The sequence below is a fragment of the Choloepus didactylus genome, chromosome 5, assembly GCF_015220235.1.
Source record: "Choloepus didactylus isolate mChoDid1 chromosome 5, mChoDid1.pri, whole genome shotgun sequence".
NCBI classification, from domain to species: Eukaryota; Metazoa; Chordata; class Mammalia; order Pilosa; family Megalonychidae; genus Choloepus; species Choloepus didactylus.
Genome location: NC_051311.1, coordinates 23,976,852 through 24,048,940, shown reverse-complemented (window position 1 = coordinate 24,048,940; position 72,089 = coordinate 23,976,852).

Genomic DNA, 72,089 nt, shown 5'->3' with positions numbered 1-72,089 from the left:
AAAAGTTATCCTGTAAATATTTGAAGATACTTTTAGGGAAATATTTATCTGGAATTTCATTTTTTGTTATTGAGTACTTCCTTGAGGGGACTTGGTTTTATCTTCAATTGACGGAAACTGGATAAAGGGTTGTGATTTTCATTGTGGAAGATTATCAACATTTTTGTGAATTATCTGCCTCATAAAAAGCCCTTGCATAGTCTCAGGCTCAGGCTTACCATGGACAATGTCCTCTAACATGGGAGAAGACACAAATCTGCTGGTCCAGATGAGTCAAGGAGATCTAGAGGTCCAGTGTTCTAAGTACATCTACCTAAATGTCTCCAATCCAAGTCTCAGGGTCCCTCTCTTTTGCTCTCAGGACCAGACTTTAGGGCAGGAGACTTGAAAGGGCTTTGGATTTATTCTTCTTTTTAGCAGCCATACAAGGGGATATCACTCTGTTTAGAGTCTGCCATTGAGTCCTCACATTGTGCCCAGTTGGCTGTCCTTTTCCTCCTTCAGGACTTCTGTGGCTGTTAACAACAGCCATCGAAATCCAGATTCTTAGAACTGTAGTTCTCCCATATTGTTGAAGTGCTAGAGCTATTACAAAACATAGTTATCCCATTCCATCCATAACCTATACCAGTTGACCAGGTAAAAATCTTCGTAATTTTTCTGCTACAACACACCAATGTTCTCACCATCTCAGCTACCACCAACACTGTGTCCCATGTTTCTCCTGGCCAGTGCAGTGGTCCAATTCCAGAATCTCATCTTGAGATTCTCTTTCCTAAGACCATTTCTGGTATTAAGTGTTTCAGGTTTAGAATATGGAAGCAGTTCCTGAGACAATGATTTGAATGAAAATGGTGTATTTGGTTATGATACCAATAAGTTCTAGTAAGGGAGTGAGTCAGGCAAGAAAGAAAGTGAAACCAATACCAGATTAATGAACTAATTACCTCTCTGAACAACCCAGACTCCATGATTTTGGGAAGTTCAGAATTGTCCCACACAAGCAAAGAGGGAACTGAAATAATCATCACCCAGTTCCCATCTGCCAATTGTTGAGGGTTGACCCTGGGTATACTAACTCCCCTGCATTTCTAGCTAAGTCATCCATGAGCCAGAGAAAGCCTCTGGCAGAGAATCATGAGTGATGGCAGTAAGTAACCCTCCCCAGTGGCTGTTTGTGGAGGGTGATTCTGGAAGAGATATGGATGGGCCAACTACAGTGTCTGCTGCTTTTAACATTGCCTAGTCATCTAGCATGCCTGAGTTCTTTGATACATAATTGTTTTGTTTCTTACATTTAATATTTTACTAGGAAATACATAAATATGTTTCAAAAATTAAAATACAAGATGATAAAAATTAAGAGGTCATGTTTCCATCCCACCTCTCCCCACAATGTTTGCCCCTTCCTCCAATTAATTTTTTATGTACACTTTCCATATTTCCTTTATAAACTCCAAAAAGATATGGAAGCATAGATGAATATGCTTCTTACCAAAACAGCAAACCATGTACTATGTTTGTATTTACTTTTTGTCCAGTTAACAATATGTCCCTATCAGTATACACAGAGCTGCCTCATTTTGCTTAATAGTTGCCTAGTGTCTTATTTTGGGTTCTCCTGAAGGCAAAGCCAGGGACAAAGACTTGTTTGCATGGAATTTATTTGAGAGGGGAACTGAGAATGTTGGAATTTTGGATAGAAAAGATGAAACAGCCAATAAATGCGCAGTATTGGGCTAATTACCAGGATAGACACTAGAAGCCAATCCAATTGGATCCCTCTGCAAAACCATGTAGCATCACCTCATAAATGTCTCTCCAGAGAATGGGAAGCTGGAGCACTGATATATCCATTCTCAACCCACACTGCTGGAGGTTTGCTTCTGTGGTGGAGGGGGCATTATCTTTGGCTCACTCCCAGGGTAAACCTGTGCCTGGGATGAGACACCTTCAGTGGTCCAGGAAAAAGACCTAGGTGAAAAAAGCTGAAAAATGAGGCAGGTGCTTGTTCGGGGAAGCCGTCAACTGACACAGCTACCCTTCACTATAGCCTGCATGAAGTGAGATAAGCCAGGAGGATGGGGGAGCCCAGGTTCCTCAGCTTTACAGAGTATTTTACTGTATGGATATATTGCAAGTTTTATTTATGCAGATACCTAGCAATCAACATTTGTTAATAATGGTTTGTAATCTTGGTAATCCATACAATACAGCAATGCAAAATCTTGAACATGAACCATTTAGTATGTGTGCAAGATTTTCTGCAAGATAAATTCCACTAAATGGGAATTTTTCCTTTTGTTTGCTTTTCTTATTTCATTAAATAATAATAGCAATAGTAAAAATGCCTGCTTTGTCCCTGACTTGAGCAGAAATGTTTCCAGCTTCAACCTATGAAGCATGATATTATTATTTGTGGTAAAACAAATGTATTTAATTTCATTCATATTGCACCCACTGACTCCTCTTGTAAGTGTATTCTTTAATTAAGAATAGTCAGTAAATTTTATCAAGTGCATTTTAAACATCATACGATATTTTCCTCCTTATTTCTATTAATAAGAGGCATTTTATTAATACCAAATTTTCTTTTTGTTACTGGAATAAGACTCACTTAGTTGTGATGCATTATTCCTTTATTATATTGTTGGATTTTGCTTCCTAATAGTTTATATAGTATTTTAGCCCTGACTTGCTCTATGGAAATTGTTATATTTGTGTTTTATTGTGCTGTATGGGTTGCATTTTTGTATAATTATATCATTAACTTCATGAACATAATTGCAAATTTTCCCTTCTTTGTAATGCAGTAGATTCCAATCTTTAAACGTTTTATAGCACTCCTCTATCAAATAACCTGAATATTGCTTTTTTGTGGGGGGAGTTGTTCTTTGACAGACATTTTGATTTATTCTATAGCAATTGGTTTGCTTATGTATTTTATTTCTTCACAAGTCTAATTTTCAATTCATTTTTCCAAAAGAATAATCAATTTCATTAGGTTTTAATATTTAACACAAGATTTTATAAAATATCATATGGTTTTTAAAGTTTTTCGTTTCTTAAATCATATCCCACTTATGATTTATTTTGTATTATTTTTTCTTCATCTTTTTCTTGATTATTTAACCTGGTGGTTTAGGTACTATCCAATTTTTTTTCAGGATCAGCTTTTCTGGCTAAGATATTACCTCTTAGGTTTTCCTGTGTTCTTCTATCTTAATTAATTCCTTGCTTTTGGGTATCTTTAGACTATTTTACCAAACTTTCTCTAATCATTTTTAGTGAGTTCTTAATTTATTTTTGCTTTTTATTTTCTGGTTTGTATTTTCAGTTTGATCCAAGAATGAAAAATAGCCTTTTGGTTGTTTATTATCTTCTTAAATTATCTTTTTTCTTTTCTCTTTTTAATTAATTCATACTCTTCCTGCATTGTTATTAGACAGCATTTTCTCTAGTACTTCTATTTTCTTGGAGATGAGATTTATTGATGTTTACTTATGGTGAATTTTCATAAATGTTCTGTGTGCTCATAAAAATGTGTTCACCAGTACAAGAAGAAATGTGACATATATCCATAAGACGTACCTTACTGTGTTAGTTTTCTATATTCGTATTTTCTTTTGTCCACTTGATAATCTACTATTAGTGTCCTTTTATCTATTTTTCCTTTTTATCCTTATAACTTCTACTTCATGAATGTCAAGTCTATGCTGTTCTATGTGATTATTCACTGTGAATTATGCATTGTAGTGATATAAAGTACCCTTATGTTTTGTACTCTAATGCTTTTATGTCTACCTTAAAATTTGCCTGCTATTAATATCAGATAGTCTTAAGAGTACAAACCTGCTTAAATTGTGTTTGTTTGGTAAAACTTTGTAAAAATCATTTTACTTTTTAACTGGTGTTAAATTACTGGTGTGCAGGTGTGTTTTTTACTATGTAATATGCGGAGTTAAGCTTGCATTCGTATCCAATCTCAAGATAATTTTTTTTTAATATTTGAATTAAGTCCATTTTTATTTACTGATTTGTTCTAAGTTATGCTGTGTATTACATTCTATTGTCTGAAGCTAGAGAGTAGAGAGAGGGGTTTTACATTTTGATTTTTACAATGATGTGTTTTAAAAATCTTGTATCTCTTCTAGTATTTAGACGTATTCTTTAAAATTATACTTTATATAGTAGCATCAGTCTACTCTGCTTAGATCATGTCAATTAGTTTTTCAAAATGAGCATCAATAAAATTAAATTCTTCTTTTCCTGTTATCCTCCCTCCTCTTCAAAACTCAGCTTGTTATTTAACTTTGTTCTCAACTATGCTAACATTTCTAATATTTGAATTTTACATTGTAAATACTGTTAGTTGTTTTCCACCCTGTTTAAAATTAACAAATAGGTGAACAACTTGTTTTTTAAATACCTCTTCACCTCTTCTCCCAATTTTTGTTGCATCATTTCTATAAACAGTAACAATCATAATGTCATTTATCTCCTTGTTTTTGTTTTAAACTGGCCTTAAAATTTTTCAGTGCTCACTGACTTTTTTATTTCCCCAAAAACTTCCTTTGCCATTTCTTCATCACTTTGTGGGCTTAGTTCTTTCTCTGTCAGTTTTCTTAAAAAGGCTTGAGGGAACAATTTTTTCAATATCCTTGTTTCTGGACCTTCAGTGTACATTGCCTTTAGAAATAGAAGACCACTTAGCTGTATAGAAGATCCCTGACTTAAACTTTCTCTCATTAATTATTTTGTGGTTAATTAAATAATTCCTTCACTATAATCTATCATTAAATGTTCCTGTAGAGAAATTTGATGCGTGACTTATTTTTCCTTCCCTTATGAACTACTTGATCCTTTTGTCTGCTTCCCCAAGGACTTTTGCTTATTATCAATTTATCTACTACATGCATTGAGGTTGGTTGTTTTTGTCAATTTTTGCTAGACTATGGTGTGCTTTTTCAATAAGTAGATTAAAATATTCTTTTATCTTAAGAATATTTTACTGAATTTTATCTTATATTTTATATTTTCCCAATACATTGGTTTTCTTCAGGAACTTAAATAAGTTACATATTGGATGTGTTTTGCCTGTATTCTGTATCTATTATTGTCTATAACTCTCTGTTTTAATTTGTCCAATTTTCTCATTTCTGTCCCCTTTGTTACATACTGTGCTTTTGTTGTTGATGCTTTGATGTTGTTATTGTCTCTGTGCTTCTTGAATTTTAGACTTTATCCTGAAGTGGTGTTTTCTTTATTTACACTTGAGATCCTCTAGTTCTCATTTCACCTTTCCTGATTGTTTAAATAATACTTCTTACTGTCAAACGCTCTCTTTTTCTATATTTTGTATCTTTACGTCCTGGTGGTGGGGCCAGGTTTGGTGACTTTTATTTTGCTTTATAATAATGTTTTTATAATTCATGTTGGAGTTTTGAGTTACAATTTTTGTCTGCTTTGTGGCTTTTTTTTTTTCAATTTCCTAACATTACTTCTCTTTCTAATGTTTTTTCTTATGCCATTTTTAAAGGAATCTCTGTTTATTCCTTTCATATACAAATAAGTTGTTATTATTCTAGACCAGCTCTGAGTAGCAAGGTCTTGTGACTGAGGTGGCAGGATAAATTTACAGGTTTCTCCTTTCTCAGGCTTTTTCAGGTGCTCCTATAGTGAGAGTAGTATGCCATTTATTTAAAATAGGACCCTTCTGTGTAGAGATATCTACCTCACTTCTCAGAGCAAAACCCAATTCATAAGGGATTCAGTCCTGACTTTGGTTTCTCCTCATGCCTTCTCCAGCTGCTGCCCTCAAGATACTCCTGGAAAGAGGGTGGCACATTCTGAGATTTCACTCCCTCTAGACCCCTTTTCCCAGGAAATGTCTAGCTTTCTTTCTCCTAATAGTCATGCCCTGTTTAATCCAGCATGGCACATACAGTCCCAAAATAGACTGGGTCTTCTTCTCGGAATGAATGTTTGCTAAAGCTTTATGGTACCTGACACTGCTAGACAGCCCCTCCCAGGCTTCCGATTTCTCCCCCCCCCCCTTATCCATCACCATTTCCTACACAGATTCTACTGGATCAGTTTCTTTGGAAACCGGCAATACAATTTGAAGTTTATGAGTTTTCTGTCCCTTAATTTTGTTGAATACATAGGTTTGTTTTTTTTCATTGTTCTCTTTGTTCATAGGTATAGATTCAGGATTAAAATGAAAATGCTTTGGAAATAAGCTACAATGTTTCTATCAGAATTTTTAACTTTTTTCTTATAAGTTGTGAATCATTCATTCATGGGCCATCAAAAATACACCTTCCATGAGTTGTCCTGTTTTCTTTTCTTTCTAGCTCAAAAGTTGCTTATCTAATAACAATCAAATTGTTTACTGATTCTAAGAAAGCACACTTGACAAATAGGGAAGGCGTCTTGTAAATCAAGTACACTTTTATTTGTATTTATTTGTTCATTCATTATTAAAATGAAGTATAATATGTATAGTAAAGGGCACAAATCTTAAGAGTACAACTAAATAAATTTTTACTTTTGTACACACCCATGTACCCACCATGCAGATAAAGATATATACAATTTCCAGCACCCCAGAGAGCTTCTACATGCCTTATCTCAGTAAATACCACCCAAACACCTTAGTCTTCTCTAGTACTATACATGAATTTTACATTTTTATACTTTGGAAATGGAAAGGTACAATTAGGACTTGTTTGTCTCTTCTGTCACTTAATATTAAATCTGTAAGCTTCACCTGTTTTTTGTGTGTTCCAATAATTCATTTTTTTCATTGCTTTGTCATGTTCCATTGTATGAATATATCACAAATATTTGCCATTCTACTCCTGATGGACATTTGTGTCATTTCCAATATTCAGCTGTTATGAATACAGATGCCAAGAACATTATTACATATATCTTTTGGTAGCCATAAGCACTCATATCTGTAGGGAATATACTTAAGAAAGAAATTACTGGGTCTGATATTGCCCAACATGTTTTCAAAAGTGGATTGCCAGGAGCATTGTAACAATGTTTCTGTTGCCTCATATCCTCACCCATACCTGGTTTTGCCCATCATTTTAATTCTGGTAGATGTTTAATGGTATCTCTTTGTAGAATTTAGTTTCTATTATATTGATGATAAATTAGAGCACTTTTAAGATTTTTTTTCTTGGCTGTTTGGATATCCTTTTCTCTAAAAAGTTGATAAAAGAATCTTCTAGTTTGTGAATTTGTATGGTGTTCCTTTTTTGTCTTTTGTTGATTTGCAAAAGTTCTTTGTATATTCTGGATATGACTCATTTGTTAGGTAATGTTTTGTAAATATTTTCCCTGTTTATGGACCATTCTTTTAATGGTGTCTTTTGATGAGCTGATGTTAATAACTTTAATAAATTTCAATTTTTTTCCTTTTATGGTTGGTAATTTTATTTACTGTTTAGGAAATTTTTATTTAACCTTAGGGCATGAATGTGTTTTTTTTTATTCTAGAAGCCTGATTGTTTTACTATCACATTTAATTCTATGAATCATCTTAAATTAAATTTTCTTTATGGGGTGAGGAAGAATTCAAGGTTCATTTTCATTTTTTACATGGATTTCTGATTGACCTAACTTCATCCATTGAAAAGACCATATTTTTATACTACAATGCCACTGGAGCCTTCAGCATAAATCAGGATAAAGTATACACATGGCATGCTATGGATTCTTTATTCAATTTCATTTGTCTCTTTGACTATCTTTGAACAAATAACTTCTTATTTGTAGCTATTTAGTATGTGTTATTATCCAATAGTGTAAGTATTCCAGTATCATTTGTTTTCCTTGAAGGAGGCTCAGGTGAATTTCAATTTCCACCACCACAAAGTAGCTGGCATCAGACTTCCCCTCTGAGATGAACAGCTATAAAAATAAACAAAATATGTGAATAAATATCTATTTCAAGATATTAGACAGCAGACAGTGTGGGGGTTATATCTTTTAAGGAAAGACCCACAATAACCCCAGCTTTCCAAACTGTGGGACAGAAGAATGAAGTCCCAGGAGACAGTGGTATTATTGCCAAGTAGAGCAATTAGATACTGTAACTTGGAACAACTCAGGTGGTGGAACTTAGAAAGGCAGGTTACCAAAGTAGGAGACAGTCATACTTTGTTCCACAGACAGCTGTATACTGATTCCCCTTCTGCCTAAAGTGAATTTAATTATGCATAGATGGAATAAGAAAGCGTGATTCCAACAGATTTCAGATGCCACAGAGTGCTAAATATCACCTGGGTCTACTTGAATTGCCAGGAATTTAAATACCTGCCAGAAAAATCACAAAACTCAGAGGCAAAAAAAAAAAAAAAAAAAAAGTATCCGCCACAACGTATCATCCAAGCTATACAGCAAAGAGAAAACAGTTACTAAACATGCAAAGAAGCATTAATCAGGGAAAGGCTTCAAAATAACTATGACTAATATGAAAATAAATTTGAAAATTAAAAAGAAAAGTTGGCATATTTCAACAGGAATTTATTTATTTATTTTCTTGTGCTTTATTCTAGATGAATTTTTTTACCCTATCTTCAATTCAATAATTTCTGCTCTGATGATTTTTAAGTGAGGTTCATTTATTGAGTTAATTTTAATTTTTCTTTCCATATTTTTACTTTCCTGGATTTCTAAAAGATCATTTTTTCATGCTCTTCTTTTATTATCCCTGCCATTTTATTCATTTGTTTTCTTTTATAAGTTCTTGTTTGTATGGTTTATGGTATTTTACATCTTTTGTGTTAAAATATATTTTAAAGTCATTTTCAAATAGCTCAGTTTTTGTTATTGTATTTTAGTCATGAAGAAATTATCGCCCTACTCTTTATACCCTGCTCCCAGCCCTACTTTCTTTTCTCTACGCTCATTCTTCCTTGTCCAGCAGTTTTTTGGATCTTCCACACAGCCCTTCCATGTTCTACAGCCCCAAACCAGGTCTGAAAGATTATTCCATGCTCTGTAGATGATTTGGAGATATCTCAGGTCTAGCCCCAAGTTGTGACTCAGAGGTTCTGTTCACTTCTTTGTACCAATGAAGGTATGTGGTTTCTTTATATGTTTAGCCTTAATTTGCTGTTGTAATATGTTTAGTTTCCTAGCTGCTGTAACAAATCTCATACTGTGGGTTGGCTTAACAACAGGAACTTATTGGCTTACAGTTTTGAGACTAAGAGAAGCCCTAAATCCAGGCATCAGTCAGGTGATACTTTCTTCTTGAAGTCTATGGCATTCTCAGGCTGGCTACCAGTGATCCTTGGATTCTTGGCCTTTCCCTCATGGCAATGTACATGGCAGTTTCTTCTCCTTTCTCTTCTGGGTTCTGTTAATTTCCAGCATCTTTCTCTGTGGATTTTTCCTAGGGCCTTCTCTCTAAGGCCTCCAGCAACAGGATTAAGATCCATCCTGATTCAGTTAGCCACTGAATAATTCCCTCAAGGGCTTATCTTCCCTAAGATAAGGAGTGGCAGGTGGGGGGCAAATTTCAAGGGGCTTCCTTCCCCTCAGAGAATTCAGACTCCAGGACCTGGCAGAAAAAAAAGCAGAAACAGCTTAAGCTTGGCTTCTGAGTCCTTGTGGTCCATGGGGGGGGGGGGAATAGGTCCTGCTGAGAATTAAAAGCACCCCAAATTTTTACACCAGTGGGGAGCTGCAGGCTGACAAGTGCCACCTGCTGGGCAGGATAGGAAAAGCACAGAGTCTAGAAGCCTCACAAGAAAGTCTGACAACCTTCTGGGTCTCATCCTCAGGGAAACTTGATAGTGATTACGGCCTACTCCTGAAACCTGGGCCCGTCTGGTCTGGGAAAGTCTGGTTGGGGTAATCAAGGAAACCAGATACCTAGGCAACAAAAAATTATGAGTCACATTAGAAAAAATGGAGATATGTCCCAGTCAAAGGAACAAACTTACACTTTAAATGAGATACAGGAGTTGAAACAACTAATTAAAGATGTTCAAAAAATATGATAAATCAATTCAAAAATCAAATCAATGAGTTGAGGGAAGATATGGCAAAAGAGATGAAGGATATAAAGAAGACATGGTACAAGCAAAAGGAAGAACTCTAAAGTTTGAAAAAACAATTGGCAGAACTTATGGGAATGAAAGGTACAATGAAGAGATGAAAAACACAGTGGAGACATACAACAGCAAATATGAAGGGACAGAGAAAGTATTCATGAAGTAGAGGACAGGATATCTGAAATACTACACACAAAAGAACATATAGGGAAAGGAAGGGAAAAATATGAGAAGGGATTCAGGGAATTGAATGATAACGTGAAGCACATGAATATACATGTCATGGGTGTCCCAGAAGGAGAAGAAAAGGGAAAAGGAACAGAAAAAATAATGGAGGAAATAATCACTGAAAATTTCCCAGCTCTTTGACAGATACAAATTACAGATCCAAGAAGTGCAGCATACGCCAAACAGATCTGAAAAGACCTACTCCATGACACTTAATAATTAGATTATCAAATGTCAACAACAAAGAGAATTCTGAAAGCAGCAAGAGAAAATTGATTCATCACATATAAGGGAAGCTCTAAAAGCCTATGTGTGGATTTTTCAGAAGAAACCATGGATGGGAGAAGGCAGTGGTATGATATATTTAGGATACTGAAAGAGAAAAACCACCAACCAGGAATTCTATATTTGGCAAAATCATCCTACAAAAATGGGGGAGGGTTTAAAATATTTCAGACAGACACTGATAGAGTTTTTGAACAAGATACCTGCTCTACAAGAAATACTAAAGGGGGCACTACAGGCAGTTAGGAAAAGACAGGAGAGAGAGGTTTGGAGAAGAGTATAGAAATGAAGACTATCAGTAAGGGAAAAAAGAGAGAGAAAAAAATTAAAATAAACAATATATGACATATAAAATCCAAAAGACAAAATGGTGGATAGTAGACTTTATGCTTAGTGAAATCAGCTAGAAACAAAAGGACAAATACTGTATGGCTCACTAATAAAAATTAACATTAATGAGACAACTTTGAGAGTTAAAGTTGAATAGAAAGAGGGTAGAGATTGGACATTTGATGCTGAATCTGTATAGCATGCTCAACAGGATTGATTATAAATATCCAGAAATGGATAGCATGAAACTGTGTGATGGTAACACTATATTGTAAGTATTCTGAACAAAGATGAGTGTGAGTATGGTTGAAAGAGGACACCAGAAGGAAAGATGGAAGATAAAGACTGGGATTGTATAAGTTAGCAAAATCTAGACTGGTCAATGATGATAATTAAATGTACAAATATAAGAATGTTTATACATGATGGAGAGCAAATTAGTATCAACATTGCAAGTTGTTGAATTGGATTATATAGGGGAAAAATACAGTCAATGCAAACAAGAGTCTATAGTTAATAATAACATTGCAATAGCTTCCACTAATTGTAACAAAGGCAATATGCCAAAGCTAAATGTCTATAAGAGGGGGATATAAGAGATTGTTATGGGATTCTTAGTGTTATCTGACCAATTCATTGTACTTTTATTTTTGTTTTTTTTTCTTTTATTTTCTATTCCTCATTTTTTTCTCATCTTCCTATTTCTTTGCAGAAGAAATGGAAAGTTCCTCATATAGAGTGTTGTGGTAAATGTGTGTGTAACTATGTGGTCATACCAGGAGTCATTCATTGTTTGCTGCAGATGGATTGTATGGTGTGTGAATAAAGCTGTGTTTAAAAAAAATAAACAGAGGGACACAAGTGCTGGAGAAAATGTGGTGAGAGAGATGTACCTACTCACTGTTGGTGAGGAAGTAGAATGGTGTGGCCCATCTGGAGGGCAGTGTGGTGATTCCAAAGGAGGCTAAGTATGGGGTTGCCATGTGGACCTGAAACCCTGTTATTGGCTGTATATTTGGAGGAACTGAGAGCAGGGACATGAATGGATATTTGCACACTGGTGTTTATGGCAGCAGGATTCACAATTTTCAGTAGATGGAAGTAGCTTAATGGTACATTGACTGATAAACAGAATCGTGAACTGTGGTGTATGCATACGATGGAATATTGACTGGTGGCAAGAAGGAATGAAGTTGTGAGATATGCAACTACGTGAATGTAACTTGAGGACACTATGTTGATTGAAATAAGTCAGAAATGAAAAGACAAACATTATAACACCTCACTAATGTGGACTAACTATATAATGTGCAAACTCTGAGAATTGAATCTTGGAGCATAGGTTATCAGTGGAAGTCTTATGGTAAAGGTTCCTAGATTGTAAGCTCTTACAGCAATCACATTTATGAGTTGTAATGGTTAGTTTTAAATTCTGAGATACTGAGCTATTTGTGTATAACCTCGTCAGTCTCTTTAACTTCAGGTATCTGTGTGACACCTGAGACTGAGAGCCAGAGTTCAGCAGCTATGAATTTCAGCATTACCCCCTATAGCAACTGTTAAAGAAGCTGAAAAAGAGTTCCTCACTTCAATTAGCAATATGAACAAAATGGACTTGGTTGGGAATAAAGTAAATCAGACTAAAGGGTAAAGGATGATATTGACTGTGTTTGAAAACTTCAACTTCTGTGTGAAACCAAAGATAGAGATGTTTATTTGGTGCAAAATCTATATTTTCTGTAGCATATTATACAATTTAACGTATATGTTCAGTTTATTCAAACACCGTAATTACATGAAACCTTAAATAGTGAGTGAGATCTTGTTGTTTTTTATAGGTTAGAATGTACAGGTTACATCTTAAGAGTAATTTGGGCAGAGAACAAAAAGTATTTGCACAGCTCCCTTGAGGGCCAAGGAAAAATGTGGAAATATTATTCTTCCCCACCTGGGGAATTCCTGATATTCTTGCAAGCATTGGGGACTGCCAGTTTAGTAGGCCAAGCCCTTGATCTTGGGCCTTGCCCTTATGAAGCTTGTTACTGCAAAAGAAAGGATAAGCCTACTTATAATTATGCCTGAGAGTCACCCCCAGAAAACCTCTTTTGTTGGTCAGATGTGGCCTCTCTCGGCAGGTAGATTTGCTGCCTCCCCCCACTATGTGGGGCATAACTCCCAGGGGTGTAATTCACCCTGGCAATATGAGACATTGTTCCCAGAAATGAGCTTGGGCCCAGCATCATAGGATTGATAAAGACTTCTGTACCAAAATGGGGAAAAGAAATGAAACAAAATAAAGTTTCAGTGGCTGAGAGATATCAAATGGAGTCGAGAGGTCATTCTGAGGGTTATTTTTATGCATTATGCAGAATCCCTTTTTAGTTTTTAGTGTATTAGAATAGCTAGAGGGAAATATCTGAAACTGTTGAACTGCAACCTAGTAGCCTAGATTCTTGCATACGATCATATGACTATATAGCTTGTACAGTGTGACTGTGTGATTGCAGAAAACCTTGTGGCTCACACTCCCTTTATCCATTGTATGGACAGTAGAAAAATGGGGACAAAAAGTAAATGAATAATAGGGGGGAGAAGAGGGATATGGAATGTTTTGGGTGTTCTTTTTTACTTTTATTTTTATTCTTATTTTTATTTTTTTGAGTAATGAAAATGCTCAAAAATTGATTGTGGTGATAAACGCACAACTATATGATGATACTCTGAACAACTGATTGTGCACTGTGGATGATTGTAAGGTATGTGAATATATCTCAATAAAATTATGTAAAAGAAAGATGCCCCTTTCCCCTTACAGGCAGAGAGCAGATGTGTGACAAAAATCTAATCAATTAGATATATTTCAGGAGGAGGGCAAGATTTAAAGCTTGAGCTAGTGACAGAAAATCAGAGGGTTGGTCATCATAATTGTGACAGACTGTTTATGTCTCAAGTTTATCCATGTTTTCCTTGCAGTCTAGCCTCTGGAATGCTCTTTTTTTTTTTTGCCCTTTATCTACCTATTTCTAGGTCTTCATGAGATCTGTGAACTTCCTGACATACTTTCAAAAATATGTGTGCCCCTTAGTTGGTTATAGTGGGTTGAATTTTTTGTAATCTTGGGTAACTTCTCTGCAACTTGAAATTCTTTGTATGTAGAAGTGGGATCATACTAACATAGATTTTGAGGATTTGTGACAAATTAATTTATGTAAAGCATTTAAGAGAATAGAGAATAAAATTATTTGTCATCATTATTATAACTTATTAGATATCATGGTAGTTTGGGAACTCCAATTTTACTAAAACACTTTTAGTACCAAAGCAAGGAAATGCAACTGTAATTTAGAAAAAAAAAATTTAGGTGTTATGCCCTCAACAAAAGTTTTCAGAAACACTCGTCAACCATTGCTGTTGGGTCTTCCATGAGCCAACATGGTCGATGATATTACTTCTTTATCAAATACCCCAAATGCTTAGAATATATTTAGACTTGCTTCCTAATCCTTAAATAGACCAGGAATTTTCCTGTCTGAACATATTCTCTGTCTCCAGAACACCATATTTAGTTTGTCATACTCTGGCATTATCCAGAACTCTGTGACTTTTTATTAGGAGTAGAGTAGTCATACTCTAGCAATTCTAAAATAAATCGTTCTCTACTTTGGTCAAAAATAACTTGAGTTTGATCCCACCTTTTCATGGCAGCTATTGATTTCAAGGAATCAAGTAGAATAAAGTCCCCATTTATTATAAATGGGACTATGGGAAGATGGTAAGTGAGCTAATTTTCTTGCATAATTATAATGTGCTTGGGAATGTTTAAAAATTTTATATATTTTATCAAATTTTATTTGTAAATAAACTTCTTACTAGTGAGGACTACAAAAATATATATATGAAACCACACATATAAAGTCAATATATGAAAAATCAGAAATTTCATAAAATGTGAATAAAGGACTGTCTCAAGCACAATAATAACTTTTAAAATCTTCCTAACACATTTTATACCAAAAAATAGAAACTAGAGACTATATGTAAAATATTATTGTAAATTGGGGAAAGACATATGTGGGAATATTTGTCTCTCCAATATAGATTTTCAATGTATGAGCCTTTCCTTTTATGATACAATTTAGTTTTATATATATATATATATTATATATATATATCTCACTTAAACTCATATATATGTGTGTATATATATATATTTACGTGTGTTTGTGTGTGTGTATATATCACTTCAACTCTAAAAGTCTGTCTGAATACAAATTGTTGTCCTTGAAATAGTTCTTCCTCAGCCTGTGGCTAAATGACATAATGTACTTTCGTAGTGTTTCCCATATATCATATATAAAATTCAGTTTGAGAAATCAACAAAATACAAATTTCTCTCTTCATCCAATACAGGGGCAAGAAAAGTTACAAAGGAAAAGTGATTGCCTGCCAGCGTCATCCTCATCGAGCCCCTACTGGGTACCATGAAGAATTCATAATTCTGTAAATGCTCGGGTAAAATTTGAAAAGGCAGGTACGTAAGAATTGTAACACCAGAAGTTCTTCCTAAAGAAATAAGAAAGTTAAATTCAATATCCATCTTTCTTGTCTTCTCAGCTCAGTGGAAGTACCTACTAAACACCTAGTCAAAAAGGACATTCCACCTTCTCATGAGAAATTCTCCTCCTCTTGGTGACATCAGCACTTCTCAAAGTGCTGATTCTTCTGGAAACCTAGAAACCAAATTTGAAAGTGATGATAAAAATGTCAAAGTTATTATGCTTTAAGAGAGAGAGAAAAAATGCCTTGTCAAATACATTTTATTAATCCCTTTTCTATTGACTTTGTAAAAACATTTTCAGGCTGCTCTGAAAATACATTTAGGGTCAATGTCTAATATTCCATTCCAGATAAAATGCTATGGTATTCATCCAACATACCTAAAAGTGTTAAAAAGAAGAAATCATGTAATATATTTAGTTCAACATGATGAAAATACAGATGCTACCAACCTCTTCATTTTACTTACTTTTGTAAGTTATCTTCATGAATGGGGAAATGAAGACTATTAATGCTAAAAAAAAAAAAGGTACATAAAAAGGAAGAGCAGAATTTTAAAATAATCATGAAAGATTTATAATTACAAGCTATTAAATAGTTTTTTTGTAATATCTGAATCATCTGCAATAGTAATGCCAGGGGAAAGTGAAAGCATAATATATTCTATAAAAGTTATTGTCGAAAATGTTTTCATAGTCATTGCAAATTGGACAAAGCAAAAGCTATTTAAAAGTAGATGGAGTATTTCAACAAAGTATTAAATAATGCTTTCGCATTATAATTTTTATGATGTGGTATTGATCTTGCCTCCTTTTACATTTAACTTTATGATATGGTTTGTTTATTGCTAGTGTCAAAGAAGAGTACAAGTTCTAATAGCACAAGAATCCCCACCACCTTTATTTTCCCCTTGGTGGCAATAACAATAATTCTTTATCTAAATATTTCTCAAATATCGCCTACCTATGTAAAGCAGTTTTCATTGTTCTGTGTATTTAACTCATACAAAACTAAATTGTTAACATTCACTTTGGACTATTTTTTGGGATGTTTGTGAGACTTTGCATAATTGGCCTATTGATAAGACTGATAGTATTAATAGATTTAATAGGAAACATCTTTCCATTTGTGGACTAAACATGGCATATTTTTGGTGGGTCATTCTACTTATACTTTGTGACATTTTAAAATCTTAAATGATCTAGCTTTTTCATTTGGTTTCTTTTCTCAGGTTCTGAAACCACAACTATGTTTGCTTTGAAAAGCAGTTTTCATTTTATGTTGAACAAATTTCAACCTAGTGTGAGAGTGGGCAGACAAGTTTTTGTCTTGCAGCTCTCAATTATTCATCATTTAAGTAAGTGGAACCAGAGTATTTAGATATTTAGGTCTTTGATAATGCTTTCAATTTCTACCTCCCAAATTGGTTAATTAAATTAAAATTCTCTTTTGTTACAATTTTCACCGTTGCATTAGTATTAATTAATTAAGATCTCATGATTGTGTAGAATTAAATGAGCAAAGAAGCAAGAAGGGAGCCTTTTAGACAGAGTGAAGGGCATGTGGAAAGACCCTGAAAAGGGAGGGAGTAGAAGCAGGGAGTTAGGGGCTTAAGGGTTTACTTGGCTGGAGTAGAAAGCACCAGGTAGAGTATGAGCAAGTGGGAACTTGGGTGCTAGGAAGACGCTGACAATGTAGGGATTGGAGGCCACAAGAAAGAAATTTGATTTGCTTTTTAAATAAATAAAAAGCCATTGAATTATTTTAATCTGGGGTGACATGATCAGATTTGTGTTTTGAAACATCACTCTAGATGCAGTTGGAAAATGGGTTGGTGGTGGGGGTTGGGTGGCCATTGGATGAGGGGGAACATTTAGGAGACAACTGTACTTGGCCAGGACAGAAATGATGGCTGCTTCAATGGGATGGCAGTAGAGACAACAAGAACCGATTTGGAAGAAATTTAGGAGGCAAAAATGATAGATATTGGTGGTAAATTGGAAACATGAATAAAAAAGAGAGGCTAGAACTATAGGGTTATGGGCTCCATGCACTGAGATATAAAATATTGGAAGTTGATGGAAGTGGGAGAAAGCAAGTGGAGGTATTTTAAGGTTATGGCTTTATCTCCCAAAATTGCTTTCACAGTGTCCCAACGATTTTCTTATGGGTGAATTTTTTTTTTCCCCCTTGAGAGTCACAGAAGCAAATGACAGTCTCAAATGTCTTGATATGTTCAGATGTTATTTGGCTACACTGGATGTCTTACTCAAGAAAGAGTCCATGGAATCTCTTGCTAGGTGGCATTAATTATCTTATGTTTAGAGTGAAATTATTTTTTATATTTTATTTTGGGATTTTTTTTTTTATAGTTCAAATATTGGTGTACTATTGGGGAATTGCTAAAGTTGTTTTCAGAAGTGTTTACTAAAACTATAGTGTATAAAGGCAGCATGTTACAGTGATCAGGGTCCCAAGATTTATAGTTTGACTTCTTAGGTTAAAAATCTCAGTTCTTGCACCAAATATTACTGTGAACTTGGGCAAATGGCTTAGCCTCTTTTATCTCAAATTCCTCATCAGTTAAATGAGGACATTTATCCAATAGAGTTGTTGAGAAGAATAAATGAGTTAGTGCACACAAGGCACTTAGAATAGTGCCTGGCACAAAGTAAATAATAAATAAGCATTAGGGATTATTTCTTCCAAGAAGCTTACTTGAATTTGATGAAATTTGACAAACAATAAAAGATACAGAAATTTGTTGCCAATGCAATGATATGAAAAGACTTCAAAAACATATTTCTTCTGGAAGATAAAGCTGCTCATGCAGAAGAACTGGAATATTAAAAAGATTCAGTATTAGAGGTAGTTAAGGACGAATATATTGATAGAAAAATCTAGAGTAAAAGCCCAACAAAGTAAATTTTGGAGTGTTTTTCCGTTTTATTCACTGAATTTGAACTAATGATTTCATGATTTTAAAAAAACTCATTTTCTTATACAATGCTTTTTTTTTTTTTAACATGGAATTGAGAAAAATAAATGATTCAGGTTCCAGTTAATCTCATAAGCAAATTTCATAAAGTAACATCTAAAGTTCTTGTGAAATAAAACACACAATTGTATTTAGAAATTAGCACACAATCAAACAGTAAACTATGTGAGAGGTATCAATTTTTTTTCCAGCTGCTTTAGAATTCTTTATTGGATTTTGAGTTAATGTCATATAACAGTAGTGATATTTATTATAGAGTGACTCCTTTACCCAGATAAGATTTTAGTTGAATTTGAACTCTTGAGCTGAATGTCTTCTTAAAGTTGTAAAGACAGAACTCAGAGTTAATCTGTATCAGTCACTAAATTCCCAGCATCTTCAGGTAGCAGAAAAGTGTGCAGTAATTTTAACTTGGCTATGATTTGGTGGAGCCACTAAGAAAAATAGAATGAGGAGAAAGTCAAATTTTTTCCAGCTAAATCTAAACATTTAAGTCCTAGTTGTTCCTTTCTGCCATTGTCATGAGAAAGATAATGTCAGCTTTGCCAGCTCTGTCACATGGCAGCTTAAATATCTGAATTATAGCACTTTAGGATTTTCACCTCTTCCAATCCTAAATTTGTCTTGACATCCTAATTCTGATATCACTGGTTCCTTATTTGCTTCTTTGATGTACTTTCTATTTCCAAATCCTGACCTCAAATAATTCCAACTCCAAGCAGCCTGGCCCTTTTTCCTAATTTCTTGTTTGGTTTGACAGTTTGCTTAGCTGACAATGCCATGAATAAAATTACCATAGAAATTGTGCAGAAACTTTGAATAATGTTCAAATTCCTCTGCTCATATTCACAATATATGTTATGTTTGCAGTCATAGAAATAAAAATGAACCTTTAAGTCATTTCTTCACTATTTTTGATCTGGACATTCTATGTTTTTAAAATTTTGCTGTAAATGCATTTGTGTTTTACTTATTCACATCTGAAACTGGAAAAATTTGAGATTTTAACTTCCTTGCAAGCTAAGAGGTTACCTTGCCAGAGTTTTCTTGTGCATGTACTAACAGAAGAACACAAGATCCTTGGGTCAGAGAAAGTGACCATTTATTACTGGCAGCACAGAGCAGCAGCCAGAACAAGACCTTGCACTGGTGTCCCATTGCCCAATTCCCACTGACAATGAGTGTCATGAGGCCCAGATGTTTACCTGCGAACTCAGTGCATTGCACCACTGGAGAGGAACCCACAAAATTGGAGACTTTTTCTCAGACTGCTGACACGTCTGCCTCACCTCCCTTTTGACAGGCTGATTACTCATTATCCTGGATTGTAATCCAGTCTCTTCCAGGGGAGAGGGGGAAGGCCTTTCTGTGTTTATCAACCTGAAATGTCTCTAAGGAGAGAAACATATCTTAAATCTCTCCAGAGGGATTCACAATTTCTATCTTCCAAGACATGTTTGAATTTAGGCATTCAAACTCAGAAGGCTTGCACCACACAGGAAAGTGAGAAATTCATGAGCACTGTCTCCTAACATAATGGGTCCCACCATAGCTTCTGTGACCAATTACCCTTATCATCAAGTGAAAATTACCTGAAATGCATAAATACTCCCTCAGAGTTAGGACCCCACATGGAGATCAATGTTAACACCATACCCTGGTGCATCCCACAGACCTCAAAGGTGGGACCTCAAATTTTGATCAATAATAAGACTGCTTGTTGCTATAACTGATAATACATGTTTACACCAATGTCAATTAAATGGAAATTTTAATAGATTTGTAATGAACCACATTGAAAATAAGTGTTTACTGGAACAGGCAGAAAGTTGGTGTTATTTCTACACAAGAAAGCATAATAAAAACAAGTAGTGTCTCTAGCACAGATAGTTGAACTGTGATAAAGAGCAACGAAATGAGTGATTCAAGAGCTAAAGGTGTTTTTTAGACAATGTGTGCTATAGTAAAATTGTATTGAAGGTACTACTGACCTGTTTTGATTTGTTCTGAATCTTGCAAATTCTAATGACTTTGAGTCTTCAAGATTCTACTGAAATTAAAAGCTCAGAAATGCCCTTTTAGGGGAAAAGTTTGAGAATTGAAGGATGGGTTGCAGCATGATTATGTCATGTTCAATAAAATTTTATCACCTCACATCATCCAGATTACTTGAAAAAATTATCATGTATGAGTAGATATTGCTAATTATTTTAATGGACTAAGTTATATTTGTTCAATAGAAGTATGTTTGAAACTTTTCCCAATTATTCAGTTATTCATTGCCAAACATGGAGTGATGTTGCTCATTACAGAGAGAAAACAATGAACATACACAAAAAAACAATGGTGAAAACCTGTAACAGATAGACAGACAGAGGAGTATAATAACATACTCTGAGAAAAAGCAGGAAATTTTTAAAAATAGAATTTCTTCATCTAGTTTTTGTCCACAAGCAGAGGATATAAAGTTATCTTAGATCATTTTTACAAAATCAAAGGGAAGTGAAGTGTAGAAAAATATATGACAAACATGAAGAGTATTCGTGGATAATCCAAGCAGATATTGGCCTACATATTTGTTTTTATTATTAAAATATAAAACTAAGCACATTTTCTAAGCTATGTGCTTTTAAGTTAACATAAAACCAATCATTTTGGGCCAAGATTATCTATACCTTACACATTACCTTTCTAGAAGAAAGAAGGGTAAGTGATGGTAGTTTTGAACTGTGAAATAAAAGTTTAATATAAGAACAAATACTGGATCCTCAGTAAGACTCTTAGAGGTTACAAAAAGAAAGAAAACGTTATTATCCCTTTTCTTGATACGAGGAATTCAAGCTGATAGGCAATTACGTCATTTTGAAATGGCTGTACCTTTCATTAAAAAACCCTAATCTAAGAAGATTTTGTATGGCTCTCAGGATATTTCAGTGTGCACAATGGGAACAATTAGCTTCCACAAGCCAGTTGCCAAAGACTCGGAAGGCTTGAAGTTCCCCATTCTCCAAACATATAAACTGCACTAAATCACCAAGAACAGAAAAATAGAATCATCCATCACCCAGTCAACATATTTCTCAGCCTCTCTCTCTCCCTCCCTCCCTCCCTCCCTCCCCTTTCCTCACCCTCCTTCACTCCTATCTTCCCTTTCTTTCTTTCTACTCTGACTGTTCAGTGCCAATCAAAAATGGCATCACTTTTTCTCTGATAGTATTCGATGTCACTAAATAGTTTTCATGTTAGAATATCATGATCTTTGTTTCCCACGAGCGTCTTTTAGATATCAACGGACCAGCTCTTTGTGCACCCATGAACCAAACACCAAACTTTAAGAGAAAAGAAACTTTGGCTTTGCACTATTGTATTTAGTGATCTTAGCACAGTGCCTGGCAGATGGTTGGGGCTCAATATGTTTGTTAAACGAATGAGCATGATTATAAAGTCCGGAGCAGCTTTCAAGTTCCCTCCGAACTAGTCTCTGCTTCACTTGTCAATGATTTCCCACTGAGAAACAATGAAGCCCAAGGCCTTAGAAGCTTCATAATGTAAACTGCATGCATATGATGCCCCTTAAGAAAGTAAAATACGTGCTTTCCTCCTTTTTCATATATCCAGGTAAATTCTAATTATTATGAATTAGTCTACATTTACATATACATTGCAACTAAGAGAAGAATTAAGATACTACTTTTGCCTGCGTTATCTGAACTGGCCCAAGTTCACCTCTGGACTATGTGATTCTCTGCTTTGCTGTGACAAAAACCATGTTAGAACCCACCAATGACTAGGGACAAGGAGAAATTAACTTTATTCCCTTTCCACCCTTCTCAGAGCAGTAGAAACCGGGTTCGCCAAATCAAATGCATCAGTTATATAATGTTCTGATACAGTGATTATGTTTGGATGCCATTGAAAATGTTCTGAACTCAGTCCATGAGAACATTTGCAAATAGGCATGTCATTCTAAGATTTTCTTCTTTGTTTTAGTGTCAATGATAATGTAGCAAGCAGCTCAATGACTTAAACAGCTTAATGGCATCTGTGCCCCTCCACAAATATACTGATTACATTTCCTTTATTTCTTCTTGTATTAAACAGTGCTGTAACTAGAAGAAGATAATCCATGTTCAGTATTGACACTCCCATTTGTACAATGCTAATGAGAATTAGAATGTTCTGCAGTTCTTATTCTCTCTCCCTTTCTTAATTTACTTTTGTTCTCCCACTTTTAGCATTCCCTGTGCCACTCTGGTAAGAAATGTTATTGCTATTGAAATTATTATTTTAAATAATAGTAATAGTGTAATCTTAGAGGTGATGACTTTATCCTCATGGAGAGGTTTTCAGGAAAGCAAGGAGTTTATTATTATTCACATTTTCCAGGAAGATAATAAAATACAGAAAAATGGTTTTGCTTAAGATCACTCATTGCTGGTTAATAATGAATTTGGGATTAGAAAATGTTTGCTTCTGCTAATAGCCTTTATAATCATCTATTCAGAAAATGGAAATTTAAAGACATAATCTCCCGTTTCAGACTCTCCCAGCTTCCCTCTCTAGACATTTTAAATTTAATAAAAGGGGCAGAAAATCTGGAGCTCATAGTCCTTCATTTCTGTAATAGAACTTTTCTCCATGATCTGTTGGTTTCAACAAACATGGGTTATGCGTTCTCAGTGTTGGGGAAATGCCTCCCAATATCCTAGCAAAGGGTTAGGGCAGCCTAGGAAAGTTTCCAGTAGTTTCAGATGGACATATAGACAGTGGAAGACTTTTGAAGAACTCCATAAGTCTCTGAGAAACTGTGCTAATATTTCTAAGGAATGTGAATCAGAAATATTAATAACCTCTCCGGCAACACAAAAGAGGAAAACATCAACTCATTTTTTGACATATTTAAATGAATGTAATAAGTACAAAACTTGACTTACCTTGTGGAGAGGTTGGCATCTGTATGGAGTCATGTATGTTGCCTGTTCCCACACACATCACTCAAATCATAAATTTTTAATTAATTTATCTCAATTAATTAGAGCTAGATGAAGCTTTAAATGGTTAGCAAAGTTAAAAAAAAAATCTCCTGCCAAAGGGACACGTTCTTTGTCCGACAATTCAAGAAAATACCACTTAAAATTTCAAAGAATCCTTTTTTTTTTTTTTACCATAGTGAAGTTATCTATGCCAACAATGCAAATAAAAGTTGAATTAAAGTTGTCCTGAACTTTTAACAATTTCTCTTGCAGATCTCAATTTGGGTATTAAACCAATAAAGCTCAAACAAAAACAGAAACAAATACGGCATTTGTCTTGGGATTAAAATATTGCGGTAGGTCCCACAGTTTTCAGTTCTTACATTTGAAGATGCATCTGTAGAAGAAATGTTAGTAGGTGAGAGTGGCTGAGAAAAGTGATTCTCAGCCTTTTGGGAGTGTGCATATACAGAGCCTAAGCATGGTGCCTTTCAGCCTGTATTTGTATATATGCGAATATTTTACTGGTCAAACATGCGTCTAATTCTATGCAGCTGATTGGAATGCCTTTAATTTTGTGACCAATGAGCTAAGAGCAAACGACACATAGCACCAGTTTTTGTCTGAGTCAAAAACAGTCATTGTCCACTGGTTTCTTATCATTTGCCGGTCATTCTTCCCATAAATGTATCCCAAGGGAGTTTTCTGCATTGTTTTAATGTTGATGGTCTCTCCATTGTCCAGAGTATTGTTGGCAATGGTTGGGAAGAAACAGAGATGTGAGTGTGTTTGAGGAGCTAGATATGACTTGGTGTTCATTTCAACTCTCTGATTAAGAAAGCTTGCCACAGGGACAGTATGCTGTATTGCAGGTGGAGCTCAGTTTTTCACCTGCCCTAGATCCACCTCCTTGTTATAGGTTGAATCATGTCCCCTACAAAGAATGTTCAAGTCCTAACCGTCAGTCCTGTGGGTGTGAACTCATTTGTAAATAGGTTCTTCAGAGATCCTATTAGGATGAAGTCAGGTTGAATCAGGGTGGGCTTTAATCCAATATGACCAAGCCCTTATATGCAATAGGAGTGAGGAGGAGACAGAGGAGACCTATGGCCATGTGACAGTGGCAGAGCTAGAGCTATGGGCTTGCAGTCAAGCCACCACCAGAATGCTACAGACTTTGTAGAAAGTATGGTCTGCCGATACTATGATTTTGGACTTTTAGCCTCCAGCAAATGCACAGTGACACAATCAACAATGTGAATTTTTAAATTAGGTAATTTAATGTTGGTATCTCTTAAGGAACGATCTAACTCCTCACCAGTATAAGGCATTCTTTACAGCATTCAATGTCTCACCAGTAGCATTTGTGGTCATGTGCAGGTGAACATATTTTTTAGCTAAGAGCAAAGATCATGGCTACTCTTTGTACATACAGTGCTGGCATATTTTTTCCAGGGCTTAATGAGTGTTTGCTGAAGGAATGAATGATGGGATTTCATTATCTTTAATCATTGTACGTAAGTAAACAAAGAATTGTGAGGAGAAAGAGAATTTGCATATATTAGGGAAATAATCCTTCACATTTACTACTCTTTGAGAACCTCTCTGGGATTGAAAACTGCTCCGTTTCAGCTTGCGCATATTGCTCTGGAAATGCCACTTCTTTAATTAAGTGATTAAAATGGAGACATCTTAATTCTCTAGAGAAGCTCTTACATATGTTTTGAAGGTATTAATCATATTCTTATTCTAGCCCTTCCCAAGATGTGGTTTTGTTAGTGTATTTACAGCACCAGTGCTCCATAAATGAAGATATAGATGAGTGTCTTTTTCAAAGCCTTGGATAAAGAGTTTAGAAAACTGTAGAATAGAAGTAGTAAGTAGTTGATCCTCCATTCTGCAACTTTGTTTTTTTTTTTTTTTTTTAATCATTTTATTGAGATATATTCACATACCACGCAGTCATACAAAACAAATCGTACTTTTGATTGTTTACAGTACCATTACATAGTTGTACATTCATCACCTAAATCAATCCCTGACACCTTCATTAGCACACACACAAAAATAACAAGAATAATAATTAGAGTGAAAAAGAGCAATTGAAGTAAAAAAGAACACTGGGTACCTTTGTCTGTTTGTTTCCTTCCCCTATTTTTCTACTCATCCATCCATAAACTAGACAAAGTGGAGTGTGGTCTTTATGGCTTTCCCAATCCCATTGTCACCCCTCATAAGCTACATTTTTATACATCTGTCTTCGAGATTCATGGGTTCTGGGTTGTAGTTTGATAGTTTCAGGTATCCACCACCAGCTACCCCAATTCTTTAGAACCTAAAAAGGGTTGTCTAAAGTGTGCGTAAGAGTGCCCACCAGAGTGACCTCTCGGCTCGTTTTGGAATCTCTCTGCCACTGAAGCTTATTTCATTTCCTTTCACATCCCCCTTTTGGTCAAGAAGATGTTCTCCGTCCCACGATGCCGGTTCTACATTCCTCCCCGGGAGTCATATTCCACGTTGCCAGGGAGATTCACTCCCCTGGGTGTCTGATCCCACGTAGGGGGGAGGGCAGTGATTTCACCTTTCAAGTTGGCTTAGCCAGAGAGAGAGGGCCACATCTGGGCAACAAAGAGGCATTCAGGAGGAGACTCTTAGGCACAAATATAGGGAGGCCTAGCCTCTCCTTTGCAGCAACTGTCTTCCCAAGGGTAAAACCTGTGGTAGAGGGCTCAACCCATCAAACCACCAGTCCCCCATGTCCGTGGTAATGCCAGCAACCATGGAGGTGGGATAGGCGAACACCCCTGCATTCTCCACAGGCTCCTCAAGGGAGCACTACAACTTTTTTTTTCCCTTGTTTTTCTTTTTTTTTTTTTTTTTTTTTTTTAACTTTCCCTTCTTTTTTAAATCAACTGTATGAAAAAAAAGTTAAAAAGAAAACAAACATACAATAAAAGAACATTTCAAAGAGACCATAACAAGGGAGTAAGAAAAAGACAACTAACCTAAGATAACTGCTTAACTTCCAACATGTTCCTACTTTACCCCAAGAAAGTTACCTAATATAGCAACATTTCTGTGAACTTGCTCCTACTATATCCATCAGAAATTAACAGACCATAGTCATTCCTGGGCATCCCCAGAACGTTAAATAGCTTATCTGTTCTTCTTGGATTATTGTTCCCCCTTCCTTAATTGCTCTCTATTGCTAGTTCCCCTACATTCTACATTATAAGCCATTTGTTTTACATTTTTCAAAGTTCACATTAGTGGTAGCATATAATATTTCTCTTTTTGTGCCTGGCTTATTTCACTCAGCATTATGTCTTCAAGGTTCATCCATGTTGTCATATGTTTCACGAGATCGTTCCTTCTTACTGCCGCGTAGTATTCCATCGTGTGTATATACCACATTTTATTTATCCACTCATCTGTTGAAGGACATTTGGGTTGTTTCCATCTCTTGGCAATTGTGAATAATGCTGCTATGAACATTGGCGTCCAGATATCTGTTCGTGTCACTGCTTTCCGATCTTCTGGGTATATACCGAGAAGTGCAATCGCTGGATCGAATGGTAACTCTATATCTAGTTTTCTAAGGAACTGCCAGACTGACTTCCAGAGTGGCTGAACCATTATACAGTCCCACCAACAGTGAATAAGAGTTCCAGTTTCTCCACATCCCCTCCAGCATTTGTAGTTTCCTGTTTGTTTAATGGCAGCCATTCTAACCGGTGTTAGATGGTATCTCATTGCGGTCTTAATTTGCATCTCTCTAATAGCTAGTGAAGCTGAACATTTTTTCATGTGTTTCTTGGCCATTTGTATTTCCTCTTCAGAGAACTGTCTTTTCATATCTTTTGCCCATTTTATAACTGGGCCGACTGTACTATTGTCATTGACTTGTAGGACTTCTTTATATATGCAAGATATCAGTCTTTTGTCAGATACATGGTTTCCAAAAATTTTTTCCCATTGAGTTGGCTGCCTCTTTACCTTTTTGAGAAATTCCTTTGAGGTGCAGAAACTTCTAAGCTTGAGGAGTTCCCATTTATCTATTTTCTCTTTTGTTGCTTGTGCTTTGGGTGGCCGCGTAATACAAGGTCTTGAAGATGTTTTCCTACATTGTCTTCTAGGAGTTTTATGGTACTTTCTTTTATATTGAGATCTTTGGTCCATTTTGAGTTAATTTTTGTGTACGGGGTGAGGTAGGGGTCCTCTTTCATTCTTTTGGATATGGATATCCAACTCTCCCAGCCCCATTTGTTGAAAAGACCATTATGACTCAGTTCAGTGACTTTGGGGGCCTTATCAAAGATCAGTCGGCCATAGATCTGAGGGTCTATCTCCAAATTCTCAATTTGATTCCATTGATCTATATGTCTATCTTTGTGCCAGTACCATGCTGTTTTGGCAACTGTGGCTTTATAATAAGCTTCAAAGTCAGGGAGTGTAAGTCCTCCCACTTCATTTTTCTTTTTTAGAGTGTCTTTAGCAATTCGAGGCATCTTCCCTTTCCAAATAAATTTGATAACTAGTTTTTCCAAGTCTGCAAAGTAGGTTGTTGGAATTTTGATTGGGATTGCATTGAATCTGTAGATGAGTTTGGGTAGAATTGACATCTTAATGACATTTAGTCTTCCTATCCATGAACATGGAATATTTTTCCATCTTTTAAGGTCCCCTTCTATTTCTTTTAGTAGAGTTACGTAGTTTTCTTTGTATAGGTCTTTTACATCTTTGGTTAAGTTTATTCCTAGGTACTTGATTTTTTTAGTTGCTATTGAAAATGGTATCTTTTTCTTGAGTGTCTCTTCAGTTTGTTCATTTCTAGCATATAGAAACATTACTGACTTATGTGCATTAACCTTGTATCCCGCTACTTTGCTAAATTTGTTTGTTAGCTCTAGTAGCTGTATCGTCGATTTCTCAGGGTTTTCTAGATATAAGATCATATCATCTGCAAACAATGACAGTTTTACTTCTTCTTTTCCAATTTGGATGCCTTTTATTTCTTTGTCTTGCCGGATTGCCCTGGCTAGCACTTCCAGCACAATGTTGAATAACAGTGGTGATAGCGGGCATACTTGTCTTGTTCCATATCTTAGAGGGAAGGCTTTCAGTCTCTCACCATTGAGTACTATGCTGGCTGTGGGTTTTTCATATATGCTCTTTATCATGTTGAGGAAGTTTCCTTCAATTCCTACCTTTTGAAGTGTTTTTATCAAAAAGGGATGTTGGATTTTGTCAAATGCTTTTTCAGCATCTATTGAGATGATCAATTGATTTTTCCCTTTTGACTTGTTAATGTGTTGTAATACATTGATTGATTTTCTTATGTTGAACCATCCTTGCATTCCTGGAATGAACCCCACTTGGTCATGGTGTATGATTTTTTTAATGTGTCTGTGGATTCGATTTGCAAGTATTTTGTTGAGGATTTTTGCATCTATATTCATTAGGGAGATTGGCCGGTAGTTTTCCTTTTTTGTAACATCTTTGCCTGGTTTTGGTATTAGATTGATGTTAGCTTCATAAAATGAGTTAGGTAGTGTTCCATTTTCTTCAATGTTTTGAAAGATTTTGAGTAAGATTGGTGTCAGTTCTTTCTGGAAAGTTTGGTAGAATTCCCCTGTGAAGCCATCTGGCCCTGGGCATTTATTTGTGGGAAGATTTTTGATGACTGATTGGATCTCTTTGCTTGTGATGGGTTGGCTGAGGTCTTCTATTTCTTCTCTGGTCAGTCTAGGTTGTTCATATGTTTCCAGGAAATTGTCCATTTCCTCTACATTATCCAGTTTGTTGCCATACAGTTGTTCATAGTATCCTCTTATAATTTTTTTAATTTCTTCAGGATCTGCAGTTATGTCACCTTTTTCATTCATTATTTTGTTTATATGGGTCTTCTCTCTTTTTGATTTTGTCAGTCTAGCTAGGGGCTTGTTGATCTTGTTGATCTTCTCAAAGAACCAACTTTTGGTGATATTTATCCTCTCTATTGTTTTTTTGTTCTCTATGTCATTTATTTCTGCTTTAATCCTTGTTATTTCTTTTCTTGTACTTGGTTTAGGATTGGTTTGCTGTTCATTTTCTAGCTTCTTAAGTTGATTCATTAGTTCTTTGATTTTGGCTCTTTCTTCCTTTTTAATATATGTGTTTACTGCTATAAATTTCCCCCTTAGCACTGCTTTTGCTGCATCCCATAGGTTTTGGTATGTTGTGTTCTCATTTTCATTCATCTCTATATATTTAGCAATTTCTCTTGCTATTTCTTCTTTAATCCACTGATTGTTTAGGAGTGTGTTGTTTAACCTCCAGGTATTCGTGAATTTTCTAAGTCTCTGATGGTTATTGACTTCTAATTGTATTCCATTGTGGTCAGAGAATGTGCTTTGAATAATTTCAATCTTTTTAAATTTATTGAGGCTTGTTTTATGTCCCAGCATATGATCTATTCTGGAGAAAGTTCCGTGAGCACTAGAAAAGTATGTGTATCCTGGTGATTTGGGATGTAATGTCCTGTATATGTCTGTTAAATCTAATTCATTTATCAGATTGTTTAGGTTTTCAATTTCCTTATTGGTCTTCTGTCTGGTTGATCTATCTATAGGAGAGAGTGATGTGTTGAAGTCTCCCACAATTATTGTGGAAACATCAATTGCTTCCTTTAGTTTTGCCAGTGTTTCTCTCATGTATTTTGTGGCACCTTGATTGGGTGCATAGACATTTACGATTGTTATTTCTTCTTGCTGAATTGCCCCTTTTATTAGTATGTAGTGGCCTTCTTTGTCTCTCAAAACATCCCTGCATTTGAAGTCTATTTTATCTGAGATTAATATTGCTACACCTGCTTTCTTTTGGCTGTAGCTTGCATGAAATATTTTTTTCCATCCTTTCACTTTCAGTTTCTTTGTGTCCCTGTGTCTAAGATGAGTCTCTTGTATGCAACATATTGATGGTTCATTTTTTTTGATCCATTCTGCGAATCTATATCTTTTAATTGGGGAGTTTAATCCATTTACATTCAACGTTATAACCGTGAAGGCATTTCTTGAATCGGCCATCTTATCCTTTGGTTTATGTTTGTCATATTTTTCCCTTCTGTCTATTAATATCCTTTATTGTACCCATACCGAATCTCTTTAGTACTGAACCTTTCTCCAAGTCTCTCTGTCCTTTCTTTGTTTCTCTGTCTGTAGGGCTCCCTTTAGTATCTCCAGTAGGGCAGGTCTCTTGTTAGCAAATTCTCTCAGCATTTGTTTGTCTGTGAAAAATTTAAGCTCTCCCTCAAATTTGAAGGAGAGCTTTGCTGGATAAAGTATTCTTGGTTGGAAATTTTTCTCACTCAGAATTTTAAATATATCGTGCCACTGCCTTCTCGCCTCCATGGTGGCTGCTGAGTAGTCACTACTTAGCCTTATGCTGTTTCCTTTGTATGTGGTGAATTGCTTTTCTCTTGCTGCTTTCAGAACTTGCTCCTTCTCTTCTGTGTTTGACAGTGTGATCAGTATATGTCTCAGAGTGGGTTTATTTGTATTTATTCTATTTGGAGTTCGCTGAGCATTTATGATTTGTATATTTATGTTGTTTAGAAGATTTGGGAAGTTTTCCCCAACAATTTCTTTGAATACTCTTCCTAGACCTTTACCCTTTTCTTCCCCTTCTGGAACACCAATGAGTCTTATATTTGGACGTTTCATATTATCTATCATATCCCTGAGGTCCATTTCGATTTTTTCAAATTTCTTCCCCATTCTTTCTTTTATGCTTTCATTTTCCATTCTGTCATCTTCCAGGTCACTGATTCGTTGTTCAACTTCCTCTAGTCTTGTACTATGAGTGTCCAGAATCTTTTTAATTTAGTCAACAGTTTCTTTAATTTCCATAAGATCATCCATTTTTTTATTTAGTCTTGCAATGTCTTCTTTATGCTCTTCTAGGGTCTTCTTGATTTCCTTTGTATCCCGTACTAGGGTCTCATTGTTCATCTTTAGTTCTTTGAGTAGCTGCTCTAGGTGCTGTGTCTCTTCTGATCTTTTGATTTGGGTGCTTGGGCTTGGGTTATCCATATCGTCTGGTTTTTTCATATGCTTTATAATTTTCTGTTGTTTTTGGCCTCGTCGCATTTGCTGAACTTGATAGGGTTCTTTTAGGATGTGTAGACCAATTGAAGTCCTTATCTCTGATTTATCAGATCTACAGCTTCGTGGAGTACACTTTCTCTAATTAACCAGCAGGTGGCATCCACGAGCCACCTGTTCTCCACAAGCCAGTTCTCCCCTGCTTAGCCTTTTCGGTGAGTGGGGGAGTGAGTCTTGTGGGGTCCAATTGGTGTACCAAGCTTGCGTGTGTAGTTGGTGTTGCCTGCCCTGTATATGGGGCATGTTTCTGGGCAGTCAGGGATGGGGGGTGGCTCTAACAATCAAATCTCCCTGGTGATCCTAGAGTTTTAAAGCTGCTGCAATAGTCTAATCCTTCAGTTCAGTCCTGCCACAGTTTGTCTCTGCCACTGACCCACAAGTCCTTGGTATTGGCGTATGGCTCCTGAGACTTGCAAGTGGGCCCCTCTTCCAGGCCGTGCACCCTGGGTCCTCTGTTGAGGGATGACTGTGCTATGTCACAGGTGAGTGCCGTCCCCCCAGGGCAGTTCTGGGCTGCTGGGCTGTGTAGGGAGGCTTCCAGTCTGCTGAAATGATGGCTGAATGGGGCTTTGTTAATTCACACTGCTCTACCTTCCCAACTCTGGGACAATCAGCTGAGGTTGCAGGGAAGGCTAATGTCCACGCCCAGTTTTGTGGTGTGTGCCTGTTGTTTGAAGCACTTCCGTCACACTGGGTTGTCTGGGGCAGTTCTGGGCTATGGGGCTGGCGATGGGCAGGAGTGTTTCCTGTCCACCAGGATGATGGCTGTGAGTGGGCACCCCCCTTTTCTTGGGAAGTTGTGGTGTTTAGTGAATTTTCTCAGCCACTGGATTATTGCGTTTTGTCTCAGAGCTCTCCTAGTTCTGCTCTTGACTTGACCTGCCCAAATAGCAAGTCTTTGAAGCTTTCTGTATTGGGCTTCTTAGAGTAATTGTTTTAGAAAAAGAAAAAGGGATTAAAAAAAAAAAAAAAAAAAAAAGGGCCCTCCTCAGAGATCTAATGGGTTATTGAAATGCTAAGAGACAAAGCAACCAGGGCCATTAAGGAAAGGTCCACATTGCAGAGAGATCAGCTTTTCTTCGGGATTTGCATATGTGCCTCAGGGCCCTTCCCCTTTCTATGTTCACCAGAACTCCAAAAATCCTCCGCTTTTATTTTGGAGTTTTTCGTGTTGTTTTTTTTTTCTCTATGCCTGTCTCCTCTCTGCTGGGCTGGCTGCTCTCAGATTCTCTGGTGTCTGGTCTCAGTCTATCTATGGTTGGAGTTTGGGTCAGTAGAATGAGATTCCAATAAGGGCTGCCACTGCAGTTCTCCCTTCTCCTTCCCGGAGCTGACAGCCCCTCCTCCCACGGGACTGAGCCTGGCAGGGAGGGGTGCGGGTCCCCTGGCCTCAAAAACTTACAGATTTCGCTGATCTCAGCAGTTCCACGTTTTCATGAGTGTTGTATGAATTATGCCCAAAGTCAGATTGCTCTGTGGTGTCCAGTCCATGCAGTTCCTGGCTTTCTACCTACTTTCCTGGAAGAGTAACTAAAACATACAGCTCACCAGTCTGCCATCTTGCCCCCTGCAACTTTGTTTTTATAATTTTCCCTCTTATTTGGAAAAATCCAGCGTCACCACTAATGGGGTTCTATTTACCTGCATGACACATATCTCCATAGTAAGTTTCAAAATCCGGATTCTAAGTAGCTAAAGAGAATATCGTGTTTTCACAAGAGCTTTTGTTAACTCCAATGTTTTGGAAAAGTGAATATAGGTAAGATTCTCATGCCCTCCATGTAAATCCTCTAACCACTCTGGGCCAGACTAATCTGTAAACTCTATGAATTGTTAATGACTCTTTGCAGTATAATAAAACTTGGTATACTCTTAATATCATTTTCATATGTTCCTCTTTTTTCTAACTTTGTAAGTACTTTGTGAGGAGAATTTTATTAATCTATTTTTTCCTCATTTTGTGTGACACAGGACTCAAAACATATTTATTAATTACCCAAAAGGCAAATGCCTAGTTTTCCTGTTTTAACTTTAAGTGTTATTGTGAATGAAGTATTCTTTTATATTTTGGATGAACAAGAATTTTTTTGCAATACTTACTAGATAAACTCTTTGATGAAGAAAAATAAGAAAACAATGTTACAAAAATAAGCTATGCACTACAATTACATGGAACTTTGAATAGGAAGTGAGCTATGGTAGGTATGTATAGGTTAGAGTGAAATAGCAACACATCCTAAAGTAATTTGGGTGAAGAATAAAAATATATATTTGGGGCTCCCCTGAGGAGCTGGGGGAGGATGCAGAGGTGTTGGACTTCCTCACCTGGATTGTTGCTGATGTCACAAAACTTGGGGACTGAAGGATTGATGTTCTGAGTCCTCTGTCTTGGGGCTGGCCCCTATGAAGCTTGTTACTGCAAAAGAGAGGCTAAACCTGCTTATAATTGTGCCTGAGAGTCTCCCCCTGAGTGCCTCTTTGTTGCACGGATTTGGCCCTCTCTCTCTAACTAAGCCACCTAGGCGGGTGTTCTTGCTGCCCTCCCTCCCTACGTGGGACCTGACTCCCAGGGGTGTAAATCTCCCTGGCAATGCAGGATATGACTCCTGGGGATGAATCTGGATTCGACATCATGGGATTGAGAACATCTTCTTGACCAAAAGGGGGATGCAAAATGAAACACAATAAAGCTTCAGTGGCTGAGAGATTTTAAATGAAGTCGAGAGGTCACTCTGGTGGACATTCTTAGACACTATATAGATAACACTTTTTAGGTTTTAATGTATTGGAATACCTGAAAGTAAGTACCGGAAACTACCAAACTCCAACCCAGTAGCCTTAACTCTTGAAGACGATTATATAACAATGTAAATTACAAGGGGTGACAATGTGATTGCGAAAACCCTGTGGACTGCACTCCTTTTATCCAGTGTATGGATGGATGAGTAGAAAAATGGGGATAAAACCTAAATGAAGAATAGGGTGGGATCGGGGATTGATTTGGGTGTTCTTTTTTTATTTTTATTTTTTATTGTGATTCTGATTCTTGTGTAAGAAAAATGTTCAAAAATAGATTGGGATGATGAAGGCACAACTGATAAGATGGTACTGTGAACAGCTGATTGTACACCATGATGACTGTATGGTATGTGAATATATATCAATAAAACTGAATTCAAAGAATGATAATGTAAACAATAAAAAAAAAAAAAAAAGAGTAGTAGAGACCAGAATGTGGAAGCCGAAACACATTGTAGGGTGACAAGCCCCTGGTTCATTTCAATGGTCAGAGCTACAAAAGGTATGTATTTTTAATTTAACTGATTTTTTTCTTTAAAAAGCATGAGCTAATAATTATTTTTCCAGTCCAGTTCTAACAACACAGTGTTCCTGCTCAAGTTCTTGATTCTACACTTGTACTTCTTTCTCTCTTATGCTAAAGATCTAGATTCCCAGCAAAATAAACAATTACTTTTATTTTTAACTGAGAAGAAAATGATTCTATAATAACAATACAACATTAATGCAAGTTATCCAATTGCCTAATAAAGTTCAAATTTTTCTATTAAAAAAAGTTACAGTATCTTTTTTACTATGCCATTTTTAAAAGCAAGTTAAGGACCCAGAAACTTCTTGCTCAATCAAAGAGACACAACCATTGCTCTACAGCTGAAAAACAAAACTAATTTTGACAGAATGATAAAGATCATCTTTTCTTGAATATATGAAAAAGAAGTGCAATTACTCTGACAGGTGTTAATTTTCCTTTCGTGGCCCAGCTAGTTATACTTTCAAATAGTCCTGCAGTCTGCCATTCCTTGCCTGGGAAAGCTTGGATGCTCACTTAATTTTTTTCTTTTTTTTTTGAAGGGCAGGCAAATTATTCCCCAGATCAGCTAATGGTGGCAGAACATATTCTACAAGTAGACACCTGATGGGATCAGAGGCTCTTAGCATGTTTTCAAGTTAAACTTTAAAAACCTCTCTCAGCTAGAATGTTGCCTCCTGCTCAGAGCAGTCTGGCCAGCACCGCTGACTGTAGGCAGGCCTCTTGACTCAAGTGAATTGAGCTTTTTAATTACTGAGGTAACCCAGCCCTCTAGCTTAATGACCAAGACAAAACATTAGTTTTAGAACCACATGTCAGCTCACTCAGTGGTAATCACTGAGTTTCCAGGAAAAAGACAAGCTCTCTGAAAATAAAATTCACCAAAGTGCTTATTGCCTTCTGCCATAGGAAACATTCTGTTTTCCTCTTACAGATGAATAGTTTTGATGAACATTTGAAGAAAAAAAAAAGTCTGCCCTGTTAACATAACATCATCCAGGACAGAGAGGAGGTAGAATTCTTCTTTCTGTTCTAATCTGTTCAACTTACTACTAATTCATTTTTAAATTTTCATTCTTCTCCCCATATAAGAGAAAATGAAATGAAAACGCAAAAGATCACTTTCATTGAGAAACAGTGACAGTTACCAATTGATTTACCTATCACTACTAGCTATGAATCATTCTTTTCTTTCATAGAACAGTGAAGAAATATTTCTAGTAATGAAATTTCAGTTTTTTTCAATGCAAATCCTCAAGTAGTTACTGGATATTAACTACATTATATTCATTTTGCTGGGTTACATGTAAAAAATTATAAAAGTGATGACATAATTCCAACTCTTAAGGAAACAATGATTAATAGTCAACTGGATCGGGACATTCCATAAATGCTGGAATCCTTCAGATAAGAGAGGAGGCTTCCTTTTTTTTTTGTTTTTTTTAAGAGGTTTTCTTCATATATATATATATATATATATATATATATGACATATTAATCTCCTAAATTTGAGGACTCAGTAAAAAAAGAAAAATGCTTCAACTATATTTATGATGCCATTTTTTTGTGGTTTTTTTTTCCCTAATAAGGAAAGAGGTGACTTTGCTGTTGGGCTGATAAATATTTGGGGGTCATCCTTCTCCATCTCACCCACACCACCAGGGTACAGGAGGAGGAGGAGGAAGGCAGAAGAGGGAAAGAAGAGAGAAGACATTATGTGCTGAATTAGTGGATAAAGTCTTCTTAAAGCTTGGTTTATTTAACCTGCAGATGATCTATCTTTCCCATCTATGTGATTATATACCCATCTTTTACAGAGGTATAATCAAGAGATATCTTAAATCAATAGAAGTTTTCAAAGAATATACACCCTAATTAAAAAAAAAAAAAAAAGCCAAAATAGTGAAGAAAATTTATTTGACCTCTTGGACTCACATGAGACTGCCCACAATTGTAAATGACACCAGCCATTTTGACCTTTCTACATAAAGATCCTTCCAAATATACTACTTTATTCCTCTCAAAGAAATTGCCTTAATAATATACAAGTGTCTGCCATAGCACATGCATGCTCTACAAAGCTTAATGGAAAAGGAATCATACAAAATTCATACATTAAGCCTTTCATTAGAGTTACTCTCTAATTTTTATTTGAGCTATTGTCAGTGAAAAAGTTCCAGTTAAATATTTGTAGGGTTCTGGGTGTGTGGCCTTAAATTTGTTTGAATCTTATATATCAATCTTTTTCTTTTTTCTTTACTTTATTGTTTATAAATTTCTTTCACATGTATTACCTCACTTTTAGCCCACTTTAGAAGTTAATGAGAACAAATATTATACTTAAAAAAACAGATAACTCAGAAAAGTTAACTCATTTATCTATGTATATATGGTTAATGATTGCAAACTTTGGGGAATTAAACACTTAATTCCATTCCAATAAATCACATTGGCCACCATATGCCACGTGCTACATTTCAGATAAACTGCTGCCAGTATGTAAAATTAGATGCCTTAATTCCCTACTGTCAAATTTGAAAACAAAACAAACTAAAATAACATCCAGACTTAGCTAAGGAGAGACTTTGTTGGAAAGGATTATTGAAAGAGCAGGGGAAAGATACTAAAGCAATAGGGATGGGGGACTATCCTTAGGGAGTAAGTTCTCACAGGCAAGATCTGAAAATGTCTCAAAGGTAAGGCAGAAAAGGGCTTTTCTCATAGGGAGGAGTAGTCAAGTCTAGTCAGAACTAGGTGTGGAAAATGGGATGAGTGGGGTGGCCTGATGAGAGAGAAGCTAGAGAATGTTCTATGCTGTGGTTGGTCCATTCTCAGGAAAGTCCATTAAGTAGGCGACATATGCATATTGGTTCAGGCTAAGGTGGAGTCAAAGTTCAGGGGAAAGGAGAAAAAGTTAACCAAAATTTGGCTAACATGCATTTTGTTCCTGGGAGAAAAAGCAGTTCAGCTGATACCGTATGAGGCAAAGAATGGAAATCTGGAGAATCTGTGTCTGGCCTTGACATCGATAAACAAGGAGGGACATCAGAGAGTCTTATCTAAGTCATATAGGGAAGAGTGGTTCTTTGGAGAAAGCTATTTCCTGGAACACGTTAGGGTGAGGGGCTTTATTAAAAATTGTTTTTCCAGGACACAGGGCTCCTGTGAAGTTCAATGTTGTCCCTACCTTAGGGAATTTGCTTTAATGAAGTCTACAGTTTAAAAAGATACAGTATCTTATGTGCTAAAAAATAAACATAACAAGGACTTGTAATCACAGTGATTTCATCCTGACCTCTTTCTCTTAGACAATTCTCAAATTTAAACATGTATTACTTTAAGGCTTCACGTACTTATTTCTGAAAAAGCATGTTCACGTAGCATTTTGAACATAACCTTGAAATCATGATATATAATGAGAAGGGATCTTTGTGTGGGAATCTGATCTGGCCAGGTAGATGTCATACCTTAAAGTTCAATTGAACTCTTACTCCCTTCAGGGAAGAATTCCATTTTGGGGAACAGAATTTCTAAATCTTCAGAACCCACAATAGGTCTCTAGAAGTCACAGTAAGTGAGGCCACTCTTACTTTCACATTTCTTTTCGTGTACCTATATATTGAGGCACAAAAGCATCTATGTGATTTAGAGCATTGATTGATTTAATTGATTTAAGTGCATCTTACATCCAGCAGATGCCGCCCCATGGCTGCATCATGTCATCTTTGAATTGGCTACTCAGCTGGGCCTTCAGTTTCATCACTCTCTCAAGCCAGGAGTTTCTGGATTGTGTGGCATCTGGTAGGTTCAATGGATTGATGGTCATTTTGCCACTACTACACCTCGTTTATTGTAAAGTGAGTTTCCTATTCTAATGTGGTGCTGTGTGTTGACATAGCCAATGCTCTGTAAGTTATTGAAGAGTGATGCAGTTTGAGACCTTCGGGGCAGAACGGCATGCCCATTTTCGTACACCTGCTTGTGTCAGTCAAAATAATTTGCTCTGCTTTCCATGGAAGAAGGAGTTTAATGTCATTGACTTAGCACTGATTCACTTAGTCCTCTCTCAAGGAATCATTCTTTATCAAGTGGGAGTCTTTGTTATTGGAAATTGGAAGTGGGAGTAGCTTGGTTAACCTTGGGGAGCTTTTAAATAATTTCCCTCCTTGTCACCACAGCAACTCCATGCATCAATGACCTCTGGATCATTGTTTCAGCACAAGTGTTGATGATGATAGAAGCTGGATGATATCTACTGACCAAGTCATTTTGTCTCCTTTGTTATTTAAAGCTTCTTTCTTATTGTTTGATCTCTGTGGATGTTAACACGTTTCAAAGATCTTCAATGTTAGTGCTAACTCCTGTAGTTCTGTACTCATGACTGAACTCCTTATATCCTGTCTTCAAATAGTTACTCTTCCAGGCCATTTATCACTGACCATTGGTATGTATATATTCTAGCCATTGGCTGTTTATCTTTCCACAAAAAGTGGATGTCTGAAACTCTGTCCAATGGGAAGATTTCCCTCACTGATGTCTTTTAAGTTTACCCCTGGGTGGGGGTTTAGTACAGCCACTGTCCATGTTCAGCTTGCACCAAAATATCAAACTAATTATCTGTGATTTAGTATCATAGGCTGCTCAAAGCAAATACTGTGCTGTGGTTCAGCTTAAACAATGGGAGTTTATTAGCTCATGGTTTTGAGGCCCAGAAAATTTCCAAATCTAGGCATCATCGAGGCAATGCTTTCTTCCTGAAGACTGGCTGCCAGCAATCCTTGGTTCCTCTATCACGTGGAAAGGCACATGGTGGCATCTGCTGGTCTTTCCCTTCTCTTCTAGGTTTCATTGATTTCAGCTTCTTGCTTTGTGTGGCTTTCTTCTTATGTCTGAATTTCATTCTGTTATAAATTACTCCAGTAATAAGATTAAGATCCATCCTGATTGAAGTGGGTCACACCTTAACTGACATAACTTCATCAAAAGGGTTCATAATGGGCTCACACCTGCAAGAATGGATTGAATTTAAGATCATGTTTTCTGGGGTACAAACAGCTTTAAACCACCACAAATTGTTAACCACATTCAGACTTTTTTTCTCCTTTGTCAGCTCGTCTTAATGGATTCTATTCCAGCCATAGATATGGACTGAGGGAAAGACTCTGGTGCCACCATGGGGATGACATGGAGGTCCAAGTCACCTGCTTGTACAGCTAATTGTGTTTTCTGCCCCTATTTATTCATGATCCTGGATGCACAACTTTCATCTTATTATGGATCACTGCTGGTCCCAGTACAACTTGGTGAGTGTGACAGAAGCCAGCTCATGGTGAGTAATCCTGACCGTATATTCACTTGATGACTTACATCCAGTGCTCAGATATTAAGGGCCCTGTAGCATACCTGGGGCTGTTTTCTGAAAGGTGCATGTTTCTTCACTGCAGGTGGCATGGCCTTGTTCCAGAACCTAATAGATCCATGTTGCTATTACCTTACTAAGGATTCTCATAAATAATTCTCTCTCCATGTACACTGCATATAAAATAGAGTTTGTGGGATTATAGGCACCAAGGTCCAAGGGGATGCTTGCACTGATACATGACTTGACACATAACTTTTTCCTACTCTGGCCCTCCTTTGACAGCTGTTATCTTTTTTTACACTTGTGTACAGGTACATCCTTTATAGGGTGGCAATGTCTCTGCTATTGCCCTTGGAATTTTTTTTATTACCATGTTGACTGGAGGGAGGGGTGGGAAGGTGGTTTCAGAGGCTTCCATTTGACCTGGTCTGCTGTGATAACTCTCACTCAACAAACCAACTACCAGGTATGCCAGTTATACTTACAAATTCGGGAACTAGGGAAATGATCACTTGCTGTATCCACTGACTCAGTAGACCTCCTGTAAGCTGGACATGGACCAGGATTTCATTTATCATATGATTATATGATTTCCATAGACAGAGACTCTGTTATTCTGAGATCCTATTGTTCCATTGCTATCATTGAACCTACCTCTGTAACAGCATCTGCTAATGTCATCCATGAGTTAGAGAGGAGAAACATCACTGGTATTGTCACTCCTCTCTTCAGAGTGCTCTTTATTGCTTTCATAAGTACAATATCCTTCTTGGGAGGGAATGTGGCTTTTCATAGTATGGCGGTCTGAAAAATGGCCATAAAGGTATCCAGGTCCTAATCTCTGGATCATACTAATGTTATATCATTTGGTTACAGGGACTCTGTGAGAAAATTATCCTGGACTACCCACATGGACCTTAAATGTAAAATCAAGTGCACTTTTAAGAAGGTGACAGAGGAAGAGGCTACCTCTGAGACAGAGAAGGCGATATGACAACCTCAGCAGGTTTAAAGACTGCACACTGGACATTTTGAAGATGGACAAAGGGGCCAGGAGCCAAAAAAAAAAAATGCAAGGAATACAGCTCTAGAAGTTGAAAGAAATGAAGAATGGATTCTCCCCTCGAGCCTCCAGAGGGAATGAGGCCCTGCCAACACCTTGGTTTCAACCCAGTGAAACTGATTTCAGATTTTGGACTCCAGAACTATAAGCAAGTAAATTTGTGTTGTAAGCCATCAAGTTTTTGGTACAGAAGCCATAGAAATCTAACACACTTAGCATACCCTCTGTAGCACATGCATTTCTTTGAGCCTTTTGATCCCTTCTTATATTGTCTGCCTTGGTAATTCCGGCATTACCACTTCACTCGCTGTGCCCTATCACTATTTTCACCATTCCAAGAGCTTCGCTAGCCAAATTTTAGCATCACCTGAAACCCTTGCCTAGGTTTTAAATTCTGTATCTTGAGAGGATGCCCCAAATTGATAATTTTTCCCGTATCCAACTTTATATTCTGCCTGACTTTAACCTGTACACTCAGAATCCAGTCCCCTATTTATTCTTCTCGCAGACACTTGCACACATTGGCTGGTTTCTGCAGCTTCTTTGGGATATTGTGCTTTTGCTTCTTAAGCAGACCCCGCACCTCTCCAGCCATGTTTTGTTGTGATTTAACTGTTCTAGTGGCAACAGGTAAGTTGGGAGCACATCCTGATGGAAGTGTGTGTGGCCTTGTTGGGGAAAGGCCTCTGTCTTGTTTTCAAGCAAAGAGAAAAATTTGAGGATTTCTAGAGGAAAGGAGCCAGGGACCCTAAATGACTGTTTTAGCAGCAGGATCTCAATCCCCTCCATGAGGGCATTGGACTATGTGAGGAAAAACACAAAAACCCTCTGTCTTTTTAAGCCTGAGATAGAGGTGTTTTGTTGTTTTGTTTGTTTCAGCAGCTGGAAAGCCTACTTTTATACCCTAATAAAATTTCTGTAAGGTAGTAGACACTCAATTGAAGTCTGATGTATATGTATACAAATAAATGAATATAGGAAAACATGCAAAGCCACTATTTATATAAAGAAACCTTTAATTGCATGCTTGGTCTTCCTTAGAAAATAATCTGCAAGACTTATATTTGCTCTCTGCTCTCCTACTTTTATCATTATATAGTCTAAAAATTGTAATTCTTTTCAGCACAGATATATGAGTATTTCCAAATGAATCAAAAAGCATGGTCAACTCAGCAGCAATGCTTTCAGGCAATGTTTGCCAAGTGCTCAGCTTAAAAGCAGTATGTAATTACACAGTGTTTTTATTATCTAACTAAAAATATTGTTCATCACAGAGAATCCTGCGTTTCCCAATTTCTAAATTAAAGAACTCAGAGGCTGGCTTCAATGTGATAAGAAAAACCCATGTTGTTCAACATTCATCTTTATATTTAATTACCTGCACAGCTATAACATGATCACTTTATCATATTTCTTTTCAATGTTCTGCTAAAGTCTTTACTGTCTGTGTGTGTGAGTGTGTATCTGTGTGTGACTGTGTGTTTGTATGTATGTAGGTATGTATGTATATATATATTTTCATTATGATGTTCTAGAATATAAGATAACATAAAACATCATTATTTCATTATTTGGGAGCCTTGTAATGAAAATGTATCCATACTCCCAGTTGAGCCTAATCTTTCTGGCTTCTTCTGCATAAGGATTCCAGGTGATTACTCACTGTTGCATGGAAAATTAATAAATTTGTCAGAGTAGAGTGCTGTCCTAAACTATAGTGAATTTATACTTTATGTACTTGAAATGAGATTTACTGCAACTGACTAAGATCTTCAACTATGCCCAATGACAGTATTAAGGCTAAGTTGTTATTTAAATGTTTAAGCAATTTTACTGATGATTGAAATCTTCAGAGCAGTTTGGAGACTAAATGAATTCAACCATCTGTATTTCTTATTTATTAGAAAAAAACATATTATTTGTTAGGCGGATAAGCATTCAGTTCTTTTTCAGGTGATGAAGCTTCAAGGCACATTTAAATGTAAGTCTGAACAGCCAAATACAGGAGGAAAAAATCCTAAAAAGGTAGCCCATTTAAAACATATAAATATACTGTTTCTGTCAAAAAGAGGGTGCATGTAACACTTTAATTGTTAGCATGTGCTTCCAGCAATTGTTTTTTCCTTGCAGTAATAAAAGCCATGAATACTTGTGAATTAAAATACAAATTTAGAAAATATGCTGTGTAAGTTTTTTTTTTTTAAAATCAGTGTTATTGCTTATCATTTTATGACAACTAATTCTTACTGCTGACTTATGGACTCATATTCCAATATTTGTTAATATAGATTAATATATTATATGAGAGGGAGAAAAACCTCCTTTTTGATTAGACTGTAGATTTATTCCTATTGTCCCTCAATATTTTGACATTTTGACTTCTCTTTTTAGTGCAGGTCTATGCTGCCACACAGATGATACTACCACTTCTTAAGGAATTTTTTGTAATCCTCTCCAACAAAGGCATCTTTTTGATTAAATATCTCTAAGAAATTTAGTATTGAAAGGAATGATAAAAGTAATGCTACATTTAATTACGTAATTCCTTTGAACAGAGCTTCCGCTTTGGGTTTTAGAATAATGTTAAAAATCATGATTTGATGGATCATAACCCTAATATTTGTCATATTTTAAAACATTTTTTAACTATCATATTTGATTCCCAAGGTCCCCAAATCACTTATACTTCTCTTCAAACACACATTGCAGAAAGCTCCAGGAATGCTTTAGGCTCTCTGACATATTTTAATGTCTCTGTCCTTTGCCAAATGGGCTACGACTGATATTGAGGAAATTACAACTAGGTCAGTATGTCAGGATAATGACCATGCTATCAAACAGTCAATAATGCCCAACTGACTCTTAAGTTAGGTTAAATTGATCAGTGTTGTCTCCAAAAACCTTCTATTTACGGCCACAAAATGTTTTCTAGTGCCATTTACTACCATTCTTGTATAGTTAACTTCTGCTTCAATCAAATTGATTATGCTTGTGGTGAGCTGGAGCTATGTACCCCCAAAAGAAGCTATGTTCTTAAACTTAATCCATTCCTGTGGGTGTGAACCCATTGGAAATAGGAGCTCTTGGTTAGGTTACTTCAGTTGACATGTGTGCAAAGGAATCAGGATGGGTTGTAATTATATTGCAGAAAGCCCTATAGGGAAGGCCACAGAGAGAGAGAAAGCAGAGGGAGCAGCCAGGAGCTAAAAGCCAGTGGAACCCAGAAGAGACAGGAGGAGACAGGAGAAGTCACCATGTGCACTGCATGTGACGGAAGAGCCAAGAACCAAGGATCACTGGCAACCAGCTTCAGAATGTCACAGTTTTCTGGGAGAAAGCATAGCCTTGATGACACCTTGATTTTGGACTTGTGGACAAGTTGGATTTGGCCTCAAAACTGTAAGCCAATAAATTCCCTTTGTTTCAGTCAACCTATTGCAAGGTATTTGCTTTGACAGCTAGGAAACTGAAACAATTTTCTATTGTCAAACATGGCCAAAATACCCTACTTTGCAAATCGCTAATGATAATCCATATCACTGAAACATTATCAGTTATGTTCCTTTGTCTCTTGGCATGAAGGAGATTTTACAGTACTTTAAAGCCCAGCTCAAAAGCCCCTTAAATCAAGCTTTTCTTGTGTCCCTCAATATTATTTGATCTGCATTCACTCAAACACCTATAGTATTTTGGCCAAGTATTACAGTTTTCTATATATCATAACAATTTAAGTGACTGCTTTATCCTCCCTATAATGCTGCTCTCTTTGTTAGCAGAAGATTTCTTTCCTATTTTTCTCTCCTTGGAAAAGGTATTGCATCTCCTCCTGTGTATAGTTGGCATTCAATGGATACTTACTTTATTAATACATAACAAAATTATTATCATGAGAACACATATTTAAAACCAAAATTTGGCAGCAATATTCTTAAAGGTTAACCTCATGCTTACTCATTATAGCAAGAATAAAATACTGTTTATTAAGACTTATAATATTTTGGAAGTTCTAGGCAACAGAACCTAAAAAGAGAAGAAAAAGTGTAACTATCAGAAAGGAGGACACAAATTACTATTATTTTCACTAAAAAAAGTTCTAGCTGTGATATCCAGAGTACATGACTGGAAAACCTTTACAAACAAATAAAATATTATAAAAGACCACATACTCCCAAGTCTTCTTATATATCCCAATAGATAATTAAAATATGTAATAAAATAAAAGACTCCATTTACACTAGCAATAAAAAATTAAATTTTCTAGCATTAAAGGTTTCATAAAATGTTGACTCTATATAAATCTAAGTGTAAAAATCTACTGGAAATGATTCTGTATAGCTCAATATATTACCTTGATATATTCCAGAATATTTTGGACAGGTAATCATGTGTATATATATATATTACAAAGTTGCTTGAGGAACTGGAGAAAAAATAAGGAACTATCAAACTTCCTCACATGGGAAATTTCTGAATTCTCTCAAGCATTGGGGACTTCCTATTTAATCAGCCAAGCCCTCAGTCTTTGGGCTAGCCATTATGAAACTTATGTCTGTAATGGTGAAGCTAAGCCTACTTAGAAACATGCCTAAGAGTCACCCCCAGAGAATCTATTTTGTTGCTCAGATGTGGCATCTCTCTCTCTAAGCCAAACTCTGCAAGTAAATTCATTACCTTCTCCCCTACATGGAACATGACTTTCAGGGGTGTAAGTCCCCCTAGCAACATGGGACATGACTTCTAGGGATGAGCCTGGACCTGTTGTCATGGGAATGACAATGCTGTCTTGACCAAAAGGGGGAAAGGAAACATAACAAAATAAGGTTTCAGTGGCTAAGAGATTTCAAATAGAGTTGAGAGGTCATTCTGGAGATGGCTCTTATGCAAGCTTCAGGTGGATATTGAAAATTGTGAGGGTAGCCAAGCCACAACATACAGTATTCTTGAAAACCCTAAAGAAAACCCAGGGCTCTATCTAAGACATATAAAAGTTTCACTTATGAAGTTTATTTTTCAGAAACTTAAAACTTTCAGATTGTCCCTAGCCAGATAAGCCCTGATACTTAGAGGGACCAGACTCTCCCAGAAGACAACCAGTTGCATTCCCCTACCCCATAGTTTTGACACTGCTTTTCAACATGGTGAAGTTAGAATGGTCATTGCCCAAGTATCCCTGAAGACTGAGAGAATGATCAAAAGAGAAGGAGGAGTTGTAACAGAGAAGTTAAGAAATTGGGGGAAAACAAACAAACAAAACAACAGCCGTATCCATGAATATTAAGGGAAAGATATAATGTTGCATGTGTATCAAGTCTCCAGAAATTAATTAAACTTATTTAGTATCATTAGAATTATTTCAAACTTAAAATATGATTGTAATTATTTGCTGAGGATATAAACATGTAAGAACAGACTGGATCATCCTGAAATTTAAAGAGTCATGAAGTTATGCTATATCATTCAGTAACAGGAATTTGGTTCTAGTGAATATTGAAAATGTAGATTTCATAGAAAAAAAAACAAAGAAGCCAAAACTAAACACCATTACAGATAATGATTTGTTGAATGACAATGTTTTGATTCACATAAGTGGTGGGAAATTAGGATTTTTCAGTAAAAGTACTTGCAACAACTCGTTAGCAATCTGGAAAAAATAAACTGGTTTCTTATTGTATTTAGTATACTGAAAAACTTACAGATAGAATAAAGGTTTAAAAGTTAAAGAATAGAGCATAATATTAATAAAATAAGTCAAGGATAAAGACTTCTATAATTTTCCAGAATTGTCTTTCTAAATATTTTATATAGAAATAGAAATGAAAAATAGATTTGACTACAAAAATACTATCAAAAGAACAAACAAAATCAGCAAACAAGCAAAGCTAGCAACCACAATCAAAGGAAGCTTTAAAAATAGAAAAATAAGTGTCATTTTGGAAGGATATCCACAACATATCACTGAGTAAATAAGAGACTACAGAAAACATGTTAAGATTTATTCCTGTGTAAGTTTTTGTATCAGTCAGGATTATCCAGAGTAGCAGAATCAATAGGATATATGTGTGTGTCTATCTCAAGAGGTTTATTATAAGGAGCTGGTTCACACAATTGTGGGGCTGGCAAGTCCAATTTCCATAGGTCAGGCAGCAGGCTGGAAGTTCCAATAAGGGTTGATGTTGAAGTGCTAAGGTGGAAATGCTTCTGACACGTGGCCCACTCAGCTCTTGCTGTTAATATCCGCAACTGACTGGATGAGGCACATCAAATTATGGGGGAATCTCATTTACTTAAAGAAAACTAATTGTAGATACTAATTCCATCTACAAAACGCCACCCCAGAGTAATAAGTAGGCCAGAATTTGACCAAACAACTGGACACCATAACCTGGCCAAGTTGACACATAAAATTAACCATCACAATTTTGTACACATTTATGTGAGTATATGCGGGCAAGTATGTCTGGGAGTGGGGGGTGGGGAGAAGAGTTTATTAATTATGGTGTTGGTGCTATTATCTCCAGGTTAAGGGATTTCAATGTCATTTTACTCTCTTTCTTGCACATTGTTATTTAATATTTTACTTTAGTCCTGGGCTTACACACACACACACTTAATAAAAACACAATTATGTTTACAAAGACTTTCAAGAAGAAATATAAACAAATGTGATTTAAACAAAACCAACCTTAATCAGGATAGATATAAAGTTATTCACAATATCTAATATGTTAAGGAAGTCTGCGCTACCATTCCATATGAAACTCACCTAACTCTGAGCTTGCCCTCATGAACATAATCTTGAAATTAAATTCCACTGGCATAATTGAAATTAAGCTAACAGTTTCTCAAGTATTTTTGATGTTGTGTCTAGACTAAAGGAAAGGAAACATTGATTGTATAGTGTTTGCTATGAAAGAAATAATAATTTTAAATAAATTTAATCCTGTCAATAACCTACTCCTCACCAAAATAAAAATAAATAGCTATTAAAATGATCTATCACACTGAATGGGAAACTTAAATTTAGATGGATAGACAGGTGCCATTATAACAATACAAAATAGCAAATTACTTTCCTTAATTTGCAGTTGTGGAGATTTGGTAGTATCATTTAAGTTCTTCTGAAATAATTTTTAAAAAGGATCATTATTATGAAACTGTATAAGTGTTAGCTTTTTATAAAAACTAATTCTCAAATAGGGATTATGAATTTTTTAAAAAACGATGCTGACATTTCCATTTGTCATCCACATAAAGATAAGCAGAAAGGTATTTTGTGAAATCTTTAGCATTTGGTTGACAATTTTTCCCTGCTGAACCAGGATTTTAAAAAGTTGTACCAGGAGTCAGAGAGAGTCATGACTTCATATCATGCATGCAAACAAATCTGTCCACCTCCCTAAAAAGTGCCTATAAGTTTTTCTTTCCCTCTTATTGTTTTTAAAGAATTGAGTGTGTGCCTTTGCAAGGTACAACTTCCAACTTCCTTCACTACATTCTGGCCCCTTGGCTCACTCTTTTTCTAGGACCTCTCCGTTCATTTCCCTAGCTGTAGGGCATCTTTCTCCTCCGCACGCAACCAGGTTGGTATTTCCCATAAACTAAAACTGTCTTAAGGTACGGAGCACCCCATGATACTGAGGATGTTTTATTACTTTTACTAGGCCTTGTAAGGCATTGTGGTTATAAAAGAAATGATCCCTGTGTTTAGATATGCATATTGAAATATGTATGCGTAAAATAACATGAAGCCAGGAATTTGTCTTCTAGTACTTCAAAAAACTGTAAAAAGAGATAGATGAACAAGTGTGGCACAGTTATGGTAATTGTTGAATCTGGATGATGGGTACATGTCAACTTTTTATACTATTATCTTGAGTTTTGTTTTTGTATGGGTTTTCTTTTTTTCATAATGAATTTAAAAATATCTTAAGCCCAGTACACCCTCCAGCCACCACCTCTTTTTTCTCCTTTGATTTTCAGGGAGTTTCTTCTAAAGAGTGTCTACACCTACTCTCTTTATCCTTTTCCATTCTTTCTGAAACCCACTTCTTTTAAATTTATCACTTCAATGCTCCACCAAAACTGCTCTTGTAACGTCACCAATGATTTCCATCTTACTAATTCTAATAGTGTAATTCTTAATCCTCTTCTTGTTTAAGCTAATGGCAGCATTTACTACAGTCAGAACCATCATTCATTCTTGAAAACTTATCTTGTGTCTTCAAACCAGATGCTCCTTATGGATGGCACTTGTTGGTGGGCACCAGTGGATATTGGCTTCAGTTCTTGGATCCCTCCTCCTTCCAATTATATTCAGTCCCTGAATGATGGCATTCCAGCTCCTGATGCTAAATATCTTCAACATGTTGGTTGATGACTTCTAAGTTGATATTGCTAACCTGGACCTCTTCTCTTAATTACAGATCTGCATATCCAACTGCCTTCCTTACATTGCCAGTTGGATATGAAATAATTATCGAAACATGAGCATCTCCCAAACTGAATTCTTTGTTTTCCTAACCTTAACCCTCTGTACCTGCAGTCTTCCCCATCTTCACTGCTGGCTGGTCCTTTCTGTTGCTCAGACCAAAGGATCATTGTGCACACCTCCATCTCTCCTTCTCTAGTGCCTTACATCCAAACTCTCATTAAATGTTCAAGGCACTTTTTAAAACTATGTCCAGAATGTTTTCATTTCTTACTTCTGCCACTGTTATCCTGGTCTTCCCATCTGTAGTTTCTCACTTGGATTATTGAAATAGGCTTTACCTGGTCACCCTGATTCTACTTTGCCCCTTCACTTTATCCCAGGAGGTGGCAAAGTGCCACCTTCCAACCTGCAGTCTATTTTATATGGCCTGCAAATAATAATTTTTTCCATTTTTAAATGGTTGAATAAAATATCAAAAAGAGAATATGCCATGACACGAACGTTATCTGAACTTTAAATTTTACCATCCACAGTTCAATTTTATGGGACCACTCTCACACCTGTTTGTTTACAGATGCTATGTGACACCTTTTGCCCTACAGCAGCAGAGTGGAGCTGTTGCAACTGAGATTGTATGGACCACAAGTCTAAAATTGTTACTCTTTACCTCTTAACAGATGACCTTTGCTGATCCCTTTTCTAGTTGTGACACATCAGCCAGAATGATGCTGTTAAAACAAAAGACAGATCATTTCAATTCTCTTCTAAAAAAACCTTCATCATCCCATCCAGCAAAAATATAGTTCTATATTTTTATATAGGCCTAGAAGAAAGATGACTATGTATGTAATAGTCCCAACTGGTTCATTTTTGAGAGCAAAATGGAGAGATGACATTTGAATAGCAGGCATGAATGGGGACTGACCTGGGGAAACTGGGATGTGTGGTCACCTTACCTCTCAACTCCATACGATTTGATCCCCTTTGTGGTGCATCCTCATCTCCTACTGCTCTCCTACTTTTCTAAGGAGCTCCAGCCACACAGCACCCATGCTCATTTACAAATACACCAGGCATACCCCCAACTCAGAACCTGCTATTCTTTGTGTCTGGAATGCTGTCTCTCCAGGTATGCTTGCTCTCACACCCCTGACACCACCTTTTCATATGTCATACGTCATTTTCATTTAGGCCGTATCTGTTCACCCCTCCTTAAAAATGCAACCTTGGCTGCCTATTTGAATACTCCGTTACGTATGTCCGTGTGTGGGTGGGTGGGTGTGCTTCCTATAGCACTATAATACAAATTCCAGACTATTTTACCTATTTTTTTCACAGCTGTATACCCAGTGCTAAGAATAGTGTCTAGAGCTATGTAACTGCTCCAAATATATTTATCAGAGAAGAAAATGGACAACTGAATAGGTCACATTCGGGCCATTTTCATAGAAGGAAAATAGGTGTCAATCAACTGTTTCTGTAGTCAACATACTTAGAAAGAGTACTATAAACTTAATATATATTTTTTTTCAATTAAGCGAAGGTGAGGGTGGAGAAGTAGTGAGAAATAGGGGCTGAAGGAGGTAAGAGAGAAAAGGAATAGTTAGCCTATTTTCTCTATGCTTTCAATGAAACATGAGTTCAACTGCTACCAGGAGACATTTAAAGAAAATGTACCATTCTACATACATTGCCTTGTGATTGTCTTAGTTTCTTAGGGGCTGCCATAAAAACGTACCGCAAACTAGGTGGCTTAAAACAACATAAATTTATTGTCTCACAGAAGTCTGAAATCAAGGTGTTGGCAGGGCTATATTTCTTTTGAAGTCTGTAGGGAGGAATCTGTTCCATGCTGGGTTTGACAACAAGCCATGGCATTCTCTTTTTGTCTCTCTTCTACCAACTGCATCCACATTTCTTCTTGTATTAGATTAGGGCCCACCATAATATAATTTGGCCTCATTTTAACTAATATCTTCAAAGATCCTTTTTCAAATAAGTTCACATTAATAGGACTGGGTTTAAGTCTTGAACTTATCCTTTTGGGGGGACAAATTCAATCCATAATAGTACTCATCTCTTTTCTTCTTCTAATTATATGTCAGAAAATGTTCCCGTGTTAATACGTAAATTCCAAAGCAACACTTTTAAAGCACATTAATTCATGTTCCCTTTGCCCTGTTGTCAAACATGCAATTTTATCATAAATAGTCCCAAACATGTATATGAAAATATAAAATAAACATATGGCTGGAAAAACAATAAATATTTTCAACCTTTTTCCATAGCTCATCTTCTAATTCAGAATCTTAGTTTTGGTCTCTTTGGGCAAAATTACCAGCAAATTTTACTTAGGAATATAGACCAGAAATAAGACATCATATCCAAGTTGAGCTAATTCTAAGAATTTAATCATGGCTTAACATAAAAAAACTTAGTAATCATAGTTATTACGTTTGGAGACTAATGGAAGAAATGCTGAGTTCTTCAATTATTTTTCCATGAATATATATTACATTCATTTCACACACACACACACACAAAGCATTAGCTGACAATTGATAAAATTACATTAGCAAAGAAACTTACTGATTTCTGGATTTTTCTCCTTTGAATTAGTTGCAAAATTAAACAAAACTCTTTAGTGAAATGACAAATTCTGAATATGACTGTGCATTAGATATTGTAACTATTCAGAATGTCCCAGCCACATAGTTGCAAATTTTATTAAACTTTAGTTTAGTGGTTGGACAGGACCAAAAAAGTCTGCTCACTTCTTTAATATTCTGGATGACAAGTCACTGTTGCTCATAAGGAAATTTTGGTCATTTATCTTAAAAGTTATAGTCATATAAGTCAGCTCCTGGTCTAAATGAAACCTGATTTGAATGTAACCTGATTTAAATATAATCTCCAAATGATCAAGAAATACAACTGTCTTGTTAATTATGGTATTCCCAACAATTAAAATAGTGCCTGGAATGTAAATGTATGTTATGTATACATTGAATACCTGAGTAAGAGAACAGATAAACTTCTGGATATCTGTGAAGTTTATGCTCTACTATTATTTTTTATGACTTTGGTCTCAGAAGAATTATGAGGAATTCATATTTAAGGTTCACAGTGATTTAGAACAGATTAGAATAGGAAAGTGGAGGTTGATTCTTTTATATAGAAGGAGAAATACTTTATCTATAAATAGGCTTTAAAACTAATGTTACCTACAACTCAAGCCTTTTTTGTAAGACTTGCTTCATGGATCTGTCTCAGATAAAATAATAGACATGCAACTGCTTAAATTTAGCTTTGTTTCTCTCTTTTTAAGAATAGTTTTGTTTTTTTTTTTCAATATGTCATATCTTTAGCATACATCTAGGGCTTTAGAAGAAATGTTAATGACAATAACCACTGTTGAATAATGTGTGACAAATCTATTAAATTTTCTTTGTGTATTATTAAATTATGTATACATATTCTGAAATTCTTAAGCCACTTCATCTCATTACATCTTTACAATGGCACAAACAATGGCCATAGCATTTTATTTCAAATATTTAATAAGAACGACAAAGTTAACACAGCAACACTGTTTCAGACTCATTGCTTTGCTTTTTTTTCATGTATTGGTTTTTTTAATGCAGGACTAGTCATTTGTCTTTGCTTAATAAAAGGAAATGTGTGTTTAGGTGTAAATCATCAGTTTATTTTCATTTGACAAAGAAAACCATTGGCTACCATTCTGAACCATATTATGCACTATCATTTAAAATAAGGAGCTATAATTATTTGAGAACATTTTTTAATTCATCAAATTTAACTACCCATTTCCTAACAGATATAACCAAATATATGCTTCTTGAATTATAAATATTGTTATAATTTACATACAGCAAAATTAATCTTCTTAGTATATAGCTCTGAGAGTTTTGATACATGCGTAAATCACGCAACTACCATCACACCGAAATATTCTTCTCTTTTGTAGTTAATGCTTTGGTGACTGCTGATCTCTTTTCTGTCCCTATATTTTGTCTTTTCTCATAGAGCACATAAATGGAATCATACAATATGTTACCTTTTGGAGTCTGGCTTCTTTACTCTGCATAAAGTCTTTGAGAATCACCCTCATTGTATGTATGAGTACTTTCTGCCTTTTCTATTGCTGAGTAGTATTCCATTTCATGGAACTACCCCTCAACCATACTCTTGGTAGATTAGAGATTCTTCATATTTCAAAGCAATACCTTAAAACTGTATTGCGTTAAGGAGGCCTTTTTCAGAAAACATCTGTTTCTCATGGGAAGCCTGGGGCATAGATGATTCTGCCTGGGCCTCAAAGCACTCTCCCACTACCTGACATCTAAAAATGGTGTCAGCATTCTAAATGTCCTAAAATATCAGGAAAGCATATTGTCCCTGTAAGCAATTTAATATGTGTACACCATTTGCATTTGGTTGGCTGACTTTGAGTATGGCACTTAGATAATGTTCAAATTTGCACATAAAATTTGTGGACTGTGTAACTCTTCTTCAAGGCAGTAATGGAAATACTGTAACTGAAGTTGATGGAAATCAGGTTGAGTGATGATTTATATATTTTTCTAGCTCTTAAGGAAAAGGAAATACTGCATTGGATCAGGAAAAGCAGAATGCTATGATATTATGCATACTAGATTATCTAGCTTTCAAATCTACTTGTCTCCGACAAGGAAAATGTGTTTTCCTGCACATTTCTAAGTAGATGGATCTGCCTCTGCCCGGGTCCCCACAAACATGCTGTCAATGACAAAGAAACATCCTACTAAGGTGTTATGCTAATCTGTTTTGGAATAAGCCCACTATGGGATAAAACTAGTAAAACAGACTTTTATTTTGGATGTTGACCTAATGGGAAATTGCCATGCTATCCCTAAGGGAATGCATGCCCAGGACTAGTTTAAGAAAAGACCAAAGTGGAGGATTAATTTTATAATAAATTCTCTTCTTCTAGAATCTCAGGATCTTCTCCTCACTTTTCCTTTATAAAAAACCTTTAAAGAATAAAGGATCTTTTATCATTTGTTTAAACTGTATTATGGATGTTCTATGTCAGAATGACATCATTCTAATTTCACTTCTAATTTTATGATTAATCAAATATTTAAAGACAAATTTTCAAGCTTGATTTGAAAGCTTTCATGGTGTCATATTCACAATTTCAAAATGTACAGCATGCTGCTCATAATAGTGATTAATAACAACTTATTTGTCTGAGGCTGAAAATGCCAAATCACACTGTGACTTTATCATTAAGTCACATTTTTCTCCTGGTTTGTGATAAGCTACTTATCAGCACTTCAAAGAACCTATTCGTATGTATGGTTTTACATTTAAAATCAATTATCCTTAAGAATAGGCATATTTGCAATTATTATGTATTTCATCAAGTAAAAGGTCTTTACTTAAGACATGAGTCTTTAGAATATAAATGTAAAGAATGGTATAATTTAAATGTTTATTATATCACAAATGCAGATACTAAATTATGCACGTAAACAACATATACTTAAATATCTTATAAGGGTGATAATAGCATTAGTGTACAGTATTCACTATTATATTAGCAATTTTGTCCTCCATATAAAGACTTTATTTTTTTCACAACAAAGCAATTAAATACTCTAAAGTTATTCTTTAGTATTTTTTTTATCCTAATAAAGACTATTTTCTATATAGAATGGGAGAAAAAAGCCAACATTTTGGTCCTTAAACCAAAATTGTGTTTCTGCAATAATTATAAGAAGATATAACAAAGAGAATAATTTTTTTTTTATGGAGTGGATAGTTTGGGAAGACTGTTCTGCTTCTTTTTTTCAGGGAACCTCATTCTCAGACAAATACTGTCAGAGCAATGTTATTTTTCTCACTATAAATATGTCCCTTTTGTGTTGTGGAAAATTAGTGGAAATAATTTATCATTAATCTGGATCAGTGGATCTCAGACTTTAGTGTGCATCATGATCACTTGGAGGACTTGTTAAAACATGGATTACTGTGTGCTACTCAGAATTTCTGCCCTTGTAGGCTGGGTATAGTCTGATAATTTGCATTTCTAGTAAATTCCTTGACGTTAAGGCTGTTGGTCCAGAACCACACTTTGGAACCACTGACCTAGATATTAGTCCGTTCTACCCACTAAATTCAGCCTTTTGTACTTTTTCCATATTTTATTAAAAGATCTATTCATAAGCCTCTCTCCATAACCAGACTGTGAACCCTCTGAGGGCAGGGATCTTATATTATAACGTGCAAAAAGGCCTTGGATTAGAGGTTTTTAAACAGCGTTTGTTGGATGATTTAAATTAAAGCAACAGAACTTTAGAAGAGGAGTAGCTAGTGAACAATGACTCTTGAGTAACAGAATTGAAGAATGCATCAAAGACTAAAGAAAGGTACAATAAAGTGGACAGACATTTATTTGGGGAATTACAATATATTCTAATGAAAAGCAGACTTGCTTAGAAAATTAAAAACAAACCAAAAGAAGAAAAAAAGAAAAGAAAAACAAATAGAAGCAGGACCTCCAAAGTTATATAAGAAATTGCATTAGGCACAATGCCTACAGGCAAATAACATGTAAAGAAATCAAAGATTGCCTTTTAAAGGTAAATTTGATTAATGAAGATATCTGATTTAGTTGACTGAATGATCTAAATGTTTTTTTTTAATTCATTTTGTCTTGACCAGTATCATCTGATTGTTTGTGATCTGAGGGCACAATAAAATAACATAGTAATTAACTTCTGGTTTATATTAGCATGCTGTGAAAAACAAGCACAGATTCGCATTACCTTTAGTATTCTATACAATTCATACCTCAGTTATGTTTATTTTAATCAAAACAAGTTATTGACAGGAAACTGGTAGAGTAGAAAAAGTCATTCTGGACTTAGTAGATGACTAGGTTGATAGTAGTGGGAGTTGAAGATATAGGAAAACTGTAGAAGTTTCATGCCCAGATTTGATTAAATTATGTAGAGCATGAAATGTAGAAAAATCATGTCACCTTCTGTGGGACTTTTGGATCAACACTTGTAAAAGAGATCAACTAAAATCTCTGCTTTCCCCATGCATAACTAGATCTGTGCTTTTGCTGTTTTCCCTGTCTGAGCAATATCTTGATGGGACATAACCCATTATGCAGGGGTGAGAAATATCTAACACTCTTTCTTGAAAGTATTCTACAATTACTACATAACTTCAAAGTCAATGGGGGGAAAGAAAAACATAGAAATAAGAGTAAAACAGCTTTATTGATTTTATTTTTAAAAGCATTTAACTTCACTATGTAGAATTGTCAATTCCAAGTCTCAAAGAGTCAAGCATGGGTTCTTAATTGCAACATAAGTCTTTATTGTGACATCTAAATTCTCGTATTCACTAGGACAGGCCATCATACATACATGAGCACACACATAATCTCAGTGGTTTTAATATCAGCAAGTTTCATATATCCATCCTTCCCTTTCCATTGCCTTAGATTTTCCTTTATTTCTGATCATCATTCTTTTCTTGATGTGGACTACTGCAGAATATTATAATAAATGTTTGATCTTGTTTTCGTTTTCTCACATCTTTTCTTTGTACTGTCATCAGAATTAATTTCTCAAAATCAAAGTTTTTCTCCCTTCCTTAACAATCTATTACTCTTGTAATGTAGAAGGAAGTCCAAGGTATTTAGCATATTGTACAAGACCACATGTGATCTAGTCCCAAATAACTTTCTTTGATCAGTTCATATAGGGTTACCTACCTTTTATAGTGGTATACATTTTCACAGGCCCTTTCCCACACTCTGGAATGACTTTTTTATATGTTCTTGTGTCTGCTGTCAAAGATTCTTTGAAAACCTTATTTTGTATAGTAGAGCTCAATAGTGTAAGCTTTTCTCCTCCCTTCATAGCCCCCAAAAATCACTGTATCCTCTGGGTTTCCTATTTAGCATTTATTCCATGCTATCTTTTACTACATGGTCAATTGTACACATGCTTTTGTCTTTAATATTCAGTTTTCTGTTAATAGCAATTATTTGTCATTTTACATCTTTGTATTTCCCCCAAATGGAAATATTAAGTCAACAATTGTAATTTGTCCCCAATACATAGGTCCTGACAATTATTATGGAGAGAAGCACAGAGGCTTTAATGGCTATTAGATATTCAGCTATAGGTGAACATTGAGCTATAGAGAGGGCAGGGGTAGGTATGAAAACAATTCCACACACTTTTAAAATTTACCCCCTTCCTGTCCTTCCTTTGGTTAGTAAATACTTAAATGCTATGATTATTTTTCATACCTCAAATTATTATATTTATCATTGGCATTATCCTTGTATCTAACTTTCTGCCTTGGGATTCAGAAGCCAAATTAGTGTTAAACAATCAAGAGCAATTAAGGAGTTTCATGAAGTGGTGATCCAGCATTGAAATGTCTGGAATTTTACTCAATGTTAGAAAAGCAGTAGGGCTCGCCAAGCCAGGAAGAAAAGCTCCTAGGGCTTGCTCTGGGAAGATGATTCTGGTATGGGACAGACTGAATCTGGTAGTACAAAGAGATTTCTTTTCAACCTTCATTTTGAGAAAATAATTTCCACAGCACACTGCAAAGAATCGAGCATATTATCTCCAAATTCTATTTGAAAATAAGTGATAAGCACTGTAAAGTTATTAAATATACACAATCGGAATATTGAGTTTATAATCTATGAGAACGAATTGGAATATATAGCCTCATTATTTTATTTTATAGCTAAAGACATAACTTGCATTATGTTTCAGTGAACAATGCGCATCAAACCCTGACAAAATTACCTCATTTCTTTTTTATGCTTCTGCAATATAGGCAAATGCATTACAAACTCTAATTTACTCTGACCCAGAAATTGCTCTGTGACATATTTCTTTAGGCCCTTGTGTGTATGACACAGGGAGTCATTCAGTGTAGGAATATTTTTAAATTTTTTAAAAAATTATTGTTTATATTCCTAAAGTTTGAAATAAGGTCAAATTGGTTATTTGAGTTAGATTTCAATGTAATGTTTCCCCAAAGATAACAATGTTACCTAGGATCAATGGGATTCTACAATATTTAAGAGCAGAAACAGGGAACAGACATATTACCAACGAAGCAAACTTGGACAATACTTGTATCTTAGTTATGCAATCTGATGCTAAATATCTGAATTTATACTGAGGTGTACAGTGTGTTAAATTGAGAATGATAACAAGGAAACAGCTTGCAATAAATCTGTTACAGGATCACTTGCTTTTTCTTTAATATCAATATCCGTACCATGGCTTCTATGCATTAAACTCTAAGCATCCAGGCAAGGATGCTACATTGGAACTCTTAGTTAAGCATGCCTGCATTTGGAAAACCCCAGAAGTTTTTGTTCCTATATTGAAATACTTGAAGAAAGAGTCATTATTGTATGAAAGATGGCAGCTGCTAAACAAGTACATGCTAGATGATTCCAACTGTATGAAGTCCAAAGCAGGCAGGACTAATTCACTGAGATAGAAATCAGAATAGTGGTTACAAGTCGGGGTGCCATGGACTAGACCTGGTCACAGAGAAGACTTTCAGGGATGCTAAAAAGTTCCTATATCTTCATCACTAGTGGTTATAACGTCTGTGTACATTGGTAAAAATTCATTGAGATGCACTCTTAAGATTTGTGCTCTGTACTGTACTTATGTTTCTCCCCTAAGGGGGAAAATGTTTTAAACAGAAGCAAAGAAAGACTGCTTGGAGCGTAAACAACTAATAACCACCTCCCTCCCACGAACACAAAGGGGAGGGTGAGAGAAGGCCAACTGCTAGAAGCCTGAAGCAGAGGAAAGACCATCTGTCAATCTTTTTCCACTTCTCCTGAATTTCTCTAATCCTTCCTAAATTTTCTATGTGGGGCAAACAAAAATGACACGCATCTTCCTATTGTGTTTCTTGAATTTTATTCCAATGAAATATGTATTTCTGAGAGCTAGAATGAGGGTATTCTGCTCCTGAAATTGAGTAATACTAAGCTTTCCCTGATTTTGCAGAAAATTTAATAAATTATATTTACTTCATTTGACATTTTTCCCTCTAAAATTCCCTTAACTCTAGATCACCTTTCTTTGAGTTTTTACCAAAAGAAAATTGGTGAGCAAATAGTAAATTCATATCAGAGAAAAACATATAAACTGCTGATCATGTAGAGCTTGCCAGCTCACTTTTCTGAGGGGGTAAATATGTTAGTCACATATTTATGGTTGTCAAGATATGAAGAAGCAGATTAGGGGTCCACAGTTCCTTTAAAGTAAATAATGTTCTAAAAGGACTTTGGGTTCTAGTTTCCCAGACGTCTGAACAATTTGAATACTTCTGCCCTAGGTAATGGTTATAATCTATAAATTTGAAAGAACAAAGTCAACTGTGTATTCTAGACCCGAAGGAAAATGCATGTATTTTTTATTTCTTTAAGCGAAGTATTAATACGGCAACAAAACTTCCCATTCTCTCCAGGCAAAAGAGAAGGCGGCATACTTGGCATTTCAGGTGTGTGTGTGTGTGTGTGTGTGTGTGTGTGTGTGTGTGTGTGTGTGTGTGTGTGTGTGTGTCGTTATGCCAAAGTTTTCTATTAAAGAAAAGGGGAGGGGGCATTAATTAACTAATTAAGCAAAATAGCAAAATGAGGTGGCCAATCTTTCATTTTTTTATGCATTGATTTTTCAAAATACCTTAAATTTTTATCATTCTAAAACAATTACTTAGCAGCCCCCTTTTATAGATTGGAAAATAGATGTCAATAATAATTTTTAAACTGGCAGAGTATTTCAATTTTGGCCAATTCTGTTCCTCAGAACTAGGTCTTGTGATACACAGTCCCGAGGTTTTTAATCCATTCATTAAATTAAAGAAAAAAAGATTTAGTGAACGACTTTGTTCAATGTACAAGTCCTGTTAATGTGCTTACTGCCCTGAATTCTGGGATATTAGGCAGTTATTTAGAGTACCTGTATTTAATTATTCTACCAAAAGAATTTCATCCCAGGAGTTTCAATAGGTATGGGCACCTTTGTCCCTCTTCTCTGAATCTGAGATGTACGTTTCTCTACCTATCACCAGCTTAGAAACAAGTATATTCAGGCATCACTTACTCAGAGCTCTTAAAGGATTGATGTGGTTAAAGCAGGAGGGAAACAGAGACAGAAAAGAGGAAGAAAAAAATGCTTCTGATTTGCAGGGAAGGTGCCACTACAAATTGGTTGAGGCGTTAGCTGGCAGCTCTGATTGTGTCTGCAAGACCTGGATGCTACCAGAGGTAGGAGAAATTTCATTTTGGTGACACATAGTATATATGTGTAGATAACAGGAAAAAAAAAAGATGCTAAAAATCCAAGTCATGATGGTCACAAATGATGCCTCAAGATTTTGAAAACTATTTCTAATTCTGAGTTTAGGTTAGTGGAAGCTCAGATGAAAGGTCCGTGTTAAGGCTACTTCAAAGTAACTATCTCTTCTTTTGAGAAGAAAATGATTATCAAATCCCCTTATTGATAAAATCAGCATTGCCTGAGACTGACTCTTTGGTGTTATCAGATAATTTGTCTGCTTTCGCTCTGTTCCTAGAGCTTTTTAAAGCTGACTTTTTCCATTACCTTTCATCTCGGTCACAGCACTCTTCATCAGTATCTCCTTTTGCTATCTAAAAATATGAGAGAGTTAGGAAGTGATACTGAGCAGTGTGGAAACGACCACGTGATTGAGAATTCCTTGGAACCCAGATGCATGTGTGGCTCTTAAAGATACATATACCATGGGCCACAGTGGCACAGCTTTCCACTTAAGGCAGTTCAGTGTTTTATTTTAGAATTGAAAGTTCATATCAAAAATTGATAAATGCCACTTAGACATTTAAGTCAGATATCTAAGCTCTTTACCTTTCTTCTGTGGAGACGCATTCATTAGGTAAACTTAAATTTTTTTTTTAAGTTTCCATTCTTTAGGAGTTCCAAAATTCCAAGTAGCTAAATATGCTTCCCAGTGAACATTATACACAAAGAAAGCACATTCTGAGAGACAGAAAACTGAGATTTAAGAATTATCAGATTGTTGGCCTTGAAAAAAATGGACCTTAAGAGAAACTTCAGATACTCTCTTCTTGGTAAATAGACATGCTCATGTATTTCTCAGGGTTTGTGGCCCCTGATCCTTTGGTACCACTTCAGGGACCTCTCATGGGCTGGTGGTACTGACAAGCAGAGAAGCGTTCAGTCGTATCTGAATCCCTGCCTCAGTGTCTCTCCCATCCACCAGCCAGTGTCCTGGGGCAGTGAACCTGACTCTGTAGACATTTCCTTAACAGTACAAATGAGCCTAAAAAGAGCAAAATAGCATCTCCCTTGTAACATTGCTTTTTAAGTTTAATGAAAGAATACATACCATATAAAATAGCACCCAGCACACATCAAGCACTCAGTAACCGATAGGTATCATTATTTAATCCTGTAAATATCCCCATGACTTAACTCCTCCTATTTTATAGAGGAGGAGACTAAGTTCATCTACTTTCATTCATGCATTCATGAAGTTCCCGGGACTAGAATGGTAAGCAAAAAAACAATAATGTGCTTCTCTGAAGATTATAATTAGTGGTGATTGTATACTTTGAACAAATAAGGCACACATAAACAAAATTGATACTGTGATAAGAACCTCAAAAAAAGAGTTACATGACGCTATAAGAGGTATCAAAGGATTTGACACAGATAAGGTACTCAGGGAATGCTCCTTAGATATTTTTTTTTTTTTGTTCTTGCTCTCAGATCACAAAGCTAACACATATTGCAGTGTGGATTCCAATTCTGGTCTTCCAACTCCAGATCAGTACTTCTCTCACTGCAGGTACATATTTTTCTAGCTGATATTTCCTAGCTCATTTTATGGAAAGCTGTGAAATGTGTGTGTGATGCAAGAGAAAAGTGTGAGCTCTAAAACTTTTTCTGAAGAGCAAAAAGCTTTGTGTTTACCCCTTTTTTTTTTCTTTTCTTTTCTCTCTCTGTACTACTTTACCTAGTGCAGGGCTTGGTACAACAGAACTAGATGATCATACTTCTATTAATTCCTTTTGTTTCAGCAAACTGATTTTTTAAAAGCTTTTATAAGGTTTAATTTATACACCATAAAATTTGCCAATGTAAAGGTACACTTAAATGATTGTTCAGTAATTTTACAAAGTTGTCCAACCATCATCAAAAAACAGTTTAGAACAGTTCCATCATCCCCAAAATTCCCCTCAAGCCTGTTTATAGTCAATCTTGGTGCCAACCCCCCCGCCCCATCCCCAGGCAACCACTGATCTGTTTTCTGTCTTTATAAATGTATCTTTTCTGGATCTATTATATAACTGGAGTCATTTAATATGTTGTCTTTTATATGTGGCTTCTTTGACTTAGTATAATGTTTTTGAGGTTCATCCATGAAGTAAGCTGTATCAGTATTTTATTCATTTTTATTGCTTAATATTATTCCATTGTATGAAAATATATTTGTTTATCCACTCATCAGTTTATAGACATTTTGGTTATTTCTGGTTTGGAGCTATTATGAGTACTGCTACTGACCATTTGTACATGTCTTTGTGTGGACCCATATGTTTTTATTTCTCTTGGGTAGATACCTAGAAGTGGAATTGCTCAGTGGTGAATTGAATTTAACTTTTTAGAAGCTGCCAAACTGTTTACAAAATGCTACACCAAGGAGCCCTGGTTCTTTTCGTTGGAGAATGGTATTTAGACACCAAGGTCTTAGTGCTAGTTGTGCTTATTGTTACCAGGGTATCCTGGAGTTGAGAAATATTTGTGCGTGTACCACAAGTCAGCACACTATGGTACAAGGTCCAATTCAGCTTGCTGCCTGTTTTTCTAAATAAACTTTTATTGGAACACAGCCACACACATACATTTGCTGTCATCTATGAGTGTTTGCAGAAAAAGAATTGGCAACCCCTGATGTATAGTGACCCACTTATACATACATGTATATTTAATAATATGCATGTATATTTATTTCCATTTTTATTTATCTGACTATATATTAAGCAAACAAACAAACATAACAAACAAACAAACAAAAGAGATTCCTACTGAAACCTCTCACTGTAATCCAACCCCAGGTTCATTCTAGTATTCTCCCTTTGGTTATTTGCTACTTCTTGAATTCTTTGGACAGACATCACTTTTTTCCATTGAAATTTTGGCAGCAATGTTCTTTCCAGCTCTGCATATGCCTGAGTAGAAACTGGAAGCCTTTTGTCATCTTTCAGTCTCTAAAAGCCTTAATGTCTTCACTGACAAAATATTTTTAAATGATTTTACATAAATAATAAAACAGTAAATGTAGTATTGACAACCATCAGTTAGATGACTACCTAATACTTATTGAGCATTTTTCTTTAGGCTAGGCAAATTACTTTATATGACATCTAACTTTTAAAACAACACAGTGAGATAGGTGAGATTATTGTTATTTTTCCACTTTCCAATTTTGAAAATTAAGGCCCAGAGTCTTAGTTTCACAAAATCCTCAAACTAAAGTATTTACAACATATGGTACTATGAAGTAAAGTATTCTTTTAGTTTATTTAGGATGTAGTCAATGTGTTTATGGAATAAAAATGATAGAAGGTACATCAGCAACCAATAAAATTTTGTTTAATATACACTTCAAATTCCATATATGTAAGACACAGTTTAGAAGTTCTGTCCATCATGGATAAATCACAAGGAGCTTCTCTTATTGGAGTATCAAATGCCTAATTATTAACAGTCATACAGATAAAGTGATCCAAGGTATGAGAACCAAGAATAACATTATTTTGGGTTATCAGTGAAATTCATCATCCTACAACTAAAGAATGTATGGTTTTCTCAAGATAATCAATATAATAACAATGGCATATTAATTAAAATATGATAACATCTGAAACACAAGTTTCTAAAAATTACATTATCTGTTATTAATGGGATCTGAATTTCGTTAGAGGCAGCATATTAAATAAATATAACAAATTAATTGTTGGAACTGTAAGTTGTTTAACAAAAAGAAAAGAATCTGTATTTACAGTATTGAGAGAATGTAATCTTTTAGTGTTGCAGTGACAATTATATTTTTCATAATTTAAACATGTAACTAATTTATTAGAAAAGCCTAGAGACAGTCCAGTTCATTCAAAACAAACAACTTAATTAGGGGTTAGTAATAATTTACCATATTTGGCATATAGTCATCCCCCTGACAAATGTTGACTTTTATCAGTTTGATCATAATGTAAAATTAAGTAGCAAACACTTGTGATTAATTAGATTATTATTTCTTAGCGTATTTGTAGGAAAGGGCTATGGCTGTTTACTTTTAAGGAGAAAATTGAGTCATTTCAAATCTCAAGATAGAAAGGGTTAGGCATTTGGTGGAATCAACAAAATATTTCCTTGTTTGTATTTCAACCATTCTGTTCCAATCCAAGGGAAGATAATGTGCAAAGCTGAAGACGTTATGGATGTAAGAATAATAATGCAGTTTGAAAACATTGCTGTAGCAGACAGCTACTTACTTAGACCACATATCTGCATAACTCTTCTAGCTAATATGGCCTAACTTGTTTCAAGAGGGCAGTGTGCTCAGCCTCGTGTCCTAAGCCATGATTTCTTTTGATTCTGTTCACCTTTTATGGAAACTCTTTCTAAGATTCCCTTGCTTGCTTCCAGGTGGCTAAAAAGATGTAAGGAGATGTCCTATGAAGGAGCTCCGTAGATGATTTTTGCTTGCTTGAAAAGAGGAACAAACATGCTTGGCATTATCTCTTGGTCCGTTTAGTTAAAGGTTCGTCAATTTTGTTGATTGTTTTGCAGAATGAACTTCTGGTTTGCTCTTTGTTTTTTGTTTGTTTTTTTCTTTTTCTTTTTCTGTTTCTTTTTAATTTCTCTTCTGATCTCTATAACTTTCTTACTTCTGCTTGCTTTGGATGTAGACTCTTCTTTTCCTAGTTTCTTAAAGTGAAAAGTTAGGTAGTTCACTTGAAATCTTTCTCTCTTTTTTTGCCATAATGGTGTTGTTGTTGTTGTTGTTGTTTTTAAATCATTTACAACTCAAAGTTTTCCTCTAAGAAGTGGTTATGCTGCATCCTATAAATTTGGTACATCATGATTTTGTGTTTATTCATCTTAACATCATGATTTTGTGTTTACTCATCTTAAAAGTATTTTCTAACTGCCATCGTGATTTATTGTTTGACTCACTGAGTGTTTAGATAAGTATTTACTTTCCACACATTTGTTAAATTTTCTTCTGTTGTTGATTTCTAATTTAATTCCATTGTGGTCAGAGGGCATACTTTGCATGATTTTAATGCTTTAAAACGTTTTGAGACTTACTTCTTGCTTTAACACGTGGTTCCCTGAAGAAAGTCAATGTGCACTTGATAAGAATGTGTATTACGCTGTTAGTGGGTAGAATGTGCTATTGTTAGATGCCTGGTACCTCTAGTTGGTTTACAATGCTGTTCAAGTGTTCTATTTTTTTAATCTTCTGCATTCTTGTTGTTTCCATTTTTGAAAATAAAATATTGAAGCCTATAACCGTTAATTCTTGATTGTCCATTTTTGGTCTCTGTTGTTAGATGCATATATGTATGTAATTGTTGTATCTTCTTGATATAGTGACTCTTTTATTACTACAAAATACCTAATTTGTTTCTAGTAACATTTTTTTTAAGTCAATTGTGTCTGATACTAGTAGAGCCACTCTGTGTCTCTTTAGGTAACTGCATGCATGATATATTTTTCTATCCTTTTATTTTCAATCTATTTATGTCATCAAATCCAAATTTTGCCTCTTTAGAGAATAAATATTTGGATCATTTTTAAAAAAATCTGTTCTGCCAATCTCTGTCTTTTGATTGGCATATTTAATCCATGTATATTTAGCATAATCACTGATGAGGTAGCATTTATATCTTTCATTTTTGTGTGTTTTTACAATATGCTTTATGTCTTTTCTGTTTCTCCATTTCACCAGTTCTGCATGCTGTCTTCTTTTGTAGTAAATAGTTATTTTCTAATGAACCATTTAAATGCCTTGTTTGTGTGTGTGTGTGTGTGTGTTTGTGTGTGTGTGTGTGTGTGCACGTGCATGTGTGTATAATGGTCTTGGGGGTTATAATTAATATCTTAAAACATTCTTAATTTTAAAAGTAGGGAAAAACTTTGCTCCAGTATAGACCCATTCCCCCCTCCTTTGTGCTATTATTGTTATACAAATACATTTTTATACAAGTCCATAAATATAGTATGGTAATAATTGCTTTATGTAGCTCTCTTTTAAATCAGATAAGATCAGAAAAGTGTTGCAAGCAAATATATATTCATGTTGTCTTTATATTTACCTATGTAGGTACTTTACCCTTGCTCTTTTTTTTTTTTTTTTTTAATTTCTGTGCAAAGACCCCTTCAATATTTCTTGTAGGACAGGTATAGGAGTGACACATTCTTTTAGTTTTTGTTTACCTGGGAAATTCTTACTACATAGTACATATTAGAAGGTCAGTTTTGCTGGTTGTGATTATTGGGTGATCTTTTTTTTTTTTTTTTAATAGAAATTTGACTATGTCTTTCCACTACTTTTGGCCTTGGGTTTCCAGTGAGAAGTTACTTGTTAATATTACTGAGGATACCTTATAAGTGATGAATTACTATTCTGTTGCTGCTTTTAAGATTCTCTCTGTTCTTCATCTTTCAGCACTTTAATTATGGTATCTCTTTCAGTGAATCTCTGTGAGTTCATCCTACTCAAGATGGCTAAGCTTCTTGGCTGTGTGGATTAATGTTCTTCAAATGTTCATTCTTCCCCTTTCTCTCTCTCTCTCCCTCTCTTTCTGGGAATTCCATTATGCATGTATTGTTATGCTTGGTGTTATCCCACATTTCTCTAAAGGTCTGTTCATTTCTCTTTATTTTTTCCTTGTTCTTCAGACCAGATATTTTCATGACATCTCTGTTTTCAATTCCTTACTTTCTTTTATGGAACATAAAAGCATTCAATAGCAGGTAACAACTTTTATCTGGAAGTTGCATGAGTGAAGAGATGGAAAGCTTTGAGAAAGAAAAGAGAATGCATGCATATACCACTTCTTGTTTATGAATGCCCCTCTTGATGAGGCTCCTCAGCTGTCTTTCCTTTTGGTAAGCCTTCTGTCACTGTTCAAAATTGGCTAGAGGGCCCTTCTACCTATTCCTTTAGCATTCTTTGCTCAACTTTATTGTCAAATAGAAATATTTTATTTATTTCAGTCACCCATAGATTGTAGTTGTCTTGATTTTAGAGTCTACTTATTACTTAATTTTGTAAACCTAGTAACACTGTAAGCGGCACATTGTAAGCATTCAATACATATCAAGTGGATGAATGAACAAGTGACCCTTCAACGTATACCTTTGTTAGTTTTGATTATTCCACAGATAGTTGGAAATATAATCTAAATATTATTCATGTAGATGCATCATATTTTCTGCCTTTCTGACAGCCATACTTATTAAAAAGGGCGATATAAATGAGAATTGTTTGGAGAGGAAAGAAGTATATGATAAGGATTATAAGAAAAAAAATATTTTTCAACTCAGTCATTTTCACTGAGCAAATTAACAGTTTTACATTTTCTACCTCCACAATTTCCACAGCCACTGAGACAGTCACCTCCAATCCATTTAAATGGTATTTACATGACAAAACATTTATTTTAGGAAACAGAATTTTAGTATATGTGTGTGTGTGTGTATATATATACACACACACATATAGTGGAAATCTTCCTATATCTTTATGAATTCTGCAAATAACATATTTGCTTTCCCTATATAAACATAACCTTACTCGCAATTACATCTACAGAAAAGTAATTTACCTAATATATGATACCTAGAGAGTTGGGAGAGATGTCGCTTCTTTAATTTTCAACCTGGTGTTATATGCAGGATAATAAAAGCCTGAAATGTCAAGCAGACTCTAATGAATCATGGATCTTAATGAAAACCAAGCTTTACTGAGAATATTTAAGGATACAAGCAAAAAACGGACCCAAAAGAAGCATCTGCCTCTGGAAAGATCCCAGATCTTCAAATGCTCCTTCGTGAAAGTTGCTTTCTGAATTGGGATATGCTTTTATTTGGGAAAATCAAGCACATGTGTGTTAAAAGATAGCAGGAGAAAAATATTTAGTTTTGGTGTTTCACAGCTTTTGTACTTGGTTGGTTTCACAAGTAGAGTCTATAAGACTAATTTCAGTTTGGTTGTTGATTCCATAAGTTCCATATTTATTTGCAATAAGCAATCAGGATGGACCCAAGTACATCTTACTAAAAACATTCTTTGATGAGAAATTCCTGTTAACTTTCAGTTAGTAAACCCCATCAGAATTTTACAAGGAGGTCTATTCAAGGTCAACATATCCTCACTAATGTTCACTAGAAGGCAGGGAGAAGTTATGGATTGTGTAAAACAAAATCATCTCTCCTATCTAGACTAGGTCATCTCCAGGGACATCTGGTAGTCTGCTTTTGACTATTGTCCATTAGAAGAATGAAATAGGCTAGCCATTGATTTATAGTATGCCATTTATTCTTTGAAACTTCCCTGGAAATACTCTGGGCTAGCTTGTCTACATTTTATAGGGTTGCTAAGATTGATTTTTTACAGCCAGTTTAACTGGTTATGCAGTCTGGCTTGACTTCTTGGCCAGAGGGGAATGAAAAGCTTCACTGAACACTTTTTTCTAGCATCACATGTCTCTCTGTGATTTCTGATTCAAAGACAAAGTCTGTGCAACTGAGAAAGGATCCTGATGGGCTGTGCATGGACGTCTTGGACTCCTGCTGATTGCTGTGCTTTTTCTCCTTTGCATCATGTTTTTTATCTAAATTTAGTAAAGCCTGATATCTGCACACCTTGTAAAGTCTTGTGAGTCCCTTCAGCACTTCAAACCTGTGTAATCAGTGCCCAGGCCCTCGATCAACCTTCTCCTTTCCAATGTAGGAGAAGTGAATTTCTTTACACTTAATAGGCATATTTAGATAGGCTGATTCTTGTTATTTGTGGTATTTATAGTCTATAAAGTCTCCACAATTACTTAATTAGTGACTACTGAATTATTTCTCCAAAGGCAGTGACAGGGTTATTTTCCTGAAAGCCTCTGGTCACAACATGTTTGTCAGCTAATTAATATATAATCTTGTTTTATGTTTGTTTCTGTTTAAAGACACCTAATCTTGCTGATTCATTAGCATTGAATTCACAGCCAATATTGCTAGCACCATGTCTGAAGAAGGCTTATCTAATACACGCATTTCCTTCTTGAGGCACATCACCACATTCTCGAGCTTAGAAACACTAGACAGCATTTCAGCATTACGTTTGTGGGCCATTTTAAACAGCAAAATCACCACCACCACCACCACCACCACGACACAAAAATGCAAAAAAAAAAAAAAAAAATGTACTACATAAAGGACACCCATGGGTTGGGTGACACAAATTGATCATCAGTCTGTACATGTTCATGAATAACTGCAAAAATGCTGTGAATATTGAATTTGGGGTTAACAATAAATTTAACTAATAGGCAAATTCACAATATGGAATCTGTAAATAATGACAGTCAACTTTACCAGAAAAAAAGTTAACAGTGTATCTTTAAGAACACAATTTTAACAAATATTTCAGGAATTGTTATGTACTTAAGTGTTTTAAGGTAAAACATAATATATATGTAATTATTTAAATTTATTATGTATTAAGAATACGTAATTAAAATATGGTGTTTAGAATGACATTTTAATCAGCCAACTATCTGATCTGCTCTATGAGGGTTTTCACTGCCTTAAAATTCTAAAAATAAGTATTAATTTCTGAGTGTTTTTACATAAGTTTTTCTGTTAACTTGGTTAATAGGCAGTATTTGTAGGACTCCTAAGATAGAAAGTGACAAAATGATTTCATTTTCTTGGAGCAAAAATGTCCTTTATTATGAAGAGACTTTATCTTCTTGTAGAAGTCAAGAATAAAAAAATGGGCTCCAGGTACATGAAGAAATAGGTACAGGGATGTTCCTGGCCTCAACTCCTGCATTCTCTCTGCTTTGCTCTGAATTTCTACTTTATTCTTCTTTTGCACTGACTGACTGACTGACTTGAGGTTACTGATACATACTGAGAGAAACATGATTGCTGACAGCTACTAAGATTTATGTCTTATAATTTCAATTTTTATTTATTCTTTAAAAAACACTGAGTGTCAGGCTTTGTTTTAGGCACTAGAGATACCTTAGAGGACAAAGCAGACCTGCCCCTTCTGCTGCTTGCCTTCTTATAGCTATATACTTCTCACATGTTTATTAACAATTTCTAATGCTAGATATGTGCATTTGATCTTCTCATATTGGACAATAAAACGTGCCTATGCCTTCTTGTTACATTTTGTATTCATTGTGCCAGAAAATTGGAAATGTGTGTATCATTGGTATCGGGTTGCACAAAGCATAGTCTATTGTTTTAAAATCATATAAAGTTCTTTATAATTAAAGGTTATGCATATAAATTACAGGTCGAAGTATGAATGCATGCATTTTATTCCAGGAGTCCTCCATGCTTCCACAGCTTCTGTCCTGCTTTTCCTTTCCTCTCACTTAAACATTTTATGGAAGACTTTCATTTGTTGGTCTGTGTGTCAAATGCGGGGACAAATGCTAGGCAGCCATCTGCATCCTCCTGATGACCTTGGTTCCCTTTTCCTTGCACATATATATCAAGATTTTATGTCTGCTTCACAGTTCTTCCTGACTGAGTCTGGAAATTCCCTAACCCCACCTCATGAATACTACACTTCACTCCCCTTGCTTCCTCACTTCTTTCCTCACCAAGCTTGCATTCCATGATACACTATCCAGTTTATCCATTTGCACATTCCCCCATTTGCATCTTAACCCTCTTGCCCTCTCTCACTTTGTAGTGTACACAAGACAACATCCCATCACTAATTAGATGTAGTTCACCTACTCTGTCTTGTATTTGCACACAGCTGGAAAAAAACACACAACATTATTGAATGGCCTCACATTAAATGCATGACTGCTAGCTGCAAGTGGAACCTAGTGAACCTTGTCTTTACATTTCTCAAATTTCCATCATCCTCTCCTCCATCCTCACTTTTAGCTAACAATCACATAAAATTTCACTTAGAAAA